Source organism: Chelonia mydas, chromosome 5 (genome assembly GCF_015237465.2).
Source record: "Chelonia mydas isolate rCheMyd1 chromosome 5, rCheMyd1.pri.v2, whole genome shotgun sequence".
Lineage (NCBI taxonomy): Eukaryota > Metazoa > Chordata > Testudines > Cheloniidae > Chelonia > Chelonia mydas.
Genome location: NC_051245.2, coordinates 129,888,431 through 129,960,519, shown reverse-complemented (window position 1 = coordinate 129,960,519; position 72,089 = coordinate 129,888,431). Strand labels below are relative to the sequence as shown.

General features: G+C 42.2%; 1 protein-coding gene across 1 annotated transcript; it reads right to left on the bottom strand.

Moving 5' to 3' along the window:
* Positions 1-13,197: 13,197 nt before the first annotated feature.
* Positions 13,198-66,181, bottom strand: TMEM38B (transmembrane protein 38B). The gene is made up of 6 exons (XM_037902345.2): positions 65,982-66,181; positions 43,490-43,646; positions 31,527-31,711; positions 22,722-22,809; positions 20,377-20,494; positions 13,198-16,080 (listed from the first exon to the last, which is right to left on the bottom strand). Exons 1-6 carry the CDS (start codon positions 66,085-66,087, stop codon positions 15,871-15,873), a joined length of 864 nt encoding a protein of 287 aa, XP_037758273.1. The 5' UTR covers positions 66,088-66,181; the 3' UTR covers positions 13,198-15,870.
* Positions 66,182-72,089: the final 5,908 nt, after the last annotated feature.

The following is a 72,089-nucleotide window of genomic DNA, read 5'->3' as shown; positions in this document are numbered from 1 at the left end:
TTTGCATGAATGCTCAGCTGATCCAGTGCTACACTGAGGGATTTGTGTTTCTTTTTTAACTATCAGATAGATCAACAGAACGGATATAGTTCAAGGACGGTACAAAAATCCCTATAGAAAGGGGGGTCATTTCCCTTTAAATTCTAGAACTCTATTCCAGAAAGGTAACTTAGAGCAGAGTGAAAAGGAGGACTAGTGGCACTTTAGAGACTAACAAATTTATTTGAGCATAAGCCATGGCATCCGATGAAGTGAGCTGTAGCTCACGAAAGCTTATGCTCAAATAAATTGGTTAGTCTCTAAGGTGCCACAAGGCCTCCTTTTCTTTTTTGCGGATACAGACTAACACGGCTGCTACTCTGAAACCTGTCATTACAGCAGAGTCTGGCCCATTGTCTTTCCAGAGGAAATTGCTATGGCACAAATAGATGATAGCGAAATGCGTGTTTGCTGCTAAATGAGATAGGCACTAACACTGAGCCATCAATTTTTATGCCAAACTCCTCATTGAAATCAATGGTGAAAAGAGGTTTAAAATCAACCAGCATCTCTTTGGTTGTTGAGACTTTCTGCTTTGCTTGTTGCGTAGCAATGCAACAGACATCTTAAATGTGCGAAGTTGAACGTCAGACTTCTATTTCCCATCATTTAAGAGCTTCTCTTGCTATAAGAACTTCATCCGTTCCTGGTTCAGGGAAAAAACAGACAAAATGGTTTTTCTAAATACTTCAGCTGAGATCATCAGCTGGTGTACTTTGGCATTGCTCCATTGAAGTCTAAGTTGGTTTGCATTTCACTTTATGAAAGAGATAAGAATAAGCATGAATTCATCTTTGATCACATCAAAGGAAAGAATATATACAAAGTTTAATAAAATTATACTTGCGTGGGATTTGAGCTCACTATGTTTTACAATACGGATCTGGTATTTGGGGCCAAATTTTCCAGCAGCAGCTTAAGTCCATGCTCAGACAATGAAAAATGTGCACAAGTCTGCATATGTATATTCCTTTTTATGAACATAGATGTGGTAATTGTGTGCACTCAAGCTGCATGTGAACAATTAGAGACTGGAATACGGTGTGTATATCTTCTCACACCAGCTATTCTCTCTCTATATATATATTACCACCTTCTAGGGTGAGGGATTGATGATCTAAAACTATCAATAGCCACACGATGTTTTTCCCAATGATAATTTTCAACAGTGGAGGGCTCCCATATGGTTCCATTTTTGAGAATTAATTTAACAAAGACAAAAAACAATACCGACTAAGGGCTGTTGTGGTGCTCTGGGGTTCAACCAGACCAGGAAGGAGTTGTGTAACCTTGGGTGCTTCTGTGCTGTGCAGCTTTGGCTCAGAGGCCTGACACCAGCAGTCTGCGCAGAGCACAGTGACCTCACCCTGCCTTCCACCAGCCTGGTTACTCCATACAGGGTGATACTCACTGCCCCTCTGGTCCTGTGTCTACCCAAAACTGTCTCCCATGAAGTGCTCAGCCCTCCTCATTGTAGCACTCACAAAACCTTATCAAGTTTGCTTCTCCTTTAGACACACAGTACACAGCATCCGCTTGTTAGTTTGGCTGAGGATTTTACTCTACAGTTTGTAACACCCCACTGAGATGGTTGTGCAATAAAACAAGATTAAGTTTATTAACAGAGGACAGATATTTAAATGATCCCAAGTAGAAGGAACTGGGATCGAAATCATTACAAACAAAAAACTAAAAAATACAGTAACTCCTCACTTAAAGTCGTCCCAGTTAACATTGTTTTGTTATTAGGTTGCTGATCTATTAGAAAACATACTAATTTAAAGTCACACAAAGTTCCTTTATAAGGTTGTTTGGCTAGCTCTGCTCGCCTGGTGCTCCTGCCAGGGAGTGGGGTCAGGGCACGGGGGCTTGCCCCGTTCTGCCCAACTGGTGCTCCGGCCGGAGAGCAGGCAAGCCCCCAACCTCACTCCCTGGTAGGAGCGTCAGGCGGGTGGAACAGGGCAAGCCCCATCCCCAAGCCTGCACCCCGGCAGGAGCACCAGGCAGGCAGAGCGGTGCAAGCCCCTGCACTCCACCCCGCTAAGTCCCGCCTCAACCAAGCTTCACAATCCTCGGTGAGTACCATATTACATTGTTTTAAATTATTTTAAAAACGTATTTTTTGTGTGTGTGTGTGTGTGTGTGTGTGTGTGTGTGTGTGTGTGTGAGAGTGAGTGAGTGAGTGAGTGAGAGAGTGAGAGAGAGAGAGTCTCTTTTGTCTGGCGAAAAAAATTTCCTTGAAACCTAACACCCCCACCCCCCATTTATATTAATTCTTATGGGGAAATTGGATTCACTTAACATTGTTTCACTTAAAGTTGCATTTTTCAGGAACATAACTACAACATTAAGTGAGGAGTTACTGTATGCTTATAAGACTATCACCTAACCAAGGAAACTAGAGTTCTTTTGTGCAAAGTAGTTTTCTTACCACAGTCAATCTTCCAGCATGGCTGGCCAGTCCTTAACCAGGATCCAACACAGAGCAGGAGGAACTAGGCTCCAGGGGGAGGTCACTGCTGTAAGCAGGCTGCTGGTGTTGGGGTTTTGAGCCAAAGCTGCAAAGCACAGAAGCATCCAAGGTTACAGGGCAGGCTGTGATAACCCCATGCCCAGAACCCCTAAAGCATCCCAGCTATAAACAGTTATCCTAGTTCATTCTAAGATCTGTGTGTGTAAAACGTCATGAAAATCAGATTGTTTACTTCCATAAAAATACGAAGTGTCGAAGAGAATACTGTCCATAAATGCCTTTATAGACAACACCTACCCTGTTAAAATGATGTTTATTGTGTATTATATTGGTCAGGTCAATATTAATGCACAAAGTTGTAATACTTAATATGGTCAGAACAAGTGCCCCCGTTCCTTTCAGGCACGCATAGATAAGAGGATGACGGTTCTCTTTGTGACTTGGAGTTGAGTCACTACAGTACTATGATTCTTTATAATTATGTATTATATAGGCTTAATAGATTTCATCATTTTTCCTCAACGTACAGAGGCAAATTCCTCCATTGACTCAACTGGAGATACACCAGGGATAAATTTGGCCCATTGTCTTTAATAATAATAGTAAATCAGCAGCATCTCTTTCGTTACTAAATGTAAAATATATACGAAAGGCTACAACTGGTTGGGAATTTTTTGACAAAAGGGATTTTTTGTTGTTGGGAAATCTTGATTCATCTCAACTAAAACGGTTTGTGGGAAAGGGTTTTGATGAATTTCCGATTTTGAAATTTTTTTTTGAAAAAAAGATTCAAAATGGTCATTCTGACATTTTTGGAATGAAAGCTCCTATTTTAGGTTGAAACGTTTCACTGCAAGATTTAAGTTAATTTATTACAAAATGTAAAAAAAAAGGGGGGGTCAAAAATCAAAACAAAAATGGTTCAAAATTATTGAAAAGAACCATTTCAGTTGACCCAATCTATTTTATTTTGAGTTCACAAAGGATTTCAAGATTTCAACGTCTTGTCCCAATGCAGGTCAGGAAAAATGTTCAAAATCTCAAAAATTCTTGCAGGACAGGAAACCCGTTTGCTGCCCAGCTTTACTTGGGAGACGTTATGACTTTCCACATAGCAGCACTGCTCTCCAGCCCTTTCTCATGCCAATAGTCCTTATTCATGGAATTGCCCCCATTGACTTCAGTGAGACTGCTAACATGGGGGAAGGGTGGCAGGATCAAGTCCATTACATCTTCCTCTCCCTTTAAGCCAGTGCTCGAGTACATCTCACTGTCTAATACACATGGCCTGCAGCATTGCACTAGGAATGCTCAACATGATGGTGGGGAAACATACAATATGGCGGAACGGTTGAGGCTCTGAAAACCCAAATCAAGCTCTTAACTCCCATTGAACTCAATAGCAGGAGCAGAATTCACAAAATTATTCACCCCACTGGAATGCTCCAACTGTGGGGCCCAGAGTGAATGGAACATAGGGAGTTGAAATTAAAATATACAAACACACACAGGGCAACCCAGAGCCAAGCTGCAAGTCCTTCACCCCCTTCAGATATGCAAGTTACTAGCTGTGCATGAAACAAATCCTCAGCTCTTCTTCCAAAGTGGTCTAGCGAGGAGAAATTCTGCAACACAGCCTGTTGATGCCTTGCATGCCCCATCTGCAGGGTTTACAAAGTACACAGGACTTTGCACCAGCAGGCAAATTTCACCCAACATGCTTTGCAGCAAAATGAATTAACTTACATGCCAGAATCCTTTGTAGCTGCTCAATTTCAGCAACACCTGCTATCTAATCATTTTTTAATTAGCAAATACCACAGACTTTTTAAAATCCCAAACGTTAAAAACGTGAAACATCTAATTCAAGAAAAGGGTCAAGACGTGCAAAGAATATACCCTTTAAAACAAAGAAGAAGAAAATGTGGTTCTAAAGGACTCTGATGTCACAGTGATGGAGTCAGAGCAGAATGGAGAGAAAGGAAATAATGCAAAAAGAAAATACAAAACGAAAGTGTTTGTATTATATTATTCCTGTCTGTGCCATGGACTTCCTGCGTGACCTTGGGTTGAGTCACTTAGGGACAACTTATGGCTGCCTGGCAAAGGTTTCTGGCGGATAGGGGGAGAAAAAGGGGAAAGTACAGGGACCCCCCCCCCCTTCTTCTACTACTATTTACGCACGGGGCAGCCATAATTTGGCTGCATTTGAGTGCCAAAGACACCTAAGGGATGCTGTAGTTAACAGTGCCAAGGAGGTGCCATGGGTTGGAGGGATGGGGACATGCAGCTGGAGGACCCTGTTCTGGGGGCAACACGTTCCCAAATATATAGAAATGCCTGCTGGGGTGTGCAGGGCAAGTAATGGGGCTAGATAATGTCTCCGTCTGCAGGCATAGTGCCCTTCTACCACCACTGCAACTGGTCCTTCTCCCCATGATGGCTTCAGCTCTGGGAACCTTAGGCCTCAATCTTGCAAACTTATGCTTCGCTTCACTTTACTTCAGTTGGACTACTAATGTGCTTAGTGTGTTTGCAGGATCAGGGCCTTCATATGGCCTTCACTAGCTCTGTAACTCAGTTCCTCATGTTACACAATGACAACACCTAGCTCCCAAGGTCAATTTGAGGCTTAGAAGGCACTGTAGAAGGGCAAAGTGATTTTGTTTTATGTAATAAACATTTTAAAACAGATTTTTATTATTGTCAAAAGACAGCCAAGAAAATTGAGAAAAATCCTAGAAAGGCAGAAAAAACATGGCTTGTTAGGGGAACAAAAGCCGTATCAACCCGCAAGGGAAGTGAGCTGAGATACAAATGCCACACAGGAGGTTGAGAGGGCATGGGTTGAGAGAATGAGAGCAGTATGCCTCAGGTACCAGGGCACAGAGTGGTAGGGCTTTATATCATATAGTAAATGGGATGATTTCCAAAGAGAGTCAGGCACCCAACTTTGATCCAGGCCAATGGGAACTGGGAATCTGATTTCAATTTGTACCTTCGAAAAAATCTTCCTTTCGATCGCTACAGGCAGCAAGATGTGGAGCCAGGAGTCACTGCAGCAGGGCCTTTCCTCCAGCTGGAGCCCCAGCATGCCCGTATGGGCTTGTAGGTGTATGTTGGAAAAGCTCCAAGTAGAATGTTTGAGCAGTTACATTCTGTTTCGTAAAGAAGACTCACTGGAGAAATAAAGGCTTCTAAAATGTGCATCTACACAATAGCCTCTAATGGCTTCGCACACATGCATGAGCTGGCTCCCCTTATAAACTAGTGCAATAAAAGAGGCATGTACATACGTACTTTGGGCCAGATCCTGCAAGGTGCTGAGCGCTCTCAATTCACTGGGAGCAGAAGGTGCTCAGCACCTTATGGGATGCGTTCAGGATTAGAGCTTCAGTCTGAGATTTCCAAAGCTTCCTAAGGGATTTGGATGGACACCCAATGAGAACTGGGTATTGAAATCCCTTAGATGTCTTTGAAAATCTCACCTTTAGTGTTCACATTAAAACCCCACTGAGTTTTGGTATGTCTGAGGTCTTCAGTGCAGCACAATGCCTAGACACTAAAGAGCATGATTAAGAGGGAGATTCATCTTTTGCTTTGATTTTTTTACCTTTCATAGTTTTAAGACACATCTTAAATATAATCTGATAACGGGACCAAATTCTTTGCTAGCATAAACTATTAAAGCCAATGGGTCACACCAGCAGAGAATGTAACCCTGGGCTTTTTTTGTGGTTTAGTACTGTAATGCCATTGGCAAAAAGCCTGAGCAACTGTTGCAAGAATTTGCAGAGCAAGCTCTACAAAGAATTCAGCCGCACTGTCAATGTTGTTCTGCAAACTACAGTACTGGGGCCCAGTGTCAATGTTTTATATTTAAGTGCCCTACTGCTTATACTGTACATAAAAATAGTAAATTAATGTCTTGGAAAGAAGAGGATTTTGAGAAGCTTTTAGCCAGAGAAACTACTGCATATCTACAAATCAAGTGCAACTATACAGTCAAAAGATATCAGCAAGATACAGAAATGTAGGAGTACAATTTATAGTTTAGATTCTATACAATGAACCATTTTCCTGTTTTTCTTGGTATGGACTGAAATGGGCAGCTCTTAATAGGCACCAGAAGGTTACAGTTCAATAAGAGACTGGATGGCTTAGAGCTTTTCTCCAGTTTGAATCCAGACCACGCAACTGAGCCAGCTCCCACAGAATGTAATGGCCCCCACTGACTCCAATGGAAGACGGATTGGGCCCCAGATCAGTAGCAACTTAAAGTTATTATAATCTGCAGGTTGTTCATGGGTCTATGTAAAAAAAAGAGTTGATCATGTTAGTCTAATTTCCAGTGGACAGCTGTTCAGATCTCAAAGCACAGTCACAATGGTCACCAGTCAGCACTGTCTACAGAGGCACCAAGGATTGAATAGACAAGATGACTAACCTACCTTCAGTCTCACCCTACAGATGATCCTTTCAGGTTGTTGTAAAGGCACATTATTGGGGCAGAAGCTTGCACTGTGGTTGCTGCTTACTTCATACCTGTTTGTGGCTTGAGGTCGTGGTGCTGTATAGCCAACAACCTTCACATTTCACTTCCAATTGGTCTTTCAAACACGTCTGGTTTAAACCACTAGCCTCTTCCTCCTGCTCAGGAGTCAGATTGCTGCCACTCTTGCACAGTGAAAAGGATCGTGAGATTAATATGCACAAGTGTATAACATCAACTCCCAGGCATTGATTAAAACAATGTGAAAAACTGATTGTGCTGGATTCAGATCCACACATTCTATTTTAGCATCAGATTAGGATGAGAAGGAATACGGGCAGAATAATTTATAAAATACTAAGGGCTTATCTAGATGGAGACAAAGCATGTGGCAAGCTGGAGCATGAGTCTACATTGCCCAAGTCTGCTGCACACTAACTGGCTGTATGGACCTTGCTGCCATGCTCCATAGGGAGTTTTGACTTACTGCTGTAAATAAGCCTTAAGGATAAAAATACCATACTCCATTATGTTCCTGGCAGTGATGCTCCATTCACTTGTTTTTAACTGTGGTGGAGGAGATTTTTGCTGCCTAACGGTGTAGTTACTACCTTTGTTTTCATGTAAGTCATGTAATATTTTAAAAATCAGAATGCAGTTAAAGGATTTTGTTTAATTCAAGCCATCAGTAATATTGCCAATGTAATCAAAATTAGCTGGTCAGAAAATGGATTTTTGTGTTTCTTACCTGCAGAATATTTTGATAAACATTTTCACTGAAATTTTTCACAAAACTTTGAATTTATAGCAAAAAAAATCAAGAACCAAAATATTTAGTTTGAAACACAAATTTATTATTTGTCAAAAGAAATCAATTTTCCACAGAAAGCAGATAGTTCAATTAAAAACCCAATTTTTAACTGTAAAACAGTTTCACAATAAATAATTTTCTACCAGCCCTAATCAAAAGCATTCAATGTAATCATTAGCGCTGGTTGAAAATACTAATTTTTCCATGATATTTAATTGATTCTTCCCCCTCCCCCAAGTCTCACACAATATCTTCTTGATTTTGGATGCAAAAATCAAACCGAATAACTATCTTCTAAAGCTATTTTTCATTCCAAAAAATCAGTATTTTTAAAAAGTTTTCAAAAATCAAAAGTGAATTTTTTTCAGTAAAACTTTTATTGAGGGGAAAAAATCCAATTTCAACTTTTTTTTGCAAAAAGTTTTGTTTTGGTCAGAAATCCACTCTGTTGAAAAAAAGGTCTTGGTGAAAAATATTGGACTAGCTGTATTAATAATACTTCACATTGCTAATAGTACCTTTCATGTCAGGATCTGAAAGCATTTCACAAACAATTCATTTAGCTACACAAAGCCCCTGTGAGGTGAAAAAGAATGACACCCATTTCACAGGTAAGAAGACAGAATAAAGAGGTTGATGGCCTCATTTCTAGAAGTGCTGAGCACTTTCATTTTCCTCTGGCTTCAAGGAGTTATGTGATGCTGGCTGGCACTTTGCACAGGGATACATTTCATTCCAAGTGCATTATTTAAGCTGGTTTTCTGCTTCCTGTATATTAGTAAGCATGTCAAGCACAAATCCATTTTAAGTCATTGCAGCCTGGTTCTTAACACCAGGGGGTAAAAAATTCAGCATGATGGAGTGGATTTTTGAAAACACATCTTATTAGAAATGTGATATGCTTGATTGCATTCCTGCACATCACACCGAAAATTTCTCCCCAGGGGTCTTACCCTGCTTGACCTCCTTAATTGTTGCTTTTCCTCATAATATTTTGATGTGTTCATTTCAGGAACATTTGCACCAACCAGATTCGCATTAAATGAGAAGTGTAGCATCTTCATCTAGGTCAGTAGGGATGAGACTGTGTGACAAGCATTAGGGTCCATGGTCTTAGTTTGTTCCTGATCACACCTTCTGGGTTCCCCCTCTTACATGGAGAGCATGCCAATACTGAAGTGAAACATGTCTATCGGCAGTTTCACTAGCTGTTTATCTTTCTTTGTCCTCACTCCTTGCATGCTTTCAACTTGTTTCACTTTGGCCCGAACCTTGCTTTCCTTCTGCTCTGTATAGTTTGCATTCAAGGAGAGAGATTGCTCATACAGCAAATTGCAGTTTTGATGTGCCTGTTTCATCTAGCTTCATATGGTAACTTCTGTCGGTAAAATGAGTAGCTTTGTTTTAGTGGCTATCTTGAGTGACCATTTAGCATTTATTCATATCTTCTAGATTCTTCATTCAATAAAACTTTCACTGTTTAATATCTGTCTTATTCAAGAACAGAAGACAACTTTTTTTTTTTTTTTAAATCCCAATGTCTTTCTGGTTTGTTCAGCTTATCAAAATTAGGGGACTTCTCTGGAAGTCCTTACCCAGGGAAAACGCCCATTTGAGATCATCAGATGTTTAGTTTAAGTAAGGACTGGGCACCCAAATCTGACATTAGGTTTTATTTAGGGGGTTTCATTTAAAGAGATGGCCTGGAACCAAAACCCAGATACAAACATGTGAACTGAAGTTTAGATTCCACAATCAGAACCAATATTGGTCTGGATCAGAACTCTGGGTCCTATATCTGTGCTAGCTGAAATCAAAGCCTTGGGTTATGAAACCCACCCCCAAAATTTTGAGGGAAGGGAACTTCCACAAAATTCAGGTCCAGATTTTGGTTCAGGCCAATCCCCATATTTTTCCAGGTTTCAGAGTAACAGCCGTGTTAGTCTGTATTCGCAAAAAGACAAGGAGTACTTGTGGCACCTTAGAGACTAACCAATTTATTTGAGCATGAGCTTTCGTGAGCCACACGAAATGCATCCGATGAAGTGAGCTGTAGCTCACGAAAGCTCATGCTCAAATAAATTGGTTAGTCTCTAAGGTGCCACAAGTACTCCTTGTCTTTTTGCATATTTTTCCATGCATTATCAGACTTAAGTCCAAATCCAGACCCCAAAAGAGTTCATAAGAAAAGCTATACCTATAAAGACATCAAATTCTACAAGGAGGATGGCACAGCTATGAACCGTAAGGTTATAACTCAAAAGAAGAAATAAAACTAAATAGATAACAGTGGAAATGGATAGGAGTAGGGAAATGGAAGATGTATTAAATGTTGGTCTAAATGGTTTTTAAAAAGCTCATCTATGGTTAAAAACTCATTGGACCATCTGTTATGCCTTCATGCACTTCCCACATAAGGGCATGAAACTCTGCAGGTATCGGCTGATGGATTCACTGGTTCCTAAACTGTGGCCCATGGAGCACTTGGTGGATCCACTGTGAACTGGCAGATCACATGGTGCTGGCTCTCTTCATTTCCAGCTGCTACATCACATTAGAGAGTGCTAAAAATACATTAAATACCATCCAAATAGGAGTGAAGCCACGGAGCCTGAAAGCTAGTACAAAACACAGCAGCCCATCTGCTCAGCAACACAGGTCTGTGAGAATACATCGCCTCAGAACGCTCTTCTAGTCATTGGCTTGACATCTGAATACCAGTTCAAGAACGCTCCTCTGCTGTTTAGAGTCTTTCACAGGATAGGACCTAGCTACGTAAGAAAACCCTTCCCCACTTGCAGCCAATCTTCCACTGGAACAATTGAACTAATGGCCAATAAGGGGAGGCTTGTACATTCAGAAGGTAAAGGTCTTGCAGGAGCAGGACCTAGACTATGGAACTCACTTCTGCAAGAGATGAGAGCAACCATGGAACTAAATGCTTTCAGAAGAAATGCAAAACTCCTTGGATTTGGCTTCCCTCAATATTTCCTTCTCACATGCAAACAAGAACCCTGTTGACCAAACTAATGATTTCCATAACCTGAGAAGGAAGATTTCTATTTTTAAATACTTGGAAGGCACATAGATACTATAGGGACAGGAACCACACACATCAAATAGGAGTTCCACCAGCATCTTGTACAAAATTTGGCCTTTTTACAAAGAAATTCTCTTTGTTTGACAAAATGTACCACAGTGCACCATCTTATGGTGGTAAATTCTTCCCAGTTACTTACCTGATTTTCAACCAACTCCCATGAAAATCTATGCACCATTTCATTTTTGGAGGCCTTTTAAAAGTACCAAGTGCCACTGGAATTGGGTTTCCAACATTAAGAATTCCAGTACAAGTAATTGTTAGGTTTATGATTTAATGAACTGCTTCTCTGATCATAGAACATTCTCTGAATTCGTGATTCCCTCAAGTAAAAAACAGTCTTGACTTTCTTTGCAAGATTCGCAGCTCATCTGCTGGTCTCTCCAAAGAAGCTGTAAACACATCAGACTTGGTGGAAGCAGAGAGCTAGGTTAGGATGCTGGTTGTGTTTCTGATATGCTGTTCTATGCAGACTACATTCTTCTAATATGTGTTTGTTCACAAAAGCCACAAGATCCATTTTCAAAGCAGAATACAGGAGTGGGAACATACTATTCTTGAGAATATCTGTGTGTTCCTTCTGTACATCACTTTGAACAATTTACCCTCATGATGGTACCTACCTTTTGGTGGGTGTTTCCTTATCCTTGCTGTGGGTAGGCTTGCAATAAAGGTCTTTGCCTGTCTGTAGTGGCCATTTTATGAACACAAATAATTCCAGGCTTTTTGTTTTACATCAAATTTTCTGATTGTTGTTATTCTATTAAATGCTACTTTTGCTGATGGCCATTTGTTTGGTTTTTTTAGAATCTAGTTAGAGGGATTTATTTTACTCTCCAGCTTCAGTTGTTGTTCAAAAACCTTGAATTTGTATTTAGATATTAGTAATGGGCAAGACTCAGGGGTTCTATTTATATAGCACGGTGATGAGTACAGTATAAAAATCTAGATTATTCAGACCTACTTAACCTGGTAACAGAGGCTGGAATTCTTGAGAGATCACATATATGTCTTTCCCACTAGTTTCTCGTTTTAGCCAAATTAGAAACAGCAGCTGCTTTTCTTGTGGGCTTTCACTATTTCCACTTCAGTCCAAAAACGTCGTAGTACTGGAAAGAGTACAAAAAGGAAAAATGTATAATCTTCAAAAAAGCATTTGGGTCCAAGTTTTGAGCAATGGTTCTGTTTTGTTACGTTTATGTGGATCACTTCACCCAAGCCTTGATATTACTCTGTAACTTTCTTCTATTGTCAATTTAGGCCTCGATTCTGCAATCTGATCCATGCAGGCCGATCCCTCTGCCCACACAGAACCTCAGAAGTCAGTGGGGCTCCCATGCAGATCACAGCCTTAGTCTGTATTAGCAAAAAGATACATTTAAGGAAACAATCTGCCAAATGAAAGACAGGAAGTAATTCATATATGGCCCTTGTGCTGGATCTGGCTAATCGAGAATACTTGAGCCTGAATCTAGCCAGCACAGCAATTACATTGAATACAGTGTCCGACCTTGCAGAGAAGCATTTAGCAAAGGTACATTAGGGATGACAGCTAAAGAAGGGGATACTTACCTGAACCAAACCACACCTAAGAGGGATGGGATTTGGGTGAGTATTTATAAAGCAATGTATCCCCAAATTAACTTTTCCAGGACTGTTGAAAAAGTTACTTGACTATGACACAAGAAGATATCAGATTTGAAAGATTAACGAATGAAACAGATGATCAGTAAACTGAAGGACATGCAGGTAGACACCTTTTTATATTAAAAACCAGAGCTGACAAATGTGAAAAAATCTTGAGTATAGGAGTAATGTTCTTTCTGCTGTTGTAGCTCCAGTATAAGTTCTTCCAAGAAACTGAAAAATTTTTCTTGTTATTCAGTATCAACACATGGTAATGCAGCTTTCGCAGCAAGGGTCAGATTTTTCAGGAGTGCTATGCACCAACAATTATAGCCAGATTTTCAAGAGTGCTCAGCATCCAGAACCTGAGAACAATGGGAGCTGCTGGATAGTGGACATTTTTGGAGTGGCCAGATTTTCATTTAGGTGGAATGGAAGCTGTTGTATGCAGAGTTTTTAGAAATCTGTCCTGCAAGATCATTCTCTAAAGTATTTTAATATGAAGAGGTTTCAAAGTTCCCCTGGAATGGGAACACACTTTATTATTAAGTTTTTCAGAAAGATTATACTGTATTTCTATTTGAAAGTAACATTACAGGCTTTGGATTTTATGTTCTTATATTTAAAACATCTAAATAAGAAAAATCAGAAAAAACAACTGTTTCCACTTATTTTATTAACGTAATTTTTATAAATCCACACTGAATATAAACACACCACATTTTCTGCTTCAAATTACTGTAAACTTAAAGTAATTCTAAACATATTTTCACATATCCATTTGGGCTAAAAATAGCCAGATATTGGCCAGTATTTCACAGTAGTACAATAGTCACCTGGGGGAAAAAAAGCGTCTCATACCCACTGTGCCAAGTCTAGGACTATGAAGTATTCGAACACTTGTTCTCAATCTTAATACATCTCTTAGGGATGTAAGAGTTACCTGAAAGTTTTACATGTGCAGGAAGTACTGCAGTTACTGGTGTGTCTCATTTTTAGCTGCCTGTTAACTAGGTAATTAGTAGTTACTTTTAATGGCACACAAATACCCCTGTATAACCTAAAATCATATGGGTACTTAATATTCTGGTATGAGGAGATTCAATGCTCCTACCACTTATTACTGGAAAACAAACTGAGCCCCAAGGTTATAAGGCAAGAATCTGACATTGTCCTTTAGGCACTAGACTCATAAGACTTTTACCCAATAATGAGCTGGATTTCATGTATTTGTTTCCATGGTGAAGTAGGTCGTTGTTTTAGTTAATAAGACCTGAAATACATGGCCAGTTATCTGGATACTGCCTAAAATCTAAGGTTTACTATAAAGTTGGGTTCTTATCTGAGAAGAGACTTGAAATAGCATCATGGCATTCTATCTGCATCTTTATTTCCGTATCAGAGGTTTGTTGAATAAGGTGCCACATTTGCATATATCCGAACTCAGATTATCTCAAATTCAGAATTTCATTTGCAGATTTTAGATCTGACCCCTCAGCAACTTGGATAACTGTTTACCCACAATCATTTTTCAGAGTTGAACTGCAGTCTGAAGAGAAATGTACATTTTCTTTCCCTTTTGCCATTTTCACATGGAGGTAACTGGTTTAATTTAACTATAGAAATGCTTCAAAAGTGCTCACGGTCAGACAAAAGTTAGGCTTGTGCAGACGGGTGTTGATAGAAGAAAACAGTTTTGATGACAAAATGACGACAAGCCAAATGAAAGATGCCACTCACAAAATGCAACATCTCTGAAACACTAATTCCATCGTCTAGAATTGAGAGACTTTCACTAAGACAATAGCTGCTAGAAATGAGTTACCAAACTGGTGTGCAACATATGCAAGGAACAGGAAGAGGCATTTCAGCAAAAGCTGATGGACAGTTACAGCGCATCTTACACTAGAAGTACTCTTACTCGTTACCATCAGCAGCTAACTGCTCCACCAGTGCCAGTACCAGCATAAGTGGTAGAATAGACAGGGCACAAGTATTTTTATGACCATATCATATGACCCTAATCTAAACAGGATTAAATGATGGAGGTATGAACACAGTTTTGGCACCAGTGCTATTGCCATTGCTACCACTGGTGCAGCTTAACCGGTAGTAGCAAAATGACGGGAGATTTTAATAAAAACACTAGTGCAGAAAAGGCAAGAGTGTGGGAGGAGGTGAAATCCATGTATTTATCCTACAGCCAGGGAGAAGGTTAAGTTGCTAAACATTCAGGATTGGGAAAATGGGTATTTCTTGCAACATGTAATTCTTCTTTCACAATGACGGTCTACCTTAGAAAGCAGGAGAAGATGTTAGATATTTGGGATAAGATGCCATGCTAGAACACATCCAGTCACAGCGAAACGAAAATGGAAGAAATACTAAAAACCATATGCTTCCATACAAATGCACATTAACAATTTAATAACAGTAATATTACGTTACTGTCTGATTTACTGCCTACAGAACAGCAAACATAAATCAAAAGTTTTCAGCTGACAGTATCAAAGTGAGTTAGCTGGATAAACATTAGTACTGAAAATTTTCTATTTGCCAAATATCTTTTTTTTTTTTTTTTTTTTTTTTAAAGTGCAAGAGAATTTACTTTTATTCTGGAAAGTAGAAAATGAAAAAATATTCTCTAGTTTGTGACTAAGAATCAAGATCAGTGCAACATGAATTATAATAGTAATTCACATTTTTTTCTAGGGAACAAAGGCCTTGTTTTTGGCACATTTCCACAGTTTTGCAGTGCGAACTATTTACAATGTTAATTTTTTATTCACGTAATGTGAACGTTTGGTAAAATTTTACTCTAACTCCATTGCTCAATTGAACACGACTACACGAGCCTTTCATACCTTGGAATATGCTACTGTGTGTAACTATCCATTTTATTCAGCTGAAAAACAAGAATCAAAACAGAAAATATATGCAAAAATAAACTATAAAGAAAAAATATAGTCAAATCTGATTGTCATTTTGTTACTAACTTCAGGGGGGGTTACATTTAAAAGTTAGTTTTTCATAAATATAAAAACAAAATCACAATAAATCTCTCATTTAATAAAATCATCATCACTATAAAATCTTATTTAGTACCATTTAAGTTAGAAAGGTCTACCATGATACACACATTCCCAACATTTGAATTACAATTTACAAAATATACTTTAAATGCTACATGGCAGCAGTGCACAAAGCTCATCACTGCTGCCATTCTGTCACATGTATTTCCTTACATCCTGTTTTCTTTTCCCCATCATTTGAAATAGAAATGTTTCAAAGTGTTACGGTCACATGTAACAAGATAATTTTTTGGCCACTTATTCTGTTTTCTTTGCCTGTCTTTTCTTAATGCTTTCACTGGCCTCTCCAGCAGAACGGTCACAGACTGAAGAGGTTCCGTTGGAAGATACTCTGGCCTCACCCTTTACTTTAGATGGAGTTTGTTGCCAACCAAAGAGTATACGGCCCAGCACAGACTCAAAAGGAGCAAATGGAGAAACTGCAGATTGTGTCAACATCATGGTTACCTATAAAGAAAGTGGTCAAATTTAAGTTAGAAAGCCTTAGCTCTCCAAATAAAAAGACTATTTAAGAAGAATCAGCACATATGGGCTGGTCTGCACACAAAAGCACACACTGAAATACCTAAACCAGTTTTAATTCACACTTCTGTTATTTCAGCACAAGTCTGCATGTGGACACTCCTCTAACAGAAGCACCCTATGTCGATTTTACATTACACATCTGCTAAATCACAAAGACCTGCACTGAAATAACAAAAGATATATGAAACTTATTTATTTTGGTGCAAGTTTATGCAGACCATCTCTAAGCTTTCAGAACTCTGAATTCCGTATATCCCTAATTTGAAGACAGTGTTGTATTTTACATGTTATAAATATAGGGCATTTCTAGCCTCTGGTGCAAATCTTTGTCGAAAATAACTGCATTTCAACTAAAAATAGAAGTAAACAATCCTAAAGTGTAACACTGTTGCAAAAAAAAGCAAACATTCTGGGATGTATTAGCAGGAAGGTTGTAAGCAAGAAACGAGAAGTAATTCTTCCGCTCTACTCTATGCTGATTAGGCCTCAACTGGAGTATTGTGTCCAGTTCTGAGTGCCTTATTTGAGGAAAGATGTGGACAAATTGGAGGAAGTCCAGAGAAGATCATCATAAGTTATTACAGGTCTAGAAAACATGACCAAAAGGGAAGATTGAAAAAAAATTGGGTTTGTTTAATCTAGAGAAGAGAAGAGAGGGGGGACATGATAAGAGTTTTCAAGTACATCAAATGTTGTTACAAGGAGGAGGGAGATAAATTGCTCTCCTTAACTTTTGAAGATAGGACAAGAAGCAATGGGCTTAAATTGCAGCAAGGGCAGTTTAGGTTGGACATTAGGAAAAAATTGCCTAGGGAGGTTGTGGAATCTCCATCATTGGAGATTTTTAAGAGCAGGTTAGACAAACACCTGTGAGAGATGGTCTAGATCAGGGGTGGGCAAACTACGGCCCATCAGGGCTTTGGATCCAGCCCATGGGATTGCCACCCCTGTGGAGCTGCGGGCCCCGCACCACTCCCCTGCAGCCCCTGGGAGAGGAGGGGGCAGAGGGCTCCATGTGCTGCCTTCGCCTGTAGACATTGCCCACCGCAGCTCCCATTGGCCGGGAATGGAGAACCACGGCCATTGGGTGCTTCGGGCGAAGGCAGCATGCAGAGCCCTCTGCCACCGCGCCCGCCCCCAGGGCTGTGGTGCTGGCCACTTCTGGGAGTGGCGTGGGGCCGGCAGGAAGCCTGCCTTGGCCCCGGTGCGTGCCACTGCTACCCCAGAGCCGCTCCAGGTAAGCGGCGCCAGGCCACAGCCTACACCCCAACCGCCTCCTGCACCCGAGCCCCCTGCCGCACCCCACACCTCTCCTGTGCCCGAGCCCCCTGCCACGCCCCTCCTGCACCCCAACCCACTGCCCTGAACTCCCTGCCGCACTCCACACCCCCTCCTGCACCACTGCCCTGAGCCCCCTCATACACTCCGCACCCCTCCTCTGCCCCAACCCCCTTGCCCTGAGCACCTTCCTGCACACCGCACCCCCTCCCACACCCCTGCCCCAGCCCTACATTCATGGCCCGGCATGCAATTTCCCCACCCAGATGTGGGCCTCAGGCCAAAAAGTTTGCCCATCCCTGGTCTAGATAATACTTAGTCCTACCATGAGTGCAGAGGACTGGACTAGATGCTCTCTCAGGGTCCCTTCCAGTCCTATGATTTTATTTCAACTTAGGTTTATTCATTGTATTTCAGTCTAAGTGTACACACAGAAAATAAACTAAGCTTAATAAATGCATGAAGAGTAAGCCAATGAGAAAGATAAAACAGAAGCTCTCTGTCGACAGAGGAAAAAGTCAGTGGCCTGGTAGACTTCTTTACAATTTTCAGTGCATTGCAAGAATTATTTCACTCATAGTAACGTAAAACCAAAATCTGCACAAAAGCCTTGCTATATTAAAACTAGTTATGGATAGATGTTTCTAGCCACAATTAGCCACAAAGGATGAATTATTTACCTGTAGCCTTTTTCCAATTTATGGGTCCAAATCTGAAAAATCTCACACTAAGAGGAGACTGTTCATTGAAGTAAGGCTTTGTTGGGTCAGGCCCTAATTAGAAGTCTAAGGAGAACCACATTTCTAGTTCTCTTCTGACCTTGGCACATCTCCAGAATAATACTTCAAACCTTCCATACATTTCAGTCTATTCTGCCTACATAAGCAAGCATTTTCTAGCCTGTTAGATATAGATATGTGACCACATGTATTTGCATATAAAGGTGTAATGTAAACTACTAAAATTCCAACTTTATCTTGACCACTGAAATGAAGTATCTTTAAAAAAGTGACATGTATAAAACAAAGCAATAAAGTTACTGTAAAATACTCTAGGGCCTTGTCTAGACTTGAATTATTAGTCTTGTTCTGTGCTAATTGGAAATTAATTAACATCTTAACTAATAAGATTTTTAAATGCTAATACAGACTCTTCATAAATATTTGTTCCAGCATGAATATTAGTTCCTGGTTGTAGTTTTCATCCTAAGGTTCAGCCATTCCTCCCCTGCCTGCTCCCAACACACCTACTGTGCCAGAGGCTGTGGGGAATAAGGCTATGTTGGTTCAACACCACTGAGGACTCCAGGCATTGGGGTAAATCCTCAGAGAGGGCCTGTGGCTGAATTCCACTCCCTTTGTACTACTTGAGCAGATCAGAAGGAAGGAAAGAATCTGCCCCAGAGTGTTGTTTGTGACCCCTTGACCTTGAATTGCCCCCAAGCTGTAAAGGTTGGACATCACTGATTTAGGTAGCATGTATCCTAAAAAACTCCCACATTAAAACCAACTTATTGGGAGAACTTCCTCCAGGACTGGGGGAAAAGGACCTGCTTAATAGACCCAATATGGTATTTATAACCCAACACTAAAGACCAGAGTAGTATCCTGATTCTGAGAGAGGTTTCAGAAGTGTCTGGAAAGCAAGACACTACTTCATAAGTCTGTGTGTCAGACTTGCATGAACTGTGTCAGTCTAGCAGTGCATTAGTTACTAGCTGACTTCAAGCTCCTAACAAGTCACCAATGCAGAACTGGTGCCACAAAGCTGTGTGTCACCATACTATGGGCTTCAGTAGTACAGGGAGTCTGAGGCTGCAGACCCCCTCCCGACACCTAACCATCTCCTAACACCACATCCCTTGCATCCTGAGTGCCTCTGATGTTTAGGTGTTTTAAGAAAAGATAAGTCTGAAGCATTAATGATGATTACTTGCATTACCGTAGCACCCAGGGGACCCAATATCTTAGTCAGATTTTAGAAACATAACGTTTCTAGGGATGCTTTGTGGGAGGCAGGCAGTTCTTTTTAAACCCTCCTCTACAGTTCACCCACTATTTTAACATCTCCTCAATAACAGAGTGGCAACCTTCAAGATTGTTACAGCTCAGACGATACTGAGATTCCAACTTTGCCTTTTTTAGGGTTAACACAGTCCTGAATATAGCCCAGCTTTTTGGGAGAAGATAAATGCAGAACATGATAGATTGGAGTTCAACCATAAGAAGATTAAAGGGAAGAACAATAAGTGTGTATATATCTCGCATGTGTACACATGCATGTGTGTGGATATACATATCCACACTTTTTATAAACAAAGAGATAGTAAACTCTTTTCATATTATTTTTCTCTTCTCCTTCACCATTATTTTCTATATAGTTGAAAGATGTGTCCAAAACCACAAACTTTTAAAAAACAGCATGAAGACAAACAGAGCATGTTCTATTCACTTATAAACGTATTCAGTGACTAGAAACACTTGGCCTTTGGCTGCAGTTCATTTTTGCTCTACATGTATTAACAGGTTGGCAAGACAACCTGTTGTGTCTTAATTGTATCTTTCTCTCAAATAATTTAGTAACTTGAAATATCAACTCCCTGTGCCAAATTCCTGAAATATTCTTTTAATACAACTAGCAAAGGTCACAATGCAAAGAGCTTCCTGTTGGTCTGCTTCAGAAATGGAAGAGTTACTTAAGGCTCATGGGGGTCAGAGCCTCCACTGGTATTGGGGTAGCTCCACTGACTTCAATTGAGCTATGCCCTTTTCACCAATTGAGTTTGACCAGATCTCTCCAGAAGAAGAAAACTGAAATTAGTATTCTGGTGGCAGGTACAAAGAGAAATATTCAACAACATACATCTTACTTTAGAAAGTACAGTGAAAAATATTGCTGTATTGCCTGTGTTTAAATAATTATACATTTCCAAAGTCTTACCTTTGTGACCACTAGAAAGGTGGTGTAAAAGAACATAAGGTTGTGTCTTGATATTGGTAGGTTCTGGGCATGTTGCAATGTGAAGAGTACTGCACCTACCAGAGTCACTTTTACAGGGCTGGAAACCAAACAAAATAAAGACAAGTGTGTGGATTTTCTCTCCTCCCCCTCCTATGCGGATAGAAATTATGATCTGGAAAGTGATAGAATACCTCAGCATACAAAAATATAACTATAATATTTGCTTGGCTGAAAGTAAATGATAAAAAGCTTGTGGTAACAATACGGCAACATGTTCACAGGCTAATTACATGCTTTGTATACTTCTATCAGTTTTCAGTTTGCAAGCTTTCAATTTCTTAGATCTTTGTTCCTGAATTTAAAGACCACCACCCAATTTGTCTTCTCCATACTATTATTTAATTTATGCATCTGATATATCCCTTTATTAGTCACCTCTAAATTAAACTGTGCCAATATTTTCACTCAGTTTTCTTATGGAAGTTTTTGCCACACCTCTAATCATTTTGTGATATTTTCTTCCCCCTGAGGAATTTCAGCTTAATTTTACTGTAGTTACTATTACTTAGTGACAGGTTTCGGAGTAGCAGCCGTGTTAGTCTATATTCGCAAAAAGAAAAGGAGGACTTGTGGCACCTTGGAGACTAACCAATTTGAGCATAAGCTTTCGTGAGCTACAGCTCACATCCGATGAAGTGAGCTGTAGCTCACGAAAGCTTATGCGCAAATAATTTGGTTAGTCTCTAAGGTGCCACAAGTCCTCCTGTTCTTTTTGCTATTACTTAGTGATTCAACTTAAATTATTACTTCAGTCAACTCCTATGTGTTACTTGGGACTGAGTTAAGAATAAGCTCTCCTCATTGTGCTCTAGAACAAGCTGTTCTAAGAACCAATCATTCAAGGTGTCAAGAAACTGCTTGTCTAAATCTTAGACCGCTGTAACATTTGAGCACTTTATAGGAGGCTGATCAGGAAGCCAGTAGTATAACTCTACTTGTATATTCTTATGATTTGGGATTCATCAAGTTTCATTTCTTATCACACCTTTAATTAGATTCATGCATTTAGCTTTACAACCAAAGAAGAACATTTGAAAAAAATTGTCAAGGGAATTTTTAACCAAAATAATTTCAGGATGTGAGGACAGTGATCTGTGTCCAACACCTCTCTGTTCTGGCATCTTGCAATCTCAGCTTTTACCCTTCATGAGACTGGATGCAATACCACAATTAACATTTAAAACTCATTCTTCCTTCAGCTAGCACATTTTTTAAAGAAAGTGACTGCAGTGTTTTAAACTAGCAGAATTTACTTGTTTCACTGAGTTTGAAGTATTTAGGTGCAGCTGACACCATAAGCCTCACAATCCTTCCTTTTGGAAATAGTGCTGCTCATAATTTTTGTATTTCTCTTCTGTCATTCTTTATTACCCAGGACAGTTACATGAAACCAGCATCCCTAAATGTTTATCACATCAGAAGTCATAACGCTGGTTTTGAAATAATCATTTCCACAGAAACCAGCTGGGAAGTCACATGGGAGGGCAAAGTGGGCATTTTAAATCCCCTATGAGCTTATCTCCCTTTACAGCAGTAGTTTGTGGCCTGCCAGCCAGTTCAAATTCTCTCTTGCAGAAGCTAAACTGGGTGCTATGTAATACTCCCAATTTAGCTTCTGCGAGACAAAGAATTGAAACCTGAAACTCAAGTAGCATCTTCTATCTTGCAATGCACCAGAGACATGTGTTGATGTGTTTTAATGCTATATATTTAACAGATGGCTTGCATGTGTTCAGAAGAGTGCAACTGTTTTTTCTTTTTTAAAGTATTTAGCGTTGGTAGAATATATCCACTAGAATGACAGTCCTAAAGTCATCTAACTACCTTCAGACTGCGTACCAGCACATGCAGGAATGTAAGTTTCCACTCACATTACCCTGCCACAATGTACTTCATTTCTGCCTTGGATGAACCAGAGCTCTGGGAGAGGTGGTTCATTTTTCTTGCCCATTCAAATGATTGTCCTCTTTGCACAAGTTGCCAACACGTTTACCAATTAGTTCCAATTCGGTGGTAATTTTGTAGTGGAGACAATTATTCATGAGGAAATCATTTAGACTAACTCCTCGTTCCACGTAAGTCAAGCCAGCCATCACATAGTAAAGATTTGGACCCACTTACTTTGAATTTATAAGCAGTCTACTAGCACCTGTTTTTAAACGCTGCACCACGAAAATTACTCATGTAGGTATTTGAATGCGGGAGCCGAAGAGAACAAAGTTATTACAATTATTCCAGTTCTACTATGGTTTACACAAACTTACTAGGACATCTTCAGAAGTTCATTGCTTTCAGGTTTCCAAACACCTCTCACCAACTGCTCAAAGTTAGAGATTAAGCCACCACCAGCTCCTGAAAATCCAATAAATTATAACAGGTCTCAATGGTATAGTCTCTTAGTGACTAAGGCCATGTCTACAACGGCAACTGAACGACAAAACTTTTGTCTTTCAGAGGCATTAAACACCCACCCCTCCCCCGAAAGACAAAAGGTTTGCCGCGACAAGTACCAGTGCGAACAGCGTGCTGTCGGCAGGAGAGCCGGCAAACGGCAGCTACACTGCCCGACGGTTAGTGGCCCGGCTGTAGTGACACAGCCATGTCACTAAAAGCTGCGTAGTGTAGACAGGGTGGATAAAAATCCATGACTTAAAAAAATAAAATCTGATTTTTTTGATAAAATGCTTTTTGAGGAAAAAAGCAATCTAAAGATAGTTTTAATTAAGATACATTATAGCTCAAAGATATCTCATCATGGACTAGGGATTATAAATTCTAATTCTATAGTACGAGACAGGTTTCAGAGTAACAGCTGTGTTAGTCTGTATTCGCAAAAAGAAAAGGAGGACTTGTGGCACCTTGGATACTAACCAATTTATTTGAGCATGAGCTTTCGTGAGCTACAGCTCACTTCATCGGATGCATACTGTGGATGAAGTGAGCTGTAGCTCACGAAAGCTTATGCTCAAACAGTATGAGACAATATATTCACGTAATGTTTAAAAAAAGTTTTGTAAATGAGTTCCAATAGTTCATGGATTAGGGACCCAATCTTATGGGGGTCCAAGAGCTTCTGTATAGCTTATTTAGGTTAATCTTTCTATCTACCCAATGGGACTCAGTGCTCAGTCTAGAAGATACCAGAGATGCTTAGTTTTGCGGTTCTCAAACTGTGGATTTGTGTCACCAGAGATAACATGCTTGTTAACAGCAAAAATGTTTTTAAATAAAATAAAAATAAATAAAGGTGAGAAAAAACAGACCTCAGCCCTATTGTCCCGCTGCAAATTTGTGTACACAGAGTCAATCCCTTATCTCTCTGTAAAAGTGCAAAGTTTTAAAAAGTTCAATGAATAGAAGATTGTTAGGGGCAGAATAGATCTGGACAAGAAGTCTGGAGATAAATGTGAGAAGGGAGGGACAGACAGTAGAAACAAAAGTGAAACTGTTTGAGCAGCATATTCCAGAAGTCTTGAGGTCTTTCTGAGCGTAGCCTTCATTGATCTACCATACCATTCTCTCACTAGAAGGGAAAACCTACAATGGCAGCAGGCCATAAAAGAGACCCAGTTTGGGAATATTTTAATGAAGTTCCTCTACCTGTGGGTAAGACAGGCATGCGTGCAAAATGCAAACAGTGCAACGAAGAAATGCAAGGCCCGAATGAAACAACATCATGAGAAGTGTTCCTTCTCAGGAGGAAGCTGCATTGAAGATGATGAAAGGATCTGAACATGCAGGATCTTCAGGTTGGTAAACTTTTTTATTTCATACTTCTTTCTTAAGGACTGCCTGTCTTCCTTCTGGACTATTCTTGAATTCTCATGTTTGAGCAACAAATATAGTTGTTACTCTATGGTACTAGCATTTTAGATGCAGTTGTGATAAAAAAATAAATAGCTGAAATAGGCAGATCTTCCTTTTACAATTTCACTTTTAAAGTAGTGCTGAGTGTCAGTGAATGCAATGAGGAGTATTAAATGAGCAGTATGGTAATAATAATTAAACAACTGCATTGACTTATTTTGTTCAGGAGAATCCATCCTCAACGTACAGGATTCTGAAGACTATCCACCTTCAAGATCACCATCATTTTCTATAGTTTCAGAGTTATCTGCCAATGACAGTGTTTCAGTCACATCATGTATGTCACATAGCCACAGTATATCACCTGTAGCAAAAAGAAAAAAAACCTCCATCATCCAGAGAAAACCATAGATAAGTTTGTGATAAGAACCAGCAGATTACAAAAGATGAAGAAATTGCCCGGTTTGTTTATGCAACAAACTCTCCTTTCCGTATGATTGAAAACCCATACTTCATTAACATGGTTCAGTCATTAAGACCAGGATACAGTCCACCCAACAGAGCAGATGTTGCAGACACATTGCTGGATAAAGTGTATGAAAGAGAAATTGAGCAGTGTGCAAAAGGTCTAGAGTTAACCTGAGTCTTGATAGGTGGAGCAATGTCCACAATGATCCTGTTGTATGTGCTTGTTGACAACAGAAGGGAAGGTCTTTCTTCCAGAAACAATTGATACAACAGGAAATGCACACACAGCAGAATACTTACAGGAAGCAGCAGTAAAAGCTATAACAAACTGAAAAAAAATTCAAATGTCTACAATGCAGCTTGGTCACGGACAATGCTGCAAATGTATCCAAGATGAGAAGAAATTATTTAAAAAAGCGTGAAGAGAGTCCCAAGCTAACATACGGTCGCAGTGCTCATTTGATGCACCTCCCAGCCAAAGACTTCAGTGTTACAGTAATAAAGGCTAATGTTGAAATTGCAAAATACTTCCGTAACAACCACTTTGCAGCAGCTGCTCTGAAAAAAGTGGGAGGAACCAAGCCAACTCTCCCACAAGACGTGTGATGGAACTCAGTAGCGGACTGTTTTGAGCACTGTATCAAGAACTGGCCTAATCTGATGACAGTGTGTGAACAAAACTGTGAAAAAAATAGATGGCCCTGTCACAGCCAAAGATCTCAACACCAGACTTAAGAGAAATGTTGAACACATGCTGAGAACCCTGAAGCCTATTTCTGTAGCCTTGAACAAAACGCATGGAAATAGCTGTTTTATTGCTGATGCTGCTGAAATTTGGAAGGAACTGAGTGAGATCTTAAAAAGAGAAATATGCAAAGACAGAGTTAAATTACAAGCTTTTAAAAAAACAAATGGGACAAGCACTATCTCCAGCTTATTTTCTTGCAAATATTCTCAATACTTGGTACCAAGGTCAAACCTTAACTGCTGAAGAAGAGGAGTTGGCTAGGACATGGACATCCAGCAATCATCCCTCCATAACGCCAACTATAATAAACTTCAGAGCTAAGGGTGAACCATTCAAGAAATATATGTTTGCTGACTATGTTTTAAAGAAAGTCACACCAGTGAACTGGTGGAAGTCACTTAAGCACTTGGATTCAGAGACTGTTGACGTGATAATCTCACTTTTAACAGCAGTAGCTTCTTCTGCCAGTGTAGAAAGAATATTTTCTTCCTTTGAACTAATTCATTCCAAATTGAGAAATGGTTTTGGACCTGAAAAAGCAAGAAAGCTTGTTCTTCTTTTCCAGATTATGAACAAACAGGAAAATGGAGGTGAAGACGACTGAGTTAGCTGCAGAAGCCAATATTTTAAGTTTCTCATGGTGACCTGGCAGACAGTTGATTTAATTTTTGGGGGTTTTTTTGTTTGTTTTTTTTAAAAATTTCATTTAACTATTTTAGTTAAAAACAATTTTAACAAAAACAAACCTGATTTTATAAAACTTTATATTATAAAAATGTTTTCTGTTGAAGAAAAACATCCAGAATACATAACGTTGTTGTTTTAGTTAAATAAAACAATTTAAATATCTGTCTGGTGATGTTCTCCTCCTAATACAGCATGGCAAGAAAATCCTCCAAATATTAACGATTAACCTGTTGAACTGGAGATCGTTCACCTCCCAATGACTTCATAAAAATCTGCTTCAATTACCTTTGGTAAATGAAATAACCAAACAGTCCTTCATTTTCTGATATAGCTGTAAAACTAATCTGAAGTTTTCAAAATAAATCACTTTAAAAATGTATCGTGTGTAGCTTCTAAAAATGAAACCTACACCCATCTCTGAGTTGTGAAGACTATATATTAAGGTTATAACAACTAATGAGTGCACTTTTATGTAGAAATCCATGATTAAATCGAGTCTTCCTGACTAGTGATTTAAATCAAATCCACCCTGAGTGTAGACAAGCCCTCACAGTTCAGTGTGCTCCTCCTATGGCTCTGCAAACTCCCTTTATTTAATGGGGGCAGGATCTGACTCCTAAAGTACAGATTTGAACATAGTCTAAAACTTTCAGTAGTGATTAGTGACACGGGTGACCTTGACACCTTAAAGAGACCTGATTGCCAAGCAGCCGCCATCTGAAAATCAGGCTCCATTAAGGTGCCTGAAGTTGAGTACACAAAGCTTAGACACAAAAGTCATTTGTCACTTGACAATTTAGACACTGTATTCTTGTCTAACAGGAAACAAAGATTCAGTGTGGGAGAGGGTGCAGGGAGGAGGGTTTGAGGTTTATAAAAACTGGAGAACCTTTTTGGAATGGAGAAGCCTATTCAGGAAGGGTGGACTCCACCCAAACTAAAACAGAACCAGATTGCTGGCTTGTAAAATTAAAAATGTTGTTGAGGAGGTTTTGAACAAAGGACTGGGGACAGCTGACGGGTATGGAGGAGCATGCAGCTCAGACGGAACCATCCTGTGGGGAGGCTCTAGTCACAGGGATTCTCTATCCCAGTAAAGAGTAGAGGACAGAAGCTGACAAAGCACAGGTAGGAATTGAAAAGAAGCAGTCAATTGAGACAGTCCCATTCAATTACATCACATAATGGCAGACAATTAAAAAATGACAAATTTTATAAGTACTCTTATACAAATGCTAAGATGGGTGACCTTGAGTACCTGGTATTAAATGAGGATATTGATATAATAGGCATCACAGAAACTTGGTGAAATGAGGATAATCAATGGGATACAGTAATACCAGGGTGCAAAATATATAGGAATGAAAATGTAGGCTATGCAGGTGGGGGAGTGGCACTGTATGTGAAAGCAAGCATAGAATCAAATATACTAAAAATCTTAAAGCAAAGAGTACCATAGAATCTCTATGGATACAAATTTCATGCTTGAATAATAACAGTAGGAATATATTACTGACTATCTGCTCAGGAAAGCGATAGTGACTGTGAAATGCTCAGAGCGATTAGAGAAGCTACAAGAATAAAAAACTCAGTAATAATGGGAGATCTCAACTATATCCATACTGACTGAATACATGTCACCTCAAGATGGGATGCTGAGATCAAGTTTGTAGACACCATTAATGACTGCTTCTTGGAGCAGCTAGTCCTGAAACCCACAAGGGGAGAGACAATTCTTTATTTAGTCCTTAGTGAAGCATGCAATCTGATCCAAGAGGTGAATATAGCTGAACCATTCGGTAATAGCAACCATAATATATTCAAATTTAACATCCTGTGGGAGGGAAAAATATCAAAGAAGACCACTACAGTAGCATTTAACTTCAAGGGAAAGAGGAACTACACAAAAATGAGGAAGCTAGTTACACAGAAATTAAAAGGTACATTCGCAAGAGCAAAATGCCTGCAAGCTGCATGGAAACTTGTTCAAGACACTATAATAGAGGCTCAAATTAAATGTATACCCCTAATTAAAAAAAATAGTAAGGTGACCAAAAAAGTGCCACTATGGCTAAACAGATTAAAAGAGATTAGAGGCAAAAAGGCATCCTTTAAAAATTTGAAGTCAAATCCTACTGAGGAAAATAGAAATGAGCATAAACTCTGGCAAATCAAGTGTGGAAGTATAATTGGGCAGACCAAAAAAGATTTTGAAGAGCTACTAGCAAAAGATAAAATATTTTTTGTTGTTAGTTTAAGTACGATCAGAAGCAAGTCTGCTAAACAATCAATCAGTGAAGCCACTGGACGATCGAGGTGCTAAAGGAAGACAAGGCCATGAATTCTTTGCATTGGTCTTCGCTGCAGAGGATGTGTGGGAGAGTCCCACTCTTGAGCTCTTCTTTGTAGGTGACCAATCTGAGGAACTGTCCCAGATTGAGGTATCTATAGAACTGGTTTTGGACCAAACTGAAAAATTAAACAGTAATAAGTCACCAGGACCAGATGGTATTTACTGATTAGTTCTGAAGGAACTCAAATATGAAATTGCAGAGCTACTAACTGTGGTATAAAGAAAAGCAGGACTTGTGGCACCTTAGAGACTAACAAATTTGAGCATAAGCTCTCGAAAGCTTATGCTCAAATTTGTTAGTCTCTAAGGTGCCACAAGTACTCCTTTTCTTTTTGTGGATACAGACTAACATGACTGCTACTCTGAAACCTAAACCGTGGTATGTTATCTATCACTTAAATCAGCTTCTGTACCAGATGACTGGAGGATAGCTAATGTGACGTCAATTTTTTAAAAAGGCTCTAGAGCAATGTTCCCTCTAATTTTTGACAGGCTGTGTGTGCAAAAAATTTCTTCTGTGCAATTTTGTGGGCATGGTGTTTCACCGTGTGCACGGGGTTTAGGATCTGTGTGCACACGTGCGTGTGCACAGCTTAGAGGGAACAGTGCTCCAGAGACAATCCTGGCAATTACAGGCCTAACTTCAGTACCAGGCAAACTGGTTGAAACCATAGTAAAGAACAGAATTACCAGACACATAGATGAACATAATTTGTTAGGGAAGAGCCAACATGGCTTTTGTAAAGGGAAATCATGCCTCACTACTCTATTAGAAGTTTTGAAAGGGTCAAACAAACATGTGGACAAGGGGAATCCAGTGGGTACTGGACTTTCAGAAAGTCTTTGACAAGGCCCCTCCAAAGGCTTTTAAGCAAAGTAAGCAGTCATGGGATAAGAGGGAAGGTCCTGTCATGGATCGGTAACTGGTTAAAGACAGGAAACAAAGGGAAGAAATAAATGTTTAGTTTTCAGAATGGAGAGAGGTAAATAGTGGGATCCCCCAGGAGTCTGTATTGGGCCCAGTGCTGTTCAAAGTATTCACAAATGATCTGGAAAAAGGGGTAAACAGGGAGGTGGTAAAATTTGCAGTTGATACAAAATTACTCTGATAATTAAGTCCAAAGCAGACTACAAATAGTTAGAAAAGGTTCTTACAAAACTGGGTGACTGGGCAACAAAATGGCAGATGAAATTCAGTGTTGACAAATGCAAAGTAATGCACATTGGAAAACATAATCCCAACTATGCATACAAAATGATAGGGTCTAAATTAGCTGTTACCACTCAAGGAAGAGATCCTGGAGTCTTCGTAGATAGTTTTGAAAACATCCACTCAATGTGCAGCGACACTCAAAAAAGCTAACGGAATGTTAGGAACCATTAGGAAAGGGATAGAGAAGACGACAAAAAGTGTAACACTATATAAATCCATGATATGCTACACCTTGAATACTGTGTGCAGTTCTAGTCGCCCCATCTCAAAAAAAGATATATTAGAATTGGAATAAGTACAGAGAACGGCAACAAAAATGATTAAGGGTATGGAACAACTTCCATATGAGGAGAGATTAATAAGACTGGGACTTTTCAGCATGGAAAAGAGATGATTAAGGATGGATATGATAGAGGTCTATAAAACCGTGACTGATGCAGAGAAAGTGAATAAGGAAGTGTTATTTACCCCTTCACATAGAACAAGAACCCGGGGTCACCCAATGAAATTAATAGGCAGCAGGTTTAAAACAAACAAAAGGAAGTTCTACATCACACAATGCAGAGTCAAGCTATGGAACTTGCTGCCAGGGGATATTGTGAAGGCCAAAACTTAATTGGGTTCAAAAAAGAATTAGGTAAGTTCACTGAGGATAGGTCCATCTATGGATATTAGGCAAAATGGTCAGGGATGAAACCCCATGCTCTGCGTGTTTTAAGCCTCTAACTGCCAGACACTGGGAGTGGAAAATAGGGGATGGAGCAGTCACTAATTGCCCTGGTCTGTTCATTGCCTCTGAAGCATCTGACATTGGCCACTGTCAGAAGACAGGACACTGGGCTAGAAGGACGACTGGTCTGACCCATTATGGCCATTCTTATGAGAATCCATTTTCTTCCAGGATCATAGATGGCAATTTATATATAGGCATACACATATGGGTGAGAGAGCAAGCGCGCGTCCACACATCCCAAAATAAAATCTAGAAGACTTCCATTATAGGGAAAACAATCAAAGATTACTAGAAGTATGTGTGTGAGAGTGTAGAGGAAATAAGGCATAAGAAGAATGTGGCACTCTCTGTTCAGTAAATTCTATAAGAAACCCAACACAAGTTAGAATTACTTTTGTTAACGTGTCTGTGGGCTCCCAAGCAGAGTGGAAATAAACTATAATGCAGAGCTAAAAAAGTAAAGCCAGAGTTGAGCCACTGGTGTCTACTGTAGTGGGATATAAAGTACAAAAGTAAAGCAAACACTGCTGCTCTGAAGTGTACAATACATTTTTAGATATAATATGTTGTACTTATTTAATTTAGGAGACAACTCGATTAGATGAGATTGAACACACTAGAGGAATTTTATCTGATTAAAGTATTGGGACATACAAAAAAGTTAGAAAAGTAACAATCCTGCTATATAGAACCGCAACTTCTGTAAGAACAGTTACATTGGAAAGTTAATGATTATACGATCAAGTTATATAGTAGCCTTGTTGATTCCTTTTGTCATCAACCACCAAATCCTAAAGACACTTACATGAGTACAGGTATCTTTCTTCCTAAGGGCTAGACACGGTTCCCTCCAAAGCCAGTCAATGCCATCCCTCATCTAACCAGAGAAATTGCTGCACAGACACACAGACTTTCCCTCCTCGAGGGATTACAGTCTGAATTTAAGGCTACCACTCCCACACAGTAGATCATGGTGTTATTGCTAAGACCACATGGTTCACAATTTAAATACCACTTTAAAACTTCACAATTCATCAGAGTAAGAGATTTTACACATTACCTCTGGCCCAGCCAACAGCTACCATGATAAGCCAGGCATTTTTGTAGTGGCTGTTTGCATGTGCAATTCCAGCTGTTACTTTCCAAGTCCTCGTCACTTCTTTCATTCCTGCAACCATCAGTCGAAGAGGCAGAAAGGAAAAGCATCGGTAGACTATGTCATGCGGACAAAAAAATACAAGATACCTGAAATTTAGAAGAAAATTTCTATTTAAAAATCTCTTGGCAACAAAGTTACACTCCTAAAGCATCTTTTAAAAATAAATTTTGGAGTATCACTAAGAGTTCTTTAATATTATCCCTATACTCCATATATCTTTTAGTGCTTTAGGTCTAAACTGAAAATTAGAATATTCCCTTTTTAGAATTTACCTCATTAAATCTCTTTCTGGGTATTTATACTGCACCCATCACCTGATATTTGAGCATCTAAAATAAGGTCATTACACAAAATATATATTCCCAAACATCATAAATTGTTTATCAAGGCTTCCTTAAAGTACAATAAAACAAACTGAATCCATTCTTGGAATGGAACACATTTCTTTAAGCTTATAGATCACCAAGATTCCTCTCTCAAGTTGCTATCCAGCTTGAATGTTGGTTTATTGTTTAAAAAAAACAAACTTTGTATAAACGTTTGAGCTTCTTTGGATTGTTAAAATAGTATTGGAGCAGAATGGGAATTCACTTATATTTGGACACAGGGCTCTCATACTGCCAGTGACACAAAATTATATAACTTTAGCAAGACTGCCATCCCTTGTTAAAGTCAATGCCAGTTGTGATTTAAAGCTATTTTCAAACACATTTCACTTCTTACAGTGAGCAGTGCTTTTAACTTTTTGGACTTTCAGATTATGGGGCTAAGCAAACTGGTGTAGTTTTCTTTAAAAGAAGAATGCTGGTATGCAGTGTTCCAAATTTAAGGACTCTACAGCCATAAGCTCCAATTTATCCAAAATGGGCTCTTTCACCCCACTTGCCATTTCCACCCCAAGCGGACTGGACTTCAAGATGGTCCTTTGTAGTCTCATGTTTTAACAATTCAAGGACACTCAATATCAAACAATTTACTTTTTATAATAATACCAAAATTGTAACAAAAATCTTATATCTTTTACTTTCATAGCCTTTTCATTTTTAGATTATACTACCCTTTTTTTATTTAACTGAGTTTGATTCACAGTCATAGGTCCAGTGCCTTAAACTGAGTGCACTATTGTTGTGGACTGTATACTTAAATCAGTCTTTACAGTTTCATTGCTGCCCAAGATGGGAAATCATGTACTGGATGTGAACTGCAGACCCTTAGCCCAGCCCTAGCCCCTTGGAAATCAGTACAGCTGCTCCAACACAATAGGACAAGAAATAGTTGGTGTGTGGAACTCTGTTTTGTCCCTACTCAGTTCTTCTGGGGAGCGAGTCTTTTGGCTAGGCCTTGAAAGGAGTAAGCACCCTCCTTGCAAAGCCTAAGATCTATCACGTCTTCCTATTTCTTGAGACTTATGAAATAGGACTCCAGTACCATTGCCTGTGACTATTCTGAAGACAAAATGCCACATGAAAGCTGTGCTCGGTACTTGCTGGCAGAGGAGCGGATCTAGGTCTTTGCAGGAATTAAACCCATGTCCTTGAAATCCCAAGAGGGAGAAGAGGAATAAAAGGGAGGAAACAGTGATGGGGAAGCTGAAACTGCTGAGGCACATATTCATAAAATCTGGATCTGCCCCCTATAGTTTTGAATGCCTTCCTCCAGTGCAAGAATAGAAGCCCTTTCCCAAACAACAGAATTGAAGTTCTGAATTCAATAATTATGACTGTATGCAATCACTGAATATATCTGAATAGCAACATAGGATTGAGGATACTTTAGCATAATCTAAACCTTTAAAAATGAGACGTGAAAGGACTGAGTAAAATAATTTGTATGATTTCATCTGCACAATAACCCATTTTTTGTGTGCAACAGATGTCACAAGTTGCACTACTGAGTGATTACTGTTCAAATAAGAGCACATCCGCATCCACTTTTTTCTTTTGCACTGACTAGTGATCTGTTTCCCCCCCCCTTATATATGAAAGCAATTATTGAACTTAATTGTTCCATGGTATATAAGAAAGACTGATCATGCATCAGTGCATGACAGTGTGGATGCAGATTGTATGTGCAAAAAGAAAGGGAGGACTTGTGGCACCTTAGAGACGAACAAATTTATTTGAGCATAAGCTTTCGTGAGCTACAGCTCACTTCGTCAGATGCATGCAGTGGAAAATACAGTGGGGAGATTTTATATACACAGAGAGCATGAAACAATGGGTGTTACCATACACACTGTAACGAGAGTGATCAGGTAAGGTGAGCTATTACCCGCGGGGGGGGGGGGAGGGGGGGAGAAAAAAAACCTTTTGTAGTGATAATTAAGGTGGGTCATTTCCAGTTGACAAGAACGTGTGAGGAACGGGGGAAGTTGAAGAATTGCAACTTTTAGGTCTGTAATCGAGTGACCAGAGAGATTGAAGAGTTCTCCGACTGGTTTTTGAATGTTATAATTCCTGACGTCTGATCATCAAGGATCTACAACCTATCCTGAAGGACGACCCATCACTCTCACAGATCTTGGGAGACAGGCCAGTCCTTGCATACAGACAGCCCCCCAACCTGAAGCAAATACTCACCAGTAACCACACACCACACAACAAAAACACTAACCCAGGAACCTATCCTTGCAACAAAGCCCGTTGCCAACTGTGTCCACATATCTATTCAGGGGACACCATCATAGGGCCTAACAACATCAGCCACACTATCAGAGGTGCGTTCACCTGCACATCCACCAATGTGATATATGCCATCATGTGCCAGCAATGCCCCTCTGCCACGTACATTGGTCAAACTGGACAGTCTCTACGTAAAAGACTAAATGGACACAAATCAGATGTCAAGAATTATAGCATTCAAAAATCAGTCGGAGAACACTTCAATCTCTCTGCTCACTCTATTACAGACCTAAAAGTGGCAATTCTTCAACAAAAACAACTTCAGAAACAGACTCCAACGAGAGACTGCTGAATTGGAACTAATTTGCAAACTAGACACCATTGACTTGGGCTTGAATAAAGACTGGGAGTGGATGTGTCATTACACAAAGTAAAACTATTTCCCCATGTTTATTCCCCCCCGGCCCACTGTTCCTCACACGTTCTTGTCAACTGCTGGAAATGGCCCACCTTGATTATCACTACAAAAAGGTTTTGGGTTTTTTCCCCCCACCCCCTCTCCCTCCTGCTGGTAATAGCTCACCTTACCTGATCACTCTCGCTACAGTGTGTACGGTAACACCCATTGTTTCATGCTCTCTGTGTATATAAAATCTCCCTACTGTATTTTCCACTGCATGCATCCGATGAAGTGAGCTGTAGCTCATGAAAGCTTATGCTCAAATAAATTTATTCATCTCTAAGGTGTCACAAGTACTCCTTTTCTTTTTGCAGATACAGACTAACACGGCTGTTACTCTGAAACCTGGCAGATTGTATGGTGCAACTGCTATTTACAATAGCCAATTAAATCTCTGGATATTGAATGTATAAACTCTGGCCATTGGTAAATTGTAGTCACATATTGGGGGTAAGAGTTCGATCCAGTACTAAGGCTTTTTTTAACCTGAAGCATTCTGCAAAAGGTTGCAACTCTGCATTCCACTATGGTCAGTCATGCAAAATAAAAATCACAACTGAACTGAAATACTGAAGTTAAGAATGTTAAATGGTCAGTGAAAACTGAAAATCAAGGAGTTCTGCTCAGATTAGTCTTCAGTTTCACAAAATGGTTATCTTTTTAAAATCAAATTAATAATTCAGTGACACTTGATCTGCACGTACATGCGTATGTTTAAGAATTTGTTAATGAATAAGCCAAGCACTACCTATTGCAAGTGTTATAGGTATTTTTAATCCATTTTATAAAAATTCATGGTTTCCTCCATCCAGCCCAAGGGAACATTTTAATATTTTGTTTCACTATGCAATTTGTAAGTGATCAGTGTAATAATTACAAACTACATATGCAAAGTATTTGTGGCTGAATATTGAATTGCTAACATTTACTTTCACAGCATTCTCTCATGCTAGTGGCTCCTTCATATAAATACTACTGTAGAGTGACAGTATCTACACTGGACAAAATTAATTCTTTTGTAAGCAGGTGTTGCAGTAAATGGAATTTCACCTCCCTACTCCAAGGGATTAATTTGCCTTAATATTTTTGTACTACTCAGCCTGCTTAATAACTAACTTAATGGAAGTTATTAAAAAGCCCATAAATTGTGGGGAAATCTAAATGGATTTTACCAGTTTTAGGTGTTTCGTGTTCGTGCTGTAATTATGAAGCATAGTATTTACATTTTCAATATCAAAAACAGAATAAAATAGTTTATTGAAAAACTAGACCGTGCATAGCATTCTGTGGAACAATGGCAGAATCATCCACAGTTCTCTACTTCTTGTTATTTTCTACTATCCTCCAAACGCTACTATTTTATGCAACTACCAACAGCTACCAGTAGATGTTGCTATGCCACATAATGTTTTAAAATGTTATTGATCCTGAATTACCAGATAGAGAAAAGAAAGTGTCACACTACCAGTTTATATATTAAGGTATGAATTCTGCTTTATTTTACTTTAAGACCAAATAGGAATCATATAATAAGTCAATGTAAAGTTCTAGTAGTGAGCAAGAATGACAGGTTTTTTACATAATTAATAGTTCTAAAGGTTTCATAATGTTTGTACTGGGTCATGAGCAATACACACCATTTTCACTTAAGTCTGATTTAACAGTACATTTGGTTTATATACTGTTGTCTTTGCTCTTTCACATCTTTTGGTGCATTGTCAACATAAAAAAAGTCATTTGTGAAAAAGGTATACCTATTCTAGTTACATGTAACACTCAAGATTACAGAATATACATTTGTCTATTTCTTTCCAGTTTGCATACCATTTTACTGTTTTCCCTGGATGCATCCAGACAGGAATCTGTCCTTTATGCATCTCATTCAGCAAGAGTACGAATTTTTTAAAATAAAAATGTGATTTTATAACAGGCTGCAATTATAAAGCCAGTAGGAGGACTGAGGGGAGACCTAGTACCTGATACTGTTTAGTCTTTTATAATTGACTAGATTTCAAGGAGACCGTGTCCTTAAAGAAATCAAATAGTTAACTTTCTTGTAACCAGTTTCTAAAAGTAAATTCTAAGTAGGGATTTGAGAGTTTGAAGTTTTGTTCAGAAAATATATTTTAAAGGAAATTAAACTACAGTATATACTCGTTCATTAGCCCATTCGTTTATAAGCCAACCCCCCAAGATGGATAGGTAAAAATAGTAAAAACTTGTATGACCCTTTCATAAGCCGACCCTATATTTCAGGGGCTGGCAAACTTTGGCTCCTGGCCCATTAGGGTAAACCGCTAGCGGGCCTGGATGTTGCCACTTCCTGCAGCTCCCATTGGCTGGGAACAGCGAACCGCAGCCACAGGGAGCTGAGGGGCTCCATGCCTGCACACACTCCAGGTAAACAAAACGACGATGTATTAGATATTCAATTCAATGATTCCACAGAGTTTAAAATCATCAAATTTTGGTGTAAACCCGTTTAAACCGACCCCTGCTCTTTGATGCATCACTTTACAAAAATATTCGGCTTATGAACGAGTACATATGGTAACAACTGTTACAAGACTACATTCAGAAAGTAGTTTTCATCTCTTCCACCTAAGTATGTCAATGAACAAACTCATTTCATTTAACAAAACGAGCATAAAATAGAATCATAGGACTGGAAGAGGCCTCAAGAGGTCTAGTCCAGTTCCCTGCACTCATGGCAGGACTAAGTATTATCTAGACTATCACTGACAGGTGTTTGCCTAACCTGCTCTTAAAAATCTCCAAGGATGGTGTCATAAAGGGACGGGTAAACACCTTTAAAATCCCTCCTGGACAGAGGAAAAACCCTTTCACCTGTAATGGGTTAAGAAGCTAGGATAACCTCACTGGCACCTGACCAAAATGACCAATGAGGAAACAAGATACTTTCAAAAGCTGGGGGGAGGGAGAAACAAAGCCTCTCTCTCTGTGATGCTTTTGCCGGGGACAGAACAGGAATGGAGTCTTAAAACTTAGTAAGTAATCTAGCTAGATATGCGGTAGATTCTGATTCCTTTAAATGGCTGAGAAAATAAGCTGTGCTGAATGGGATGTAGACTCCTGTTTTTGTGTCTTTTTGTAACTTAAGGTTTTGCCTAGAGGGATTCTCTATGTTTTCAATCTGATTACCCTGTAAGGTATTTACCATCCTGATTTTACAGAGGAGATTCTTTTTTACTTTTTCTTCTATTGAAATTCTTCTTTTAAGAATCTGATTGCTTTTTCATTGTTCTTAAGATCCAAGGGTTTGAGTCTGTGTTCACTTATGCAAATTGGTGAGGATTTTTATCAAGCCTTCCCCAGGAAAGAGGGTGTAAGGGTTGGGAGGATTTTCAGGGGAAAGACATTTCCAAACGGACTCTTTCCCAGTAATATACCGGTTAGACATTTGGTGGTGGCAGCGATAAAGTACAAGGGCAAAAGGTAAAATAGTTTGTACCTTGGGGAAGTTTTAACCTAAGCTTGTAAAAGTAAGCTTAGGAGGTTTTCATGCACGTCCCCACATCTGTACCCTAGAGTTCAGGGTGGGGAAGGAACCTTGACAGATGGAGATCCCACAACCTCCCTAGGCAATCTATTTCACTGCTTAACTACCCTGACAGTTAGGAAGTTTTTCCTAATGTCCAACCTAAACTGCCCTTGCTTCAATTTAAGTCCATTGCTTCTTGTCCTATCCTCAGAGATTAAGGAGAACAATTTATCTCCCTCGTCCTTGTAACAACCTTTTATGGACTTGAAAACTTATGTCCCCTCTCAGTCTTCTCTTCTCCAGACTAAACAAACCCAATGTTTTCAATCTTCCCTCATATATCATGTTTTCTAGACCTTTAAACATTTTTGTTGCTCTTCTCTGGACTTCCTCCGATTTGTCCACATCTTTCCTGAAATGTGGTGCCCAGAACTGGACACAATACTCCATCTGAGGCCTAATCAGCAAGGAGTAGAGTGGAAGAATTACTTCTCATGTCTTGCTTACAACACTCCTGCTAATACATCCCAGAATGATGTTCGCTCTTTTTTTTTTTTTTGGGGGGGGGGGGGGGGGGGGAACAGTGTTCACCGTTGACTAATAATTAGCTTGTGGTCCGCTATGACCCCCAGATCCCTTTCCGCAGTACTCCTTCTTAAGCAGTTATTTCCCATTTTGTATGTGTGCAACTGATTGTTCCTTCCTAAGTGGAGTTCTTTGCAACTGTCCTTATTGAATTTCATCCTATTTCCTTCATATCACTTCTCCAGTTTGTCCAGATCACTTTGAATTATAATCCTATTTGCCAAAGCACTTACAACCCTTCCCAGCTTGGTGTCATCCACAAAACTTTGTAAGTGTTCTCTCTATGCTATTATTGAAATCATTGAAGATATTGAACAGAACCGGACCCAGAACTGGTCCCTGTGGGACCTCACTTGATATGCCCTTCCAGCTTGACTGTGAACCTCTGATAACTACTCTCTGTGAATGGTTTTCCAACCAGTTATGCACCCACCTTATAGTAATTTCGCCTCGGTTGTATTTCCCTAGTTTGTTTATGCGAAGGTCATGTGAGACAGTAACTAAAGACTTACTAAAGTCAAGATATCACAAATACCACTTCCCCTCATCCACAAAGCTTGTTATCCTGTAAAAGAAAACTATTAGGTTGGTTTGCCATAATTTGTTCTTGACAAATCCATGCTGTCTGTTACTTATCACTCTATTATCTTCTAGCTGTCTGCAAAGTGATTGCTTAATTATTTACTCCATTATCTTTCCGGGTAAAGAAGTTCATCTGACTGGTCTGTAATTCCTCAGGTTGTCCTTATTTCCTGTATTTGCCCTTTTCCAGTCCTCTGGAATCTCTCCTGTCTTCCGTAACTTCTCAAAGATAATCGCTAATGGCTCAAATATCTCCTCAGTCAGCTCCTTGAGTATTCTAGGATGTATTTCATCAGGCTCTGGTGACTTGAAGACATCTAACTTGTCTAAGTAATTTTTAACTTGTTCTTTACCTATTTTAGCCTCTGATGATACCTCATTTTCACTGGCATTTACAATGTTAGATGTCCAATCGCTAACCAACCTTTTTGGTGAAAAAAAAAAAAAAGTCATTTAGCACTTCCGCCATTTCCACATTTTCTGTTTCCCTTCTCATTGAGTAATGGGCCTGCTCTGTCCTTGGTTTTCCTCTTGCTTTTAGTGTATTGTACAATGATTTCTTGTTATCCTTTATGTCTCTAGCTAGTTTAATCTCATTTTGTGCCTTGGCCTTTCTAATTTTGTCCCTATATACTTGCGTTATTTGTTTTTATTCTGATTTTGTAATTTGACCTTGTTTCCACTTTTTGTAGGACTCTTTTTGAGTTTCAGATCATTGAAGATCTCCTGGTTAAGCCAGGGTGGTCTCTTGCCAGACTTCTTGTCTTTCCTACGCAGTGAGACATTGCTAAGGGCACAAGAGCAAACTCTCTCTCTGAAAAGGGCCAACTCTCTCAAACTGTTTTCCCCTTGAACTTGCTTCCCATGCAATCTTAACTACCAACTCCCTGAGTTTGCAAAAGTCTGCCTTCTTGAAATCCATTATATTTATTGTGATGTTTTCCCTCCTACCATTCCTTAGAATCAAGAAGTCTACCATTTCATAATCTGCTAAACTGCCTTCCACTTTCAAATTCTCAACCAGTTCCTCCCTATTTGTCAAAATCAAATCTAGAACAATCTCTCCCCTTGTTGCTTTCTCCATCATCTTCTGAAATAAAAAGTTACCTCCAATACGTTCCAAGAACTTGGACAATCTGTGCCCCGCTGTATTATGTTCCCAACAGATGTCTGGGTAGTTGAAGTCCCCCATCACCACCAAGTCCTGTGCTTTGGATGATTTTGTTAGTTGTTTTTAACCTCATTCATTCACAAGTAGGTATATGGGACAAAGTTTCACTACATCGTATGGTAATTAAAGAAAGCCAAGGATAAACAAAACAAAAAAGTCTCAGAAGCCAACACAAACCCCATTAAACTGATTCCAAGGGTCATCTGGCTCTTTGGTTGTGAAGTAGCCAGACCATGTTAATTAAATCAGACTCTAAATAGTCACAAGTTTTTCAAGTTCTCCAGAAAATAGGATTAGGATTTAAATTTTTGCTGTCCAGTAGCAGTTTATCATTTCCATATACAAATATTGTGCTTTCCAAATTTTGTTTAAAAAAAAAATACATTTAGAAAGTGCACTTTTCTTAAAGGTTTCAGAGGGGTAGCCATGTTAGTCTGTATCAGCAAAAACTAGGAGTCCTTGTGGCACCTTGAAGACTAAAAATGTATTTGGGCATAAGCTTTCATGGGCTAAAACCCACTTCATCAGATGCATGGAGTGAAATACAGTAAGCAGAATATAAATTATAGCACATGAAAAGATGGGAGTTGCCTTACCAATTGGGGGGGGGGGGGGTCAGTGCCATTTAAAGTAACTAGTGCCATTTTATAATTTGTGAAAGGTTCCAATCCATTTCTTGTTCCAGAGTTTAAATGAAACTTGCATTAGACCCCCAGAAGATTAAGTGTATTTTGCTGATGATTGTCTGCAATGTCAACTACACCTCTACCCGGATATAATGCGACCCAATATAACGCAGGTTCACATGCAACGCAGTAAAGCTCCGACACGCTGCTCTGAGCAGCGTGTTAAGGGTGCCGGGCCAGGGGGGTTGGGTAAGGGGCAGAGGGTCTCGGGGGCGGTCAGGGGCTCTCCTCCACTCCCAGTCTGGGAGGCAGGAGCTGTGGGGGGGGGCACTTTTGGGGGCCCTGCAGTCCCAGAGTGGCCCAGGGGATTAGCAGGGGGCTGGGAGCAGCCCGCTCCGCTTCCCTCAGCCCAGCCCCAGCTGTGTTGCTTGGGGGAGGGGCTTGGGAGAAGGGATCCCCCCCCTGCACTCACCGACAGAAGCAGAGCAGCCTGGCCCCAGCCCTCTCCACTCCACCAGCTCCCAGCCACAGTGCTCCGCTTCCCGCTGCCAGCGAGTACAGGGGGCGTCCTTTCCCCAACCCCCGCACTCACTGGCGGCGGGAAGTGGAGCACCGCGGATGGGAGGTAGCAGGGTGGAGCGGGCTGGGGCCATGTTGCTCTGCTTCCCACCACTGCCGGTGAGTGCCTGTCAGGGGGCGGGAGTGTGGATAGGGATCGGAGCAGTCAGGGGACAGGGAGCAGGGGGGTTGGGTAGGGGGTCTCTGGAGGGGGCGGTCAGGGAACAAGGAACGGGGGGGCCAAAGCAAGTTCGATATAACACGGTCTCACCTATAACGCGGTGAGATTTTTTTGTCTCCTGAGGACCGAGTTATATCGGGGTAGAGGTTTATAAGGAACAGAAATTGATGCTATAAGTTAAGGTTTAGCTTTTGCAAAAATCCAAACACGTAAAGGATACTATCTCTTAGTTTGAGTTTAACTGCTTCCATTTTTTTTTTTTTTCTTTCTTGAAAGTGGTCCAGTAAGGTCTGCATTCCTCAGCAACAAAATGGTTCAAACCCCATATCTGATAATGATACATCTCACAGCAATTTAGATATACAATATAGGTTAACGATTGGAAAACTGAGGAATTGGGTTCTGAACTGAAATACTAAAGAAGAGTACAACCTCTGCTCTCCCCTCTCTACTGGAACTCTGCCTTCCTCCCAGCAGCCACTCTTTGGGTATACCACAAATAAAAGGTACATTCTTAACTTTGGTTAGCTAACTCTCATTAATGAACTTGGGTTAAAATAGCAGTAAGACACAGCAACTCTGCTTTTAACTTGAGTTAGCAGCTTAAATTCAACCCCAGACTTCCCTATAGGCTTTAACTTGAGCTGCTAACCAAATTAAAACCTAATTTGCCATGTCTTCAATGCTATTTTAACCCAAGCAAGCTAACCTGAGTTAATACTTTTTTGCAGCATTGACAGACCCTTAGGAACAAAACAAGATCTCCTTCACCCTTCAATCCCAAGCTCTGGAACCTATCCCTTTCCCACAGCAAGCCAATTCATAGCCTCTTTCTTATCTACCTTCCCATTAAACTTGCTGCCGATGTCCATGTACATTTTTCCCTCACCTTCGTTCCCAAAATGACTCACGTCTCCTGTTAGTTTCATAAAGTCAAGCTGGGATCTGGCAGTAAATAAAGCAGATCACTGCCAGGACGCACAAGCTGAAGAAGAGGGGGTGAAATCAGTCCCAGCAAACCCTACTTTCTAGCAGCAGAAAAACACCTACCTCTTGGTTTAATCTGGATGTCCAATAGCTACCTCAAAATCCTTTAAACAGACAGGCCTCATGTCTCATCTTTCTAGAAATTAGCTTACTTCTTAAAAGTAATGATAATAAACTCTGCTTTGAACAAACTTACCCCTCTAGTTTCTTTACAAAACTTTGAAGAGACTGACTTATCCACTGACCCACTTGCCAATAATAAATAGAAAACGTCTAAGTCAAATTAATGGCCCTACATGAGAGGGCCTTCCAAAGACAGAGAAAGAAAGATAATCTTGCCCCCTCAAGAGAGGCAAGATGCTTCCATTAATTCCAATCAGCATTAACTCTGAAGCCTCTCTGACTGTGTCCACAGCAGGGATTTTGTATCTAGGGAGGATTTTTCCTACAGTTACCACATTGTCGCTTACTATCGGTGGCGCTCTAGCAGTTGCATAGACACGACACTTTATAAGTGTGCACACAGTACAAGTATGATTTTACTAATACGAAAAACAAATGTACTTATTTTATACTCGTGTGCATGCTTACCAGACTGAAGATGCCAGGAAGATATTAGTGCTGTTTGCAAGGAACCCTACAGGAGGCTCTGCAAGCATCAAGGAAGACAGAACAGACCCACCAAAGCAGTAAAGCATAGCACTAAACCAACATGCAATCGGACTCTGGCGTGACACTTCCACTGCTCCTGAAATAAAACAAAATAAAAAGGCAACCTGTAAATGACATATTTGTAAAAGACAAGTAAGAAGGTATCAAACATACCAAATTTTAAAACTTTTTTAAAATATCAGTAACATTCAAATAATTTTGACACGGGCTTGGTTTGTTTGATAAGCTTACACATCATTGAAGATAAGCACTGAATAGCAGAAAGAAAAGGAGTACTTGTGGCACCTTAGAGACTAACCAATTTATTTGAGCATGAGCTTTCGTGAGCTACAGCTCACTTCATCGGATGCATACTGTGGAAATTGCAGAAGACATTATTATATACACAGAGACCATGAAACAATACTTCCTCCCACCCCACTCTCCTGCTGGTAATAGCTTATCTAAAGTGATCATCAAGATGGGCCATTTCCAGCACAAATCCAGGTTCTCTCACCCTCCGTCCCCCCACAGACAAACTCACTCTCCTGCTGGTAACAGCCCATCCAAAGTGACCACTCTCTTCACAATGTGTATGATAATCAAGGTGGGCCATTTCCTGCAGGAATCCAGGTTCTCTCACCCCCTCACCCCCCTCCAAAAACCACACACACAAACTCACTCTCCTGCTGGTAATAGCCTATCCAAAGTGACCACTCTCCTTACAACGTGCATGAAAATCAAGGTGGGCCATTTCCAGCACAAATCCAGGTTTTTAACGCGCCCGCCCCCCCCCCCCCCCAACACACACACACACAAACTCACTCTCCTGCTGGCAATAGCTCATCCAAACTGACCACTCTCCCCACAATGTGCATGACAATCAAGGTGGGCCACTTCCAGCATAAATCCAAGTTTAACCAGAAGGCCGGGGGGGGGGGGGGGGGGAGGAAAAAACAAGGGGAAATAGGCTGAATAGCAGGTAACATTATGAACGATGCTACAAAATTCTACACATCAATCCCCTCCAAAAGGCAAACCTGCTAAGGAAAGATCAGGAAAAGAGAAACACCTGTGCATGAGACCTTGATCGTCAAAATATTGCTATGAAAACTACCAGCAACAACAAAGCTCTGTACTGTACTCAGCAGTGCCTTTCACAAGAAGATCCCAAAACACTTTACAACGGGTAGTATCCTCACCGTGCAAATGAAACAGAAAGTTGAGACACTTACAGTAACACTGGACTGACCTAGTATATTAAGTCCTGTGATCCATCTCGCCTGATATCTAGTCTTTCAGTGGCTAGTAACAGATGTTTCAGAGAAAGGTGAAAGAAAAGTTAACCCTTAAAAATATTTACCCTATTTAACATTACTCTGGATGTTACTATTCATTTTAATAGCTAATCCTTGGCTTCACAAGCATCTTGCATCCACAAGTTCCACAGGTTAATTCGATGTTGCATAAAAGGGGTTTAGTCAGTTTAAAATCTTTCAAAGCCTTTTGTGTGTCCCCTTATTCTATAATGGATAAAAATGACTGCCCTTTTATACGTCATTTATTCTTTTATATCTGATGTCCTCGCATTCATCTCTTCTATAAACTATATACTTTAAAACTCTGAGAAACCTTGCAATGCCTCTAATCATTGTCATTCCTGCCTCTCCCCCCCCAGACCCTTTGTATTTCTGATATATCTAGAGCTGGCCAAATTTTCCAAAGTTACATTTTGATGACATTTCAAATCTTGACACGGTTTTGCATTTTCAACCCGTTCTAATTATATACTTTTTAAAATGAGGTGACCAGAACTGAACAATACACACCAGTAATTTATATAATTGGATCCGAATATTTTCAATATATACTATACTCACTTAATACAACCTAACATTGCCTGTTTTTCTGCCTCCTGCTGAGCATGGCGCAGATGTTTTCACTGAACTATTCACAGTGAAAAGATCTTTTTTCATGAGTAGCTAGAGCTCATTTAGAGCTTATTACTGAGATTAGTTCAAATTATTACTTTCAACATGCACCACCCTGCACTTAACTACACTGAATATCATTTGGCATCATGTCACCAAACTGCCTAGGTAAAATAGGCCATTCATTAATTCCTCATTGAATTCTTGTCACGACTAAACTAAATAACTTTATGCCTCCTTTTATGATGACCTAGATTGGTTCTACGAGCAGCTTCAATGGAAACAAAATTAAACTTAATTTGCCCTCTTGCCAGGTCAAACATAAAAAGGTCTGATATGTCTTCAAACCTCACAGAGCCAGACATACTAGTTGAATCCAGACATCATAAAAGCAATTAGGAACCTCTTATGATGACTGCATACATTTCTTTAGTGGCTAAGATGACATTTGCAAGCAAATGTAACATTCCTGCACAACACGGTCTACTAAAGGGAGATACCATAACCACCAACATGGTTGCTTCACAGATATAGTTCACTGTTATAATTCGAAGCCATGAGCAGCATCCTTTATGCGCCCCGAAGACAATGGGTGTATGACAAGACAAAAAAGTTACCCAGCACCAAAGTGCAGGGCAGATCTTGAAGCATCAAGAATGCCTGCTGAAACAAGACACTAAGGCCTGGACTACAGTACGCGGAATTAGCCGAGTTACCTCTAAATAAAACTGGTTCCGTCCACACGACCAAACCAGCCTCCAGGGGCTATCCCAGAATGCTCCCTTGTGACCACTCTGGACAACATTCTGAACGCCGACACACTAGCCAGGTAGGCAGTAAAAGCCCCGGGAACTTTTAAATTTCCTGTTTGGAACGTAGTTCTGCCATAACAGATACGTCTCCCCAACATGCAGTGAGATCCAGTACCTCCTGTTTGGACCGTGCCGGAGCTCGTCTGCAAATCCGGGACTGCGTGGTGGACTGTGCTGATGGTCACCTGTGCTGATGGTGACCATCAGCACAGTCCACCACGCAGTCCCGGATTTGCAGACGAGCTCCGGCACGGTCCAAACAGGAGGTACTGGATCTCACTGCATGTTGGGGAGACGTATCTGTTATGGCAGAACTACGTTCCAAAAAAAGGAACGCAACTACATATGCTAAAATTTCCAGGGCCATGACAAAAAGAGGCTACTCCAGGGACACAGAACAGTGTCGTACATCAATCAAGGAGCTCAGGCAAGCATACCAAAAAGCCAGGGAGGCAAACAGGCACTCTGGGTCACAGCCCCATACATGCCGCTTCTACCACGAGCTGCAAGCAATTGGGGGGGGGGGGGGGAGGAGGGGTGTGACGACACCACTACCCCACCATTGTCCCGTGGACACTTGCGGGGGGGGGGGGGGGGGGAGTAGCACAGAGCGAGGAGGGTGAGTTTTTGGAGGACGAAGAGGAAGAGGACAACAACAGTGCACAGAGGGCAAGTGGGGGATCAGTTCTCCCACCTAGCTAGGAACTATTCTTAACGCTGGAGCCAATAGCCTCCCCCTACTCCCAAAGCATGCTCCCGGACCATGACCCTGGAGAAGGCACTTCTGGTGAGTGAGAGCTTGATCGGAGCCATGCGGTGGGGGGAAACCCAGCCGTGCTGTTCACGTTTAGTTTACAGGGCTCATCCCTGCTCAGAGCCTCATCGGAGCCCCGCAGTGTGTGTGTGTGGGGGGGGGGGGGGGGGGGGAGGAGGGAGGGTGTTGTGTGAAGTGATCATCCCAGAGAGCCCACAGGCTGCCTGCAAGCTGAATTCTGTTGCCTGGCCGCTGCCTGCAAGCTGAATTCTGTTGCCTGGCACATGTGATGGCTTACTCACACCAAAGTGGTACGCACTTCAGTATAGGAGGCAAAATGAGACCCTGTACAGAAAGAATATGTGCCGTGTACTATGAATTGCTTGTTTCACTGAGAAACAGTGTCCCCTTTGTTCTCTAATATGTATCTTTTAAAATACTACCCTCCCTTTTTCTCCTCCTGCAGCAGGTGCAAATGTTTCAATGCGGCCCCTATCCACTCCGTCCCAGAGGCTGGTCCAGATTAGAAGGCGGAAAAAATGAACTCGGGAGAACATGTTTGCTGGGCTCATGCAGTCCTCCTGCACCGATAGGGCCCAGTTGAATGTGTGGAGGCAAACAATTGCGGAGTCGCGTAAAGCGTTACATGAATACGAAGAGAGGAGGGACGCATGCGATGAGAGCAGGCAGGATGCTATGGTCAAGCTCATGCGGGAACAAACTGACATGCTCCGCCGTATGGTGGATCTAATGCGGGAAAGGCAGCAAGATATATATATGCGGGTAACTAAGAGAAACAAACAACTCTCACACCATACCCTGGCCAGTCATGAAACTGGCTTTCAAAGCTTCTCTGATGTGCAGCACGCCCTGCTGCGCTCTTCTAATCGCCCTGTTGTCTGGCTGTGTGAAGCTGTGCTGTTCAGATCACGGTAGCCAAACAGCGGCTGAAAATGGTTGTCTTATGTGGCTTTCATGGAGGTGGGAGCCCTGGACAGACAACATGGAGAAGCTCGGAAGCGTGGCAATAGCGGGAGAGCAGAGTTGGCGACAGAAGCTGTGCTGCTCGGCTCACGATGGCCGAGCACAGCTGAGTTGGAGAGGTGGATTCATAGTAGCAGGAGAGCAGTGGTGCACCATCTGCTGAAAGCAGTATAGTGTCTGCACGCCAAAAAGGCGCAAAACAATTGTCTGCCGTAGCTTTCTGACGACACACACCCAGAAACACCCGCGAGAATGTTTTTGCCCCATCATGCACTGGGAGCTTAACCCAGAATTTCAATGGGCGGCGGGGACTGCAGGAACTGTGGGATAGCTACCCATAGTGCACCGCTCTGACATTCAATGCTAGCCTTGGTACTGTGGACGCAATCTGCCGAATTCACGTGCTTTAGTGGGGACACAGAAGACCGAATGTATAAAATAGCTTCCAAAAATTCGAATAGAATAATTTCTAAATAATTTCGTACTGTAGACGTACTCCAAAGCACATTAACTTAGGTGTTGATACTCTGATAAAATAGTCTCCCAACCTCTCCTCCAGAAGCTGAAATATTCAGGGACCAGTAATCTGGTAACATCAACATTTTAATGACTGCATACCATCATTTCCCTCTCCTGATACTTCCCAAACTACTGAAGTAATGGAGTTTTTCTTCCAGATCCTGGAATGCCGGATATCTTAGTGCCGGATATCTTAGTGGTGCAGGCTTGAGAGAGGCTTTCCTAATAAAGGAATCCTTAATCTACTGAAGTTAGTTCTGGTGGTCCCATCTCAAAAAAGATACAGTATATTATAATTGGAAAAAGTACAGAGAAGGGCAACAAAAATTATTAAGGGTATGGAACAGCTTCCACATGAGGAGAGATTAATAAGACTAAGACTTTTCAGCTTGGAAGAGAGATGACTAAGGGGAGATTTTATAGACCTCTATCATATCATGAATGGTGTGGAGAAAGTAGATAAGGAAGTACTATTTACTCCTTCACATAACACAAGAACCAGGAGTCACCCAATAAAATTAATAGGCAGCAGGTTTATAACAAACAAAAGGAAACACTTCTTCACACAACATATGGTCACCTTGTGGAACTCGTTGCAGGGGATGTTGTGAAGGCCAGAACTATACCGGGGTTTGAAAAAGAATAAGTTCATGGAGGATAGGTCCATCAATGGGTATTAGCCACGTTGGCAGGGCTGCAACCCCATGCTCTAGGTGTCCCTAGACTCTGACTGCAGAAGCTGAGAATGGATCACTCAATGTTTGCCTGTTCTGTTCATTCCCTCTGAAGCACCTGGCACTTGTCACTGTCGGAAGACAGGATACTGAGCTAGATGGATCATTGGTCTGATCCAGTATGGTGGTTCTTCTGTTCTTAAAGTCTGCCACTTCCAAAGCATAAAACAGCATGTGAAACCTATTTTGCTCCCATAAGCCCCAATAAATTCACAGCCTCTAGTTCAAGTAAACCCTAGAAAGCATTCACCAATCTCCCCCCATTCTCACACAGCTAGTGTCTGCCAAGTCTACACACATATAGTTAACACCAAATCACTCTTCCCAACCAGTTGTCTGCCTGCAGCCTATATAGATGCACAACGGGTGACAGACCACCAGCTAGCTATATCACTTCCAAGACAGCATGAACTGCAATGAGAAACTGACAGAGATGCACTTTTAGTTGCTGATCCTACAGACATCCCGAAGCAAAATAAGCAGCAGGGAGAGGGAGAAAAAAAATGCAAAGTGGAAAAGACAAAAAGGTTGCAGAGAAGAAAAAACATGCGACAAGACAAAGCAGAAAGATCAGCTGCAGTGATAGGTGTTCACACTTCAACAATGAAAGTGATCTGATAAACACAACCTACCATACAACAGTTTGTTCAGAACGGCATCTAACCTAAAAGTACATTTGGAATAAAGGAGGCCTGGAGAGGGAAAAACGATAGCTACATTCATCAGAAAAAGAAGCAGCGATGGAATCCTCTCCACCCTACTACATAATTTTGCACTTTCGAAGCCATTTACTCCCAAACTTTCCTAAAACCCTGGGGGAAACAAAGCTTCATTTGTATAGGAGGCTACAGAACAGTCTGTCTGAACTAGTATTTCTTGTACCGTTAGAATTCATGGCATGCACTAGAAATCATGGAGGAATTCCTCAAGGGCTTCTTTTCCATGGATCTAGATGATGAAGATGTCATCAATGTAGCACAAGTGACGCTCCTACTCTACTTGCGCTACATTGGTGACATCATCATCTGGACCCATGGAAAAGAAGCCCTTGAGGAATTCCACCATGATTTCAACAATTTCCACCCCACCATCAACCTCAGCCTGGATCAGTCCACACAAGAGATCCACTTCCTGGACACTACAGTGCTAATAAGTGATGGGCACATAACCACCACCCTATACCGGAAACCTACTGACCGCTATTCCTACCTACATGCCTCCAGCATTCACCCTGACCACATCACATGATCCATCACCTACAGCCAAGCTCGACGATGCGACTGCATTTGCTCCAATCCCTCAGACAAAGACAAACACAAGATCTCTATCAAGTGTTCTTAAAACTATAATACCCACCTGCTGAAGTGAAGAAACAGATTGACAGAGCCAGAAGAGTACCTAGAAGTCACCTACTACAGGACAGGCCCAACAAAGAAAGTAACAGAACCCCACCAGCCGTCACCTTCAGCCCCCAATTCAAACCTCTCCAGCACATCATCAAGGATCTACAACCTATCCTGAAGGACAATCCCTCACTCTCACAGATCTTGGGAGACAGGCCAGTCCTTGCATACAGACAGCCGCCCCAGCCTGAAGCAAATACTCACCAGCAACCACACACCACACAACAAAAACACTAACCCAGGAACCTATCCTTGCAACAAAGCCCGTTGCCAACTGTGTCCACATATCTATTCAGGGGACACCATCATAGGGCCTAATCACATCAGCCACACTATCAGAGGCGCGTTCACCTGCACATCTACCAATGTGATATATGCCATCATGTGCCAGCAATGCCCCTCTGCCATGTACATTGGCCAAACTGGACAGTCTCTACACAAAAGACTAAATGGACGCAAATCAGACATCAAAAATTATAACATTCAAAAACCAGTTGGAGAACACTTCAACCGCCCTGGACACTCAATTACAGACCTAAAAGTCGCAATTCTTCAACCAAAAAAACTTAAAAAACAGACTCCAACGAGAAACTGCAGAACTGGAATTAATTTGCAAACTGGACACCATTAAATTAGGCTTGAATAAAGACTGGGAGTGGATGAGTCATTACACAAATTAAAAACTATTTCCCCATGCTAATTTTTCCCTGACTGCTACTCACACCTTCTTGTCAACTGTTTGAAATGGGCCATCCTGATTATCAGTACAAACGTTTTTTTTCTTCCTGCTGATAATCGCCCACTTTAATTGATTAAAGTGTTAGAGTTGGTATGGCAACACCCATTTTTTCATGTTCTCTGTACATATACATCTTCCTACTGTATTTTCCACTGCATGCATCTGATGAAGTGGGTTTTAGCCCAAGAAAGCTTATGCCCAAATAAATGTATTAGTCTCTAAGGTGCCACAAGTACTCCTCATTCTTTTTTCTGAAGACGGCTATACTTGCCCTACATCCTGCACCTAGAAAACATCCACCACGTAAATCTGTGGTCAGTTTTGGAATAGGTTTCAGAGTAACAGCCGTGTTAGTCTGTATTCGCAAAAAGAAAAGGAGGACTTGTGGCACCTTAGAGACTAACCAATTTATTTGAGCATGAGCTTTCGTGAGCTACAGCTCACTTCATCGGATGCATACTGTGGAAGTTGCAGAAGACATTATATACACAGACACCATGAAACAATACCTCCTCCCACCGCACTCTCCTGCTGGTAATACCTTATCTAAAGTGATCATCAAGTTGGGCCATTTCCAGCACAAATCCAGGTTTTCTCACCCTCCGCCCCCCCACAGACAAACTCACTCTCTTGCTGGTAATAGCCCATCCAAAGTGACCACTCTCTTCACAATGTGTATGATAATCAAGGTGGGCCATTTCCTGCAGAAATCCAGGTTCTCTCACCCCCCTCCAAAAACCACACACACAAACTCACTCTCCTGCTGGTAATAGCCAGCAATGGCCCAACTTGATGATCACTTTAGATAAGCTATTACCAGCAGGAGAGTGGGGTGGGAGGAGGTATTGTTTCATGGTGTCTGTGTATATAATGTCTTCTGCAATTTCCACAGTATGCATCCGATGAAGTGAGCTGTAGCTCACGAAAGCTCATGCTCAAATAAATTAGTTTTGGAATACTTGCTTTAAACACTGATATTGCCCAGACCATAAATTCATTTGTTTCTCCTTAAAAAGAGAGCTCATTTGGTATGAACTCATACCCACAGCAGGTCTAAACATCATAACAAGAGATTCAGCTGATAGAATCATAGACTATTAGGGTTGGAAGAGACCTCAGGAGGTCATCTAGTCCAGCAACACCCACTAAATCATCCCAGCCAGGGCTTTGTCAAGCCAGGCCTTGAAAACCTCTAAGGATGGAGATTCCACCACCTCCCTAGGTAACCCATTCCAATACTTCACCACCCTCCTAGTGAAATAGCGTTTCCTACTATCCAACCTAGACTTCCCCCACTGCAACTTGAGACCATTGCTTCTTGTTCTGTCATCACTGATAACAGCCTAGCTCCATTCATTTATGGACACTGGATTTACTATTATTGTACTTTTGATCTATAATGGCTTTGCCTAGTTTTGTATTTAAAAATAGGCTTAAATGTATATCAGTAGACAGTGTTAAACTCTTGATTATTAGTCCCAGATTATGAAACAATAAATTACTCTGATTACTACAACTCCTGAGTGTGAGATGGTTCCCAGGTCAATAATCCAGTTCTGACAGCTATATTCTGTATCATAATGGCAGCCAGCCTAAGGACAGTAGTTTGAGAAATACTCAAGATATGGATACTGGGCTTAATTGAAATTCTTGATATTGCAAGTATGTAACTAACAGGGAAAATGATGAAAGCATCTTTGATTAAAAGGATCAACAAATATATGGAGATAAGCACCCTGCATGTCTATGGATGTGATAAAATAACTTTGATTGCTAGAAAGACTTATGGATTTTTATTAATTCTACTTTGAAGCATTGCTAGCTCACACCTTGGTTTACACACATTAGCCCTAAAATGACAAAAACAATCACTCCCATCCTGTCCCATTTTTGTAATCAAGTTAAGGGCATTCATGCACTGCACTCTCTCAGACTGAAATGTTGGGACTACTGCCCCCTATTACACACTAAAGTATTCTCCCTCCCTTTCCTAGTTTGTAGAGATGGGAGGCAAAAATTTAATCCCACCTTCAGATCCTGAAATCTTCCCTATAGAGATGCATGAGCATTCATGGAGAAAGTTTTAAAATTGCTTTCCATGCAACTATATGTACATAATTTGTCTGCAGGGATATGGGAGACTAATACTGTGTTCTGACATTTTTCAGAGGGTGATCCAACTTAAATGTGTATCTGACTACTGGGGGATGGGAGGGAGAGAGGAAGAAGAGTATATTTTTGGGATGGGGAGGAGTCTAATCTCACTCTCAGCAAGTCTCAGATGGTCAGGATTCAAAGGTACTTTCAAGTTACTATTCAAAACATTGCTTTGCTGAACTGGACAGATGAGATGACTAACGTTACACCCCATATTCTTCATAGAAATATGGCTATGATATGAATATGGCATAAATAAGATATACTTTATGCAAGATATCATTGGAAAGGTTATGATTTACTATGAATATCCAATTTGTATGCATGTATCATTTCTGTATTTAAAGTTAGGAATATTGACTATATAACAATTACAACTGTGTGTACTTGGGGAAACGCCCACCAGACAGTAAGCAATCAGACTTACTGGGCCATTAGAAAAAGACAACGAGTCTTTGAAGATGTGGATCTCCCATCTGCCTGGAGTTCCTTCCTGCGGACACTGCAAATAAACCTGGTTTCATAGTTGCTTTGACACTGCAAGGTCAGGTGATAAGATCACCTGATCCAAAATACCATCTTGAACACTGCTAGTGCTTTTCCTCTGTAGAGGGATGGGGATTAAACAAAAGTTTCCCACCTTAGGTAAATCCTTTTTAAGGCTGGCGAGGGGGTTAATCTAGACTCTCCTCCATTGCCTACCCAAGAAGGACTGCTGAAAGTACCTGAAAGGATGAAGGGACAAAGGAACTAACCTGAGGGAAAAGGCAGGGGTGAGTACAGATTGAGAAAGGAGTCCAGTCTGTAAGAAGAAATAACTGGAACTCCAAGCTACAGAAACTCTGCAACTTGCCTAAATCAACACTTAGGGTGAAAAATGACTTCTTGAAACCAGTCTCTAAGATCTTACGCTTAGTATGCATGTTTTCTTATACTTGCTCAGTAATCTGCTTTGTTCTGTTTGTTATCCCTTATAATCACTTAAAATCTGCCTTTTATAGTTAATAAATTTGTTTTGTTTATTAAACCCAGTTTGTGCAATTTTTAACTGGGTGGGGGGCAAGAAGTTGTGCATCTCTCTTCACATTGAGGGAGAGGGGGAATTTTTATGAGCTTGCCCTGTGCAGATCTTTCTATACAGCGCAAGACCGTTTTATTTTGGGGTTATTCCCCAAAGGGGGTGTGCATGTGAGTGCTTGGTGAATCCTCTCACAGAGCTCACTTCAGTCTATGTCTGCAGCTGTGTGTGCGGCCCTAACTGTGTGTGCATGCTGCAAGAGGCCGGAGAGCCTAATTCAACACAACAGAGAGAGGGAATCCAGGCTGGTGGATTAGGAGGGGCTCAGTGAAACCCCAGTACATCAGCTGTCATCCTAGAAAGGGGGTCCAACCCATCCCAATTACCACAACTTCCTTCCACATTTTACGTTTTTAAGTCAGTCTACAATTTCCATTGCAGCTTCTAAATATTTTTGAATTAAAATCAAGTTTTGTTTTTCCCCTTCCTCCTCTTGTAAGCCCTAAACTACATTTGGTAAAGTGAACAGGAGTACTTGTGGCACCTTAGAGACTTACAAATTTATTTGAGCATAAGCTTCCGTGGGCTACAGCCCACTTCATCGGATGTATAGAATGGAACATATAGTAAGAAGAGAGAGACATACACACACACACACACAGAGAAGGTGGAAGTTGCCATACAAACTGTAAGAGGCTAATTAATTAAGATGAGCTATCAGCAGGAGAAAAAAATGTATATATATCTTCTTACTATACGTTCCATTCTATGCATCCAATGAAGTGAGCTGTAGCTCACGAAAGCTTATGCTCTAATAAATTTGTGCCACAAGTACTCCTGTTCTTTTTGCGAATACAGACTAACATGGCTGCTACTCTGAAACCTGTCATTTGGTAAAGTGAAAGTGTCCCTAGAGATGTACAAACAAGAAAGCAAGCAATATTAAATTTAATCTCTGCTCTAAGCATAGGAAAAGGAATGGTTGCCAAAGGGAGAGAGAAGAGTTATACTAAGAGAAAGTACATTTCCAGCCCACAGGTTATTACAAGCAACTGAAATTCAGAAGATAAAGATGCCCTCTAATGATCCTTTTTAAACTATCCTTGAACAACGAGAAGACCCCTATGGATATCAAAAAATGCACAAGTGGATCAAAGGCAACACACAGCCCTTACTATATTCACTTAATTGGAATATTCACAAAAGGCGGTATTTCTAATCATAGATACAAGCAAATATCCGGTAAAGTCAGTTTTTATATCTGAACTCCAGCACAAAAGCCAAGTTTACAAAACTGACACAAACTAGTATCTTGGAGTTTCAAATTTAAACACAAAATACAGACTGTAAAGATTTAATATGTATTGCATGATTTGTTTTACAACACTGCAATAATTATTAATGTTCAAAATCAGAGGATATCTGTTCAGCTTGAATACTATTATCACTGCTTTGGGCATTAAAGTTGCAGTTAATTAAGTTTAATTGTAATTGAAAAGGTTAACAAAGGAGATAATGATCTAGGTGAACAATCAGGTTCACTTAATGACACATGTGCAGTGTATAAAAGGATCATTAGATCCAGATCCCATATAATAAAATGAGGATTCACATACAGGAGGGGAAGACATGCAGAATATGGGGTAGTTTAGGTTTTTTAAATATTTATTTGGATTTCTAAGATAATAAAAGGGGCACCTATCCAGAGCTCTTGCCCTGCCCCCCTCCCCCCAAATACATTACAAAACCAGAATTAAATTAAACAGCAGCTTACCCCTCTGCCAGCCAACAGGACTAAACCTCCAACAAAACTATTTCCCTCCCCCTGCATTAAAAGGTACAAATAGATTAACCTTGCAGCATGCCCTTCACATCAGAACAAATGGCTATTTAAGATTCAGGAAAGGAATCTATTACAGAGCTGAGGGACCCTCACAGAGAATACACTACCATTTCTTTTAACCATGCTCCACCTCTTAAATTAAGGAGAATCCACCTAGCACACCCCCACTAATCACAACTGTGGCAATATGGCACAAGGAAAGAGGCAGTATCTCAAGCAGCTATTGAGGGCTTTATAGTTCAAACACAACATTTAAAATTCAATCAGGAAACCAAAAGGTAGCCCATGTAAATCACTGAGTACAGGTATCATGTGCTGCAACTGGGAAGTACCATTTAATAGGCAGACTGCTGCATTCTGTACTAGTCTTAGTTTCTGGACTGATTAAAGTTACAGCCCCATGCAGAATGTATTGTACTTACCCAGTCTTGGAGTGACGAAAGTATGTATCACGATAACAGGGTCCACATCCAAAAAACCTGAGTTTTCCAGCCAGGTGCAGACAGTAAAGAAGCATTCTTGGACACTGCTGCCATATGATCATCTAACAGTACTGGGGATGCAGTAACACCATTTCACAAGTGGCAGGCACATCCTCTCAAACATAGGTGTAGCAATAATCCTTGGCATATCTTCCAATAGCTCTCTTCAACCTACCATCACATCAGTTTTAGCCATATAGGGGCATGGATAAGAGCTAGCAATCTCCCTCAGACACTGGACCAGGTGTTCAACAGTACTGTCTAGGCCTGGTGCAAACTCAAATATAGATAGAAGATGCATTATAGTAGATGTATAAAAGATCTAAGAGATGACCCACTAAGCTGTCAAACAGATCAGAGTTTAGTAGCTGAGGCTCCTTTCCTCATTTCTGGGCTGGAAGGGAAAGTTTTCCAGCTGATACGGTGTCTTAGATTTTAATAATCTTTGCTTTTTATATTTTGTACCTGCACCTAGACACAGTGATAGAGGTAATGAATAAAAGCTCAACAGAACAACCCTATACAGTAAGACTGCCTGAAGTAGGCAGCAGCAATCGGTTTTGAGGTGCGGTGGGGGCGTCACCAAAATAAATCACATTTTTGACAAAAAACTGTACGTGCTATTTGTTACTGTAAACAAATAAGATTATAACTGAAAGCTTAGAGAAACATTTTTATTTTTTCTAGTTTACTTTGTGCATTTCTGATAGCATTTTCCAAGTAATCTAATTCACTGTCTCTCCTATATTCTCAGTTTTCTGTTTGGCAGGCTTTCTAATAGCAACAGGAGGGCAAAAAACATTTGAGGGTATTTCTAGCTATTTAATGCAGTAAGTGTGTGTGTGCTTGTTTGGAGGTTTTGTTGTTTTTGAAGAAGTTAATCACACTCCCTCTTTTGTTCCTCTTTCCTAACCCCCTCCATATGCTTCCCTGACAACTGGCTGCATTCTCCATGGGCTTGTCTACACTGGCACTTTACAGCGCTGCAACTTTCTTGGTCATGGGTGTGAAAAAACAAGTTTCAGCGCTGTAACGTGCCAGTATAGACAGTGCACCAAAGCTGGTAGTCATGCTGGTAGCTACGCCCCCCGTGGAGGTGGTTTTTTTAGAGCACTGGCAGAGCTCTCCCCCAGCGCTGTGCCGTGACTATACAAGCCACATTAAAGCGCTGCTATGGCAGCACTTTAAGGTTGCAAGTGTAGACAAGCCCCATGACATAATTTCTCCACACTGGTGACGGCGCGTTCCAGTCCTAAAGGCGACGTCCACACTAGGAATCTTCAGCAAAAGCTTCCCAGTAGTAACACCAATAGAATCCTAATGCAACCAAATCTTCAGCAGTTTCTTGTATTTTTATCATGTGTTAATTAAGAACTGCTTAGATGCTGTATTAATTAACAACACAGTGCTTAAGACTCCAGATGCTGCTGGAATCATATCTACATTAGGGCTCTCACCAATAGTGTCAAAAAAAATCCACTAATATTTAGGTTCCTTAGTACAGAAACAGACTAGGGCCATGTCGACAAAAATTATGTCAACCTAACTTACGTCAGCATACAGCCAACGCAGTTATTAAATCACTTGTGTGCACGCATGTCACAGAGTCATCAGGGCGATGCTCTGGAACTGCTCTGTAGGAAGCCAGTCAGGACTCTGGGGGAGCATGCCTCCTCTCTCTGAGCATACTATCACCAGGGCAAGCAGCTTACACAGTTTCGACCTTCCTGGGTCTGACCTCGGAGCATTCAGCATCCCCTTCCACACTGTGCACTTCCCACAGCGAGTCCACCCAGGTGGGGCTCCTGGGGAAGCCAGAGAGCCCAGCACCACAACTCCACAGTCAGAGGTGACTCTCAGCCAGCCGGTAAAAGAGAAGGTTTATTAGTCGACAGGAACACAGCATAGGACAGAACTTGTTAGTCACTGAATTCTGTGCTTTCAGCCTAGTCCATCTTGGGGGAAGGGGAGCCCAGAGCCAGGGCTCTGGCCCTCCCCCTGCACCCCAAGCCAGCCAAGACTGACTCTCTTCCAGCTGCCTGGCCCCTGATCTGCCCGTTGGTCCTCCTCCAGCCTGTGTCTTGCTTCCCGGGCCAAGAGTCATTTTGTCGCATCCCCCTCCTGGTCTCAGGTCACGACGGGACGGCCATAGCATCCGTTCACACAGATGGGGCAGCCCCTGCTGAAGTCATACACCCTTATTCCCACCACCTAGATACTGGTGCAATACATAGGGAAACTGAGGCACAAACAGCATTCATACAAAACAGTAAGACTCACATAGGCTTACATACAATATAACAAGGGAAAATCCCCACTACCTCACATCTCTCCCCCCTTCGAGACCGATCTGAGCAGGGTCAGTTTAGCCAGTGACCTGGGGAAGTTCAGGCCTCCCTCTCTGGGACAAGGCATCAGCTATAACATTTGCACTCCCCTTAATGTGGGCCACCTCCACCTCATAATCCTGGAAGGACAGACTCCACCTCAGGAGCTTGGCATTGGCCCCTTATTTGGTGGAGCCACAGCAGGGCAAGTGGTCCGGATATACCGTGAAGAGCCACCCAAATAGATCCAGCTGCAGCCTTTTAAGAGCCCACTCCATGACAAGGCATTCCTTCTCTATGGCTGCATAGCTCTGCTCCCAGGGCAGCAGCTTCCTGCTCAGGTACATGACGAGGTGTTTCTCCCCCTTTGCATTTGCCTGCCTCGACACCGCGCCCAGCCCTGTGTCTGGGGCATCGGTGAACACCATAAATGACTTGTCAAAGTCTGGGTTTCCCAGCACCAGGCCCTTGACCAGATCCTCCTTCAGCATGCACAGAGCCCTCTGGCACTGCCCAGTCCAGACCAGCTTGTCTGGCTTAGCCTTTTGCACAGCTCAGTGATGGGAGCTGACACAGAGCTAAAGTGGGGCACAAACCTCCAGTAGTGCCTCACCTTCCCAATAAAGGCCTGGGCCTGTTTCTTAGTCTGGGGACTAGGTCAGTCTCTGATCACCCCCACCTTGGCCGGCTCTGACTTTAGGCAGCCACTCCCCACCTTGTGGCCCAGATACAACACTTCTGCCATCCCCACCTTGCACGTCGCAGCTTTTACAGTCAGCCCTGCATCCTGGAGGTTACTCAATCCCCTCTTCACCTGGGACACCTCGTCCTCCCAGGTCTGGCTAATGGCACAAATATCATCAACGTACACTATGGTAAAATTCTCCATCCCCCTCAGTAACTGATCCACCTGGCGCTGGTAGGTGACCGACACCTCCTTGAGCCCAAAAGGTAGGACCAGGGACTTGTTCAGCCCCAAAGGGGTGACAAAATCAGGTTTCAACCTGGCATCTGGATCCAAAGGCACCTGCCAGTAGCCTTGGGTGAGATCCCTGGTCATGGGGTACCGAGTCCCCCACAACTTGTCTAGAATCTCATCAGAACTAGGCACGGGCAGGCACCAGACATGGTGATGGCATTGAGCTTCCAATAGGAAAAATGGGTTGATCCGATTCTTTGTGGCCTGAGGTCCAGAACCACAGGAGAGGCCCCCCAAGGCTAGTGGATGGCTGCATCATCCCTAAAGCCAGCATGTCTCTGACCTCTGCCGCCAGGGCCTGGGCTGTGTTCCCAGTTACTCTGAAGGGGGCACACCTGATGGGAGGGCCAGCTCCCATCTCCAGACAGTGGACAGCTCCAGCTCTTAGTGAGCCCAGGCCAGTTGGAAAACAGCTGTTGGTAGGAATGCAGCATCTCTCTGATCCCTGCCTGCTGGGCAGGGGTTAGCTGGTCAGAGAGGGGAACTGATTCCAGCAAGGCGCTGGCTCCTGTCTCAGGGAAGAGACCCACCAGGGGATCTTCCCCCTTCTCCCACTGGCCACACACGGCCAGTACCAGCCTCTCCCTGTCACAGTACGGCTCCATCATGTTGACCTGGTGGCTGTGAGCCTGGTTGGGCAGTTCCACCAAATTATGTCAACCTAACTTACATCAGAATACAGCCACCACAGTTATTAAATAATTTGTGCGCACTCACACTTGGCTCCTTGTGTCAGCACTGCGCATCCTCACCAGGACCGCTTGTATCGATTATCTTGTCAGCGTGGGGCATTGTGGAATGGCTCCTGAAGGCTAGTAACAGTCAATGTAAGCAGTGTAGTGTCTACACGGACACTACGGCAACCTAATTACATCAACCATGACTCTTCACCACTCAGATAGGTGGTGTCACTAAATTGGCGTAGCGAGGCACTTACACTGGCGGGAGTCAAATTTAAGCGAAGACACTTGTACAGCTAAGAGAACACAAGGCAGCTTACATCGACCTAACCGTGTATGGCAGACCAGGCCTAAGGATGGCTCCTATTTAGTCTCCTCCTCATCCACAGCTGCAGTCCCTAGTAGGGGTAGATAAACTGACTGCTTCTTCCCTGTTTCCATCTGCTTTTTCATACTTAAACTCTTCTTAGCAATCTTTGACGACAGCAAAGCAGCTGGAAACTAAATACTGTATCATCACATGACCAGCCTGCTCCCCAAAAGCCAGCAGAGATCAAAGTTTGGGAATCTCTGCACTAAGCAATAAAAAGTTTAAGTATCACAAACAAATCAAAACTATAAAGGTAGCCCAGCAAAGATTATGCTAGGCATCATTAGAAGTCTCTGGGCTCTAAACACTGGTGTTTTGCAATTCAATCATTGTTTTCTTGCTATAGTGCTGACATAGCTAGAAAGCTTGTTGCTTCAATGCTAACTGTCCTTTAGCATTACTATTGCTAACAACATTATGGGTGGAATAAAACCTTCAAAAACACAGAAATTCAATTTTAAGTAGGTCATTCACTTACAAATTAACTGTCATTTATGTTTGTCCCATGAAGCATCCTTTAACACTAATGAGGCATCATGAAATCATGCAGAATGTGATTTGAGCAAAGCCAACTAGTCTGCAAATACTGTAGTTTAGGGGTGAAGTTTAGGTTTCAAAAGCAGAGGCTGATGCGGAATACAAGTTTTCTGTTGGTTTTTTAAAAAAATGTTTGACATTAAATAACTATTCTTGTAAAAAAGTGTGACAAAGCCCTGCTTTTCAATGCTCTCCCCTGTCATTTCTTCCTCACTGTCCTCCTCCAACCTACAAAATTAAGGATTAATATCACACACCATGCTTGTCTTGGTTATACACCTAAAGGGTGAAATAAAACACCCTTTTAAAATAAAATACTTTTAAACACTATTCAAGATTAGTTTCCATATCAGTAAGAATATAGTTACTAACAATAACAACTTAGCACTAAAAAAAAGGATCAGATTCACTTATCAAAACCCTATGCCAAGGATTCTATAATTCTCCTGAAAAAACATCAGCTTATGTGGAGAAACCTACAAATAAAAAAACTCTACATTAAACGTGACTAACAAGTGGCACCAGTACCTCACTCGTGAACACTAAATTTCCCTTCACAATTTAAAGAAAATGTTTCTTATGTCACAAAGTGTATCAAAAGTATAGTAAAGAAGTTTTTTTCTCTTAAAAAAAGCTCATACTTTAACAGGTAACCATGCCGTTACTAATAAAAGGTACAGTTTCCACAAATTATCCCTACAGAGTACTTAGAAAAAGAATAAATTTGGAGTCCTATATAATACAGATGGTCCAAAGTTTAAGTTGTGAAAACAAAGAAAGCATTTCAAAAAAGTAAAGTCATTTTCTAAAAAGAATGCAGTAAACCCTCAATGTAATAAAATAGGATGCTAAATGCAGGCTGCTGACTGACTACGATGGGACACCACATATACTGCAAGTCTACTGACTGTGTTACAGCTGGAATAATTTTGACCCATTCACAACTCCAATATTTATGTTTCAGTTCTTTTGGGGGGCGGGGGGGGCGCTCAATGCCCCTTTCCCCACACAAAAAATTACTAATTCCATGCTCAAGTTAGAAAATGAGCTATACTTAAACCAAGATAAATATTACAAACACAAATTTATGTATTTTAATTGAAATTTCTAAGTGAATACAATGTGTGCTCAAACCGATTCTATGGTCATTTACAGCATTGTAGTTTGCTGATAGGAGTACGTGTAGAAGCAACAAAAAAATTAAGCAAATACTGGAGAGTATTAATGAAAAATAAATTTTGAATATGTATACATAAGTGTTCCTACCAGAAACCTGATTCTAAAATAGTAAGATTCTAAAATCTTCTTGTATTTAAAGTAGTGGACTAAGGACACAGGAGATTGGGGCTCTATTTCTGGCTTTTCCACATACTTCCTGTGTGACCTTGCACCAATCTTTAATCACTGAATCAGATCATCCATCTGTAAAATGTGGGTATTTCATTATGTTTGTGAGATGCACAGATACTAAAGTGAGGCATGCAAAAGAAAAGCAAGTCAGACAAAAAATGACAATCAGGGAACAAAAATTTACCCTAAGACCAAAGTACCCAATTTACTCAACAGCTTAAACTTTCAATATCAACTAGCCACAATGAACTGCTTGCAAACGAGTAACAGATGAAGATTTATTCACTGAAATTCGGCTAGTAGTTCTAAATAGTAATTATTTTTTAAAATCAAGCTCTGTTCAAGCCTGTCAAAACAGAAAGATAAAAATATGTCAAATGAGTAGTTATGAATTATTTGTCCAGCTCTAGCCAGAGCTAGGAAACTGCTGCCACTAAAGCAAACTTTCTAAAATGCAACATTTTACTGAAGCCATACTGAAGATGTGCCATAAGAGGGGGAGAAAAGTAGGTCCTTTCTTCACTAATGTCCATCTCCAATTTGGACCTAATTCCGAAGTTCAGAGGAATCTGGAACTTGAAAGTAATGCAACATCTTCTCCGTTATCTATACATAAGAGATTTCTCACTTTTAAACCGCTTGTTCCTTTAATGTCATAAGCCAATATTTGTGACATCACAATCACTTTTACAGTAGGGAATTTACTACCACAATTGGCTTACACAGAGATGTTACAATCTAGCAGGAGAAGCAAGAGGTTTAAAAAAAAAGAAAGCTTCTATTAACATTACTATTTGAGTAATCAGCATAGATTAGTATCTGTGGAAGACAGAAATGTGTGGTTTAGGTATTTTTAATGCATCTGCCTACCACACTTTGATATTATGCAAATAACTGACACTGCATATATTTATAGTCTTATTTAGATTTTTTCCACTTATTTTACCTAGATCAATTTCAAATATTGTTGGACACATTGTTAGTAATAAGCAAGCCTTGGCAAATGCACTTGCCAATGGCAAACAGTAAAACTTCTCTTGGTGAATTTACTCATCAGTTATTGCAGAATAAGCTTTTTAAACAAAAATAAAGCGTCTAGCCCTTCTGGTAGCAAATAGCCTTCCAAATGTGAAGTAAACAGAGCAATGCAATGGTCTTCCTAAATCTGCCTAAGTCTGATAAAACAGTCATGAACTGCCAAAGACCCAGATATAGGGAAGTTACTCTGGGGCAGAGGAACTTTCCCAATCTTTGAAGTCACTCCACAGTAGTTATTCCAGTCTCAAGGCTGGATTAATCTATACAACACTTGACTCAACTCTATGAGAGGTGAAGGCTAGTTAATAGCCCCAAATCCATAGTGCACAACAAGCCCCACAGAGCTTGCACCCCACCACAGACTTTCCAAATATTGCCCCAACTCGTATGCAGAAGAAAAATGTTGGAAATGCTACAACATAGCTTTCCATAGCAGGGGAGGATTTACTCTTATAACAGTCGAATTAGCTTCTACATGCCCGAGTGTCATGTTGACTCCGGAGAGTTTCTGGGCCCATCTTTGTTCAATCCTTCAAAAATGCTATGTTTTGAATTTCCAAGGAACTTCAACCACCTCATCCCTTCTGTCCAAAGCCATGCAGAAAAAAAAAATCAAGCACCAATAGCAAGGCTTTCAACCAGCAAGTTACTGGACTATTTGTCCATTTATTTTCCCTAGCTTGAGAAAATGGGAAGGCATGGCATTGGTAGGAGATCATAACTATGTGCCTTTTGTTGCTGATTTATTGCTATTTGTTGGGAATATGCTGATTAATGAAGGGGTTCTTCATTGTTGTATATTTCAAAACTGTCAAAAGGCACCTAGATAAAAGGATGAGCACTATAATTTTACGTAAAAGAATAGCAGCAAGAGCCCAATCACCTGACTTGAAGCGCACAAATATAAAGTCAATAACAAGAGACTTATCCCTACAAATCCACATAGAACATTAGGGTCTCCCTCCTTGAGGGGCACTCATTTCAAAGTTTTTTACAGAAAGTTTTCCCGTAATTTGCCACTAAGTTAGACAGGACATACGCCACTTGAAATTGTATTGGAACAGACATGAGAAAACTAAAGCTTCAGGAACAGACCTGAGAGAACTGGCAGTTGTGCAACATTATGGGTTTAACCATTTCCCCCCCATTTTTATCTATTTAAATTTGCACAGCGAAGACAAATCATGGGGTGGGGGGGGGAAGGGTCTGAATTATTTAGCCACAGTAGATGCTGTGACCCACAAAGTTAAAACTTAAATGGGCAACGTAACACGTCAAAGCACACACGGCAGGCAGCCGTGAATCGCAGGGTTCCCCGGCGGCAGGTCGGCTCCGAGAGACGGGAGCGGCGCTCTCACCAGCCTGCCCGCGCCGACACCGACAGGGACGAGTCTCACCGCTCCGCGCCGAGGCCGCCCCCCCCCGCCCCAGGCCGCCGGGCCTCAGCGCGAGGGCAGGGCAGGCGCCGGGAGGCCCCGAGCGGCGGGCGGGGAGAAGCGCCCAGCCCAGGGAAGGGCGCGGGGAGGGGCAGGCTGGACGGGGGGGGGGGCAGAAGTGGATGTGGGGGCCCCCGCGCACCGCCCCCCAGAGCCCGGGGCCGGCGCTACTGGAGACAGACAGATGGGGGGGGGTTACCATATACCCCCCGCCCCGCGGGCTGAGGGGTCCCCGGGGGGCCCCCGCCTGACGGGGAGGGGGGGCCGCCCAGGGCTCCCGGCTGGGCAGGGCGCCGCGGGGCCGGACGCGGCGGTTGGGGCGCCGGGGGGGGGGCTCACCCCGCTGCTCCTTCAGCGCCATGACGGAGGCCAGGTAATGCGCCGCGTCGAAGAAGGGGAACATGGGCAGGCGGGAGAAGCGCAGCGGCACCTGCCCCAGCTCCATGGCGATGGCGGCGGCGGCGGCGGCTCCGGCTCCGGCTCCGGCTCCTCCTCGGCCCGGGCCCGGGCCCGCCCCGGCTCGCGCGCCGCCCCCACAGCTGGGGGGCGGGAGAAGGGAGGGCGCTGAGTGTTAATTGGTGGGACCAGCCCGGGGGGGCGGGACTTGCTGGGGGAGGGGGGTCTGCTGGGGCAGAGGAGGGGGCGGGGAGCTGCAGGGGGCGGGACTTGCTGGGAGGGGTTGCTAGGGGCAGAGGAGGGGGCGGGGAGCTGCAGGGGGTGGGATTTGCTGGGAGGGGCTGCTAGGGGCGGAGGAGGGGGGCGGGGAGCTGCAGGGGGCGGGACTTGCTGGGGGCTGCTAGGGGCAGAGGAGGGGGCGGGAGCTGCAGGGGGCGGGACTTGCTGGGGGCTGCTAGGGGCGGAGGAGGGGGCGGGGAGCTGCAGGGGGGCGGGACTTGCTGGGGGGGCTGCTAGGGGCGGAGGAGGGGGCGGGGAGCTGCAGGGGGGCGGGACTTGCTGGGGGGGGCTGCTAGGGGCGGAGGAGGGGGCGGGGAGCTAGAGGGGGCGGGACTTGCTGGGGGGCTGCTAGGGGCGGAGGAGGGGGGCGGGGAGCGGGGAGCTGCAGGGGGCGGGACTTGCTGGGGGCTGCTAGGGGCGGAGGAGGGGGGCGGGGAGCTGCAGGGGGCGGGACTTGCTGGGGGGCTGCTAGGGGCGGAGGAGGGGGGCGGGGAGCTGCAGGGGGCGGGACTTGCTGGGGGCTGCTAGGGGCGGAGGAGGGGGCGGGGAGCTGCAGGGGGGCGGGACTTGCTGGGGGGGCTGCTAGGGGCGGAGGAGGGGGCGGGAGCTGCAGGGGGCGGGACTTGCTGGGGGCTGCTAGGGGCGGAGGAGGGGGCGGGGAGCTGCAGGGGGGCGGGACTTGCTGGGGGGGGCTGCTAGGGGCGGAGGAGGGGGCGGGGAGCTGCAGGGGGGCGGGACTTGCTGGGGGGGGCTGCTAGGGGCGGAGGAGGGGGCGGGGAGCTAGAGGGGGGCGGGACTTGCTGGGGGGCTGCTAGGGGCGGAGGAGGGGGGCGGGGAGCGGGGAGCTGCAGGGGGCGGGACTTGCTGGGGGCTGCTAGGGGCGGAGGAAGGGGGGCGGGGAGCTGCAGGGGGCGGGACTTGCTGGGGGGCTGCTAGGGGCGGAGGAGGGGGGCGGGGAGCTGCAGGGGGCGGGACTTGCTGGGGAGGGGGGGCTGCTAGGGGCAGAGGAGGGGGCGGGAGCTGCAGGGGGCGGGACTTGCGGGGCGGCTGCTAGGGGCAGAGGAGGGGTGCGGGGAGCTGCAGGGGGTGGGATTTGCTGGGGGGGGTTGCTAGGGGCGGAGGAGGGGGGCGGGGAGCTGCAGGGGGGTGGGATTTGCTGGGAGGGATTGCTAGGGGCGGAGGAGGGGGGCGGGGAGCTGCAGGGGGCGGGACTTGCGGGGGGGTTGCTAGGGGCGGAGGAGGGGGGCGGGGAGCTGCAGGGGGCGGGACTTGCGGGGGGGTTGCTAGGGGCGGAGGAGGGGGGCGGGGAGCTGCAGGGGGCGGGACTTGCTGGGGGGGCTGCTAGGGGCAGAGGAGGGGGCGGGGAGCTGCAGGGGGTGGGATTTGCTGGGGGGGGTCGCTGGGGTGTCAGGGAGCGGCCCTAGGCATGTGGGGAGTTATTATCTGTATGGCCATGGGAGGGCTCAGGTACTGATGGGGCTGGGCTGCTCAAGGCAGGGATTAGGGGGGCTGGGGGGAACATCTGCTTGGGGGAATTACAGAACCAGTATGTGGGGAGTTAGGGACCTGAATGGGAAGGGGGAGGGTTGGTAGGGGGATGAGGGAACTTTATGGTTATGGGAAGGAGTGTATCTACGGCATGGATTAAGAACCAGTGTGGGTATGGGGGGTATTTGGGACCTGTCTGGGCACTGGGGGGTTGGTAGGGAGATTAGGGACCTTTATGTGTATGGGGCGTGAGGGAATCTGATGGGTGCAGGGGATTAGGAACTGGTATGAGGATTGGAGGTGAGGTTCTATTGGCTGAATGGGGATTTGAGACCTGTACTGAGATGAACACTGTAAATTCCTTAAACAGCTTTTGCTTTAATCACAGGTCTTGAGTCCTACATCACTTTAGAAAAACCTCTTGAAATTCTACCAGTAAATATCAAGTGGTTAGAGGAACCGGAGAGTTCTCTGCCCTGTGTAACAAAGCTTTCCTGCTCACACTGTACTAAAAGTTTATTTACATTACTACTACCTCTCCCTCCACATATGCACAGCAACAGAAGGTACTGTGTGGTTTTTCTTTTAGCAGCCTTGCCTAATGTTTTGACCCTTTAAAATCTAAGCACATTTACAAAAAAGGTGCTTCAGAGAAGTGAACTCAAGTTATGTGCACTTGATTTATTTCTGTTGTGTTAGCCTGTCCAAGGTGACAACAAATATGCTCCTCTCCCACACTGCTTCCACTGTGAGGCCTCAATCCGCGTTCAGATCCTCGCAGACCCAAGGGTCAAACCATACATATGTGACTGAAGGATCAGGGCACACATATGCTCCATTTATTATTTAAAAAAAAACATTTCTGACTGACACCCCCCAAACTCAGCCTGGGCTCCAAGAGTCAAGCTGGCTTCTGTCCATCTCACCCACCATCACGAGTCATAGGGACAAAGATATCAGCACTTAGACAGTTCTGCTGATCATGCTACAGGAGCCAGAAGAAAACCTGGCTCATTTTGCTATAGCTGTATTGGCTAAATTCATGCAGATCTGCCTCAAAACCAGATGGTTATACTGCTTAAGGTGTCATTTTTTACACTCAATTTTTAAAAATGTAAATAGAGCCTAAAAAGTTAGGTTGTATGTTTAGCCAATATTCTCTCTTCATTCCAGAAAATGAAATTAATGATGCTTGTGTGAAGTTACCTGTTACTAACAAGTCATTTGGCAGTTCATGCCACTTGGAGTCGTTTGGAGCAAGACTTAAAGATTCCCTCCATGTGCACAGCCACTCAATTATTTTTTTCATTTTTTCTTTCCACCAAAGAATCTTAAGGTATTTGGTCTTTGGCTTAATGCTTGTGTTTTGTATGGGACTGAGTAAGCTCTGTGCTTAATAAATAAGTGACTACATAAAGCTAAAATATCCCAGCCTTTGAACAAAACTGCTTGATTCCTATAGGATGAGAGAAATTAGAGAGGATGTAGATATATTAAATGACAATCCATCCTGAAAGCGTAGGAGGTAATCTCCCCATTGAAGACATACCACTTTAACTGATATTGAATTTGGAACAAATTTCAGCACTGGAGTAAGCAGGATTATTGAAGACTATTGAAGTCTGTGGGAATTGATTCTGTTTACACCAGTACACGTCACTGTTTCTCTTTACTTTGTGTTTTTCTGAGCCCAAAACTACAGAGAAGTTACTTGAACTGCATCTCCAGTGAACATACATCCAAAACACTGAAGTCAATGGAGTTACCTTAAGGAAAACAATAGTTGAATCTTGTCAAATAATGTCAGAGTTTAACGAGAAAATCCCTATATGGTCAGAAATAAGTAAAGTACAATAAGCAAGATATCATGCTCCCTTCCAAGACAGAAGGCATACACCACACTGCTGTTCTATCACCATATCACTTCCGAGAGCAAGGGTGAACCTTTATCGTTGATCCTTTTAATGAAATCCTTACATCTCCCAAGCATCTGATCACATATCTGCACCTCAGTTGCCCTCTACCTCTGTGGTGGTCTGTAATCTCCCCCCGCTGGGCAGGTAATGTGGCTTGTTAGGGTTTAGCCCTCCAGCCAAACCTCAGGTATAGTCCTTCCCCTTTCAGGGCTCACAACCAGTTAGCCTCCAAGCTAACTAAGCAGTTCCTTACACTGATGATATATGAGGGGACGTCCTCTCTCTTTCCCCTCTTGGAAGCCCGCTCCCTGAAGCCCCAGAATAAATTGGTAAATCCACCAGTCCTCCAGCTCCTTCTAGTGCCACGTGACTAACTCCCATGATTTTATCACAAGTCTCATGATATACGATGTTTTACTTAAAGCTCCTGCTCCATACAGATCCCTAAATTGTCTGCTGTTGCAAAATGATTACATGAGAAGCTCAATTTTCATTTAAAAAACAAAAGTAAGTTTCTAGCCCTCAGGGATGCAGAGAAAAGCTTGAAAATGTGAGCTGAGTGCACCCAAAGGGCTCAGACACCAAATAAACAGAACCAAAATGTGTTTGGCTTTTTTATTTTTTATTTTTGTAAATCCCATTCCATTTTGGGGCCTGACTTGTGATTTTTGAACACCTGGGGTTGGCAGTCCTGCTAATGATACATTGCCTCAGGCCTTTTTCTTCTTGTTGCACCCCTCTCAGCTGCCTTCTATGACCTTCCTTCTCACACACTTTCCACAGCTCCCTGGGTTTCATGCTTCTTTTTCCTCTCTTGACAGAACCTTTTAAACAGTTTCTTGTTCCCCTGGTTTTTGGGCTTCTTGCCACCAAGCACTTTCCTAAATCCTTCTCCAACAATATCACCCCTCCGCTTTTATATGGCCTGAGTACACTCAACACATGATTCCCTTTTGATCAGGTGATCCAGGAGTACACTTCCCTCCTGAGAAACTACATTTTCCAAAATTCCATTCTATTAAAGGGGCCAGTAATCTCCCCCATTTTAGCAGGACCTGACCTTAAAGGGCTCACCATGCTCTGCCATACTTCCCATCCTTCCCAGGACAGAAGGACAATGATTTTAATGTTTGTGATGTAAATTGTACACTGTGGGAGGGGAGTAGGTGATGAATAAGGTATAAAGGATGGGCTGTGCTGTGAGATGATTGATTAAGTGGTACACAGAGGTATGATGCCTGTTGAAGGCCATGGTAGAGGAACAAGAAGATATTTAGTTGGATGGCTGGGTATTCCATGAGCTGAGGGGTATTTCCCCAGCTTCTCCTGGTCCTGACTAGATACCTTTGCCTTAATGTCAGGGCAAGGGTGTGTGATAGGTGTATACAACATCCCTCCAACCCAGCAAGAGTCAGTGGGAATTTTAAAATAGGAGGCAGGCTGATCAATTTTGTGATCTAGACTTTGCTTCAAGAATTTTTTCAGTAAACATAGCAAGCGGAGCAAAGGTTCTTGGACCAGGGTATATGCATTAACTATGAGGGATGAGCTGTGGAATAATTCCAGCAACAGAGATGAGATCCAGGTGATGGGAGGCTTGAGGTTCCAGAAGCAACCTGTGTAGGGGAGGGACTGCACCATTCAAAGGACACCCTCAAGTGAGAACCAGTCTAACCCCACTTCTGGCTGCCCATACTCTCCTGACCTCATCCATCACAAACATTCCAGTTCCTTCCAGCAGCTGCTCAATCATCCTGCACCCCAACTGAGCCCACTTGCTTTGCTTCTTGCTATAAGTGTTATATAAAAAATTCACCCAGTTGGTCTCTGTAGTGATGTTACTCTGAAATCTTAAATTAAAGAAAGCTAGAGTTGTAACTAAGCTGCTTTTTGATTATCCCAGTTACTAGAAGAGAATTTAGGAAAACTCTTATCATTGTTATATTTGTATTATGCTTATGTCTGAATCAGGACTCCATTGTGCCAGACACTACACATATGCATAGTGAGGGACAGTCTCCACCTCCAAGGAACTTACAGTGTAAATAGACAGGACAGGAAAAAGGAGGGAAATACTATTTCCCCAATTTTACAGATAGGGAACGGAGGCATGGAGAGATTAAATGACTGGACCAATGACAAACAGCCAGTCTGTGGCAGAGCTGTGAACTGAACCCAGATCTCCTAAATCTCAGTTCCAGGCCAATGTCATAATCACATGATCATCCTTACTCTCTCTATACAACTATTAATATGAAGATCGCTTCTCGGGAAAAGCAGTTGACGCACAAATTGTTAATATATTTTGACGTGTCCTTATAAAAATGGAAATCATAGGTCATTTTCCACTGTAGAATTTTGCTTAGCA

Excerpts from the sequence above, each read along its gene's own strand:
- TMEM38B (XM_037902345.2), bottom strand. The coding sequence starts at position 66,087 with ATGGAGCTGGGGCAGGTGCCGCTGCGCTTCTCCCGCCTGCCCATGTTC. Across the intron at positions 43,647-65,981 it reads GGCGCTGAAGGAGCAGCGGG|GAGCAGTGGAAGTGTCACGC; the intron begins GTGAGCCCCCCC and ends GTTTTATTTCAG. Across the intron at positions 20,495-22,721 it reads GAACTTCTGAAGATGTCCTA|CCCTGTAAAAGTGACTCTGG; the intron begins GTAAGTTTGTGT and ends TTTGGTTTCCAG.